The following is a 71273-nucleotide window of genomic DNA, read 5'->3' on the forward strand; positions in this document are numbered from 1 at the left end:
TTATTTTATTTTTAATTTCAGGGGAATAATATTAATTTTTTTTAGGTATGTCATTCAAAAAAGAAAAAAATCATTAATATAAGTACTTTAAAAAAATTTCTACGGGAAAATTTAACATGTTAGTGTCTAGTGTCTAATCATAATTTTTACTTTAATTTCATATGAATGAGTTCTCATTTCAAAAATTACTTTTAATAACATTGGTAGCGTCAGTCTCACTACATGAAGGAGGTGCTCTTAGTGTGACAAAGTGTAGTGAAAAACAATAAAGTGTTTGGAAATGGGTAAATCTGTGCAATGTGATTCCGAGTAGTTGGTTTGGATGGATATGTGCAGGAGGGCATATTAATCCGGCGGTGACATTCGGGATGCTCCTGGCTCGGAAGGTGTCAGTGGTCCGGGCAGTGATGTACATGGTGGCTCAGTGTTTGGGGGCCATATGTGGTTGTGCGTTGGTGAGGGCATTTCATGAGGCTAACTACGTCCGGTATGGTGGTGGAGCCAACGAAATGAGTTATGGTTACACCACAGGCACTGGTTTGGCAGCTGAGATCGTAGGCACATTCATCCTAGTTTACACAGTCTTCTCTGCCACTGACCCTAAGAGGAGTGCACGAGATTCCCATGTTCCTGTAAGTATCATTAACGATACAACATTTATAAATTAAAATATTTTATTTTATGCAACTCAACAACACACAACGTTGAGATGATGAGAGTAAATTTTAAATATGTATACTAGGTTCTGGCACCACTTCCAATTGGATTTGCTGTGTTCATGGTTCATTTGGCCACAATACCGATCACCGGCACAGGTATCAACCCAGCTCGAAGCTTCGGAGCTACTGTGATGGATGGCACCGAAAAAGCCTGGCATGATCAAGTATTATATTTATATATACCTCCCTTGTGCTGTAACAAAGTACTTTGACCTTGACATTTACTATATTTTTAGTTATAGTAATTAATTAAGGCCAACAGAGTTCATGTTTTTTTTGTTGTTGTTGTTGTTCAGTGGATTTTCTGGGTTGGACCATTTAAGGGCGCGGCCATCGCGGCATTCTATCACGAGTACGTTTTGAGAGCAGCAGCACTTAAAGCTATGAGATCCTTTCGGAGCAGTGGGAGGACTACAAATTAATGTGTATGAAGGAGGGGTTTCACCATTGTGGGTTTTGGCACTTGTTTTTGTTTCACTATATTTTGTTTTATTTATTTATAATTTACTCGCTAATTTGTTGTCCCTCTTGGATTTTTAAGTATTAATATACTGTATCAATCCTCTAGCTGAGATGTTTCATTGTCATGGTTTTGTTTAGAAGACACTGGACTAAATTTCTTTCAAAGGGCCAGGAGTCCACATCTTAGTTGACAACTGGGCTTTGAAAGTGGGCTTTTATCTAATCTGTGGAAGATGATCCTTTATTGGACAATTGGCAGGTCCCCATATGTAGTGGGGGCAAAAATCCCCAACCCGGTGGGCAACCGCTCCGCCCCCGCCCCTGTCCCGTTTAAAACGGGTTTGGAGAACTGTTTACTTAAATGGGGTGGGGATGGGGGTTTAAAAAAAAACCCCGGCCGGTTTCGGGGTGGGGGCGGGGTACTCAGGTCCCGCCCCGAATATGCCCCAAAACCGGCCCCAATTAATAAATGACAATATTTTATTATAATTTTATAAACACTATACTGCTTTCACTTTCAGACTTTCTATATTCCTAAAGATTTCTTTCAGACTTTCTATATTTTTAATATTTTTTTAAGACTTTCTATATTCCAAAGATTTCTTTCAGACTTTCTATATTCCTAATGATTTCAGATTCAGGATGTTTAGGCTTAGATTATGGCTACTGTTTTGCATAATTTTATTCCTCTTAATTAAGGCTATTGTTGGAAACTGTTATGGTTGTTTTTTGGCTATTTTTTTGGAATTTCTTTTTTCTTAGAAGAATGTTATTTTTGGTTGATTAATGATGATGTTGGATGATGTTACTTAAAATATCAAATTTATGTAGATCTGTTAGAGATTTTAAGATTTATGTAGTTTTGTTATAGAACTTCTGTAGAATAAAAAATTTGGAATTTTTAAAATTAATCAGTTATGGGGCGGGGGTGGGGCACGTGGGGATGGGGTGGGGACGATTATGGGGATTAGGGGTAAAAAAATAATCGGTTATGGAGCGGTTTTGAAGGTGCCAAATTTAAACGGGAATGGGGATGGAGAATGATAAACCCGTCCTAACCCGCCCCATTGCCATCCCTATCCATATGGGTATTTGGATTGCAGAACAATAACTGAATAATAACACACTGTTCAATTCAAACCAACTTCAATAAGGAAATTAATAAATAAATAAATAATATGAGTATTCTCATCAGTAATATAAATGGATAATATTGATTGTGTGACAAGACCAACTCAAATAATCATGCAAACTTATGCGAGTATGACTCAACTCGACACTGAAGACAATTGCTAATTGTAGTCACTTCCATGAAAATTACTATTAAAGAAAGAAATCCCTGCTACAGTATTTTCTTAAGAAAAAAAACAAAAACACTTTTCTTCTCGGGCATTGGAGAGAGAGTTTTGAGTGGATTTTTTTTTTTTTTTTTATGGCAATAAATACAAATATCACTCACCCATTCATTTTGAGATATAAAAAAAAAATATAATATAAAGGAAGTCTTTTTTTCACATCTAATTTGAATGATAAGTGAATGGGTATATATGAATTAGGTGTTGGTTTCACTTAATAACTTAATTATTTTTATCTAATTACAAAACACCTAATTCGTTATAGTTGGTATTAAAATTAGACAAGCAACGAGGCACTGATTAAGTATTTGTGCGGCTTGGGACTTGTTTTTGTTTCAATATGTTGTCTATGCTCTGCTTTTCTTTTCTTTTCTTTTCTTTTCTTTCCTTTCAATTCACTCTTCCACTGTTTATGGTGGCTATGGTGCTTTAAGCATGAATACAGTGCATCAGCTTTTTTTGTTAGTATGTCTCAATCAACTCCATTAGATCTAATTTGTAGTCAGATGGACTATGCCCTTTTCTATTTAGTAGACTATGAATGTGTTCTTGTCTTTCTTTTCCCTCTATGCATCAAAAGCTATCTTTCTTTTCGTATATTCCTATTTATAGTAGCTTTACTATTCCTATTTGGAAATTATATTGTTACATGAACTTCTTGAATCTTAATCCACCATCCACTTTACAGTTCACGAATCTCACCATTTCAATCTCATCTTGACTGATGTGTAAAGCCCGCAATTGAATGTGATAGTCCGACCAGTGCATAGTTGGGGTAATTGCCTCCCCTAGATATATATGTGTGTGTGTGTGTGATATATATATATATATATGTACATATATATATTACTATTAGTGATTTTTTCATTTTTGAATTATATACTTATAAAATTTTCACACACTCCTCTGTGAAAAAAAAAAAAAATTTACTAATGCTCCTAACAAAAAATCTTGAGTCGTGTTGGTATAATATAATATTAAAAAGGTCAATATTTGACACAATGTTTTGTTAGTTTTCTATCTACAAAATAAATTATGCCTAGCCTATACTATCCTCTAAGATATGCCAGATTATATGACTTGAAAAGTTGGATTATTTGACTTTATTTATTTAATTATTTTAGGGGGAGGTGGGCAAGTAATTATTTGATGTTTCCTAGTTATCTAATTTTGTCGTGGATTGATGTTCAATCAATCAATAAATCTGTGTCCCAAATTGTCCCCCACTAAAAATCACTAGGCCCATTCATTCATAAGCAGTTGGATCAAATGCTAAGCTCAAAATCATTTGGCGTGTAGTCTACGTGATACATGACTCTTAAGAGAATAATTTTGAATCAAAACACTATATAAACCTAGCACACACTCAATTTGGGTCTATATAAAGTTAGCTTGTAGGAGATAAAATATATTAATCAATTCACTAAGACGACTTTCAAAGTGATGTGAAAGTTTTGGTACACAGCACCTCTATCCTCTAAACGTTTGACCGCCCCCACATTTCATACTTTTTTATTGGATCCAAATTTAAATAAAGTTATTACATATACCATGAACTTTTTGAAGTATTATTTACTGAATTGAAATCGTGATCTTTTTAATTAAATGAATTTGATCAAAAGGTCGATGGGCATGAAAAAAACTATTCTTTGGTCTAAAATATTTTTATTATTTATAAGTATCACTCTTGCATATGGAAGTATTATTATTATGTATAAAATGTATCACTTTTTGTACACATAAATATCTTTTTTTTTTGCAGATCGTTTTGTTGACTTGGTCAGCACAACAAATGGTACCTACATACATAAGAGTGGTGCTTCTGTGCACATTAAATAGTACTTATATGTACAAAAAGTGATACCTAAAAGACATTAAGACTTTGACTCCATGAAATAATAAATAACACTCCAAAAGTCCATGTATATGTAATTATTCCTCAAATAAATTCAAGACAAATTTAAGTCCAAAAATAAATAAATAATAAACGATTATATACCAGAGTTTACTAACTTTAAATTAGAATAAAAATAGATATTAAAAAGAGAGAAATATAAGAATAACAAATTATTGAAATATATGTGAGCAATCGATAGCGATGAGTATGGGGCATGGGAGTTTTTAAGTTTATCTAAGTCACATATAGTAAGAGCGGAAGCGAAGACGAATTTGAAAGCGAGAGCGTGAGAACGACAGAATTAAGTTATAAACAGGGAGAATTTGAGCGAGAACTTGTGCGGAGCGTGAGAGTGACACCTATTGACAAGAATTATGTGACTTAGAAATTTATTATCAAATTATCACATTTAATCTTATTAAAATGTCCTTGATATTTTCTTTATCAATGAATGTAATCTAGTACCATTTTTTCTATCTTTCAAAATAAATTAAGAATGTTTAAGTCATTGTAAAAATAAATGAGTGCACGAGTTTATTACTATTTTTTGTGCACACAAGTACATCTTTTTGTGCATATTATTTTGATGACTTAAACTAGATAACAAATGGTACCTGTATGCATAAGAGTGGTGTTTTTCTGTGCACACGAATAGTACTTATATGTACAAAAGTAATTCTTAAAAATAGTATGGATAGTTTGATCAAATGAATAGTTTTTGTACGTCCACTTTGGCATTTTTGATCAAATTTATTTTTGGGTAAAAAAAAAAAAAAAAAAAAATCCTGAATTATGAGCCTTTTACAAATAACCCCTTGCAGTACAAAAAAATATCTCTTGAAATGTCAATTTGTAGTGATTAAGGACAACAGTGTCTTCTCCATACAACTACCCTCACCGACTTTGTTAAAAGTCATTTATATCATTAAATAAAAGTACTTCGTTTCATTGTTTTTTTTTTTTTGAAAAAACAAACTCATTCACATGAAATATTGTACTATGAAGAGGCCTATAAAAAATCAACACCTTATCAATCATCCTTATCAACAATCCAGGTACAATGGGATCGACAGAGATAGCCAAAGGACAATGATAGTTAAGACTTTGGCTCCATAAAATAGTAAATAACACTTCAAAAATTCATGTATATGTAATTATTCTTCAAATAAATTCAGCACAAATTATTAGAAAAAGTCTAAAAATAAATAAATAATAAAAAATTATATGGAACAATTTACTTACTTTTAAATTAGAATAAAAAAATATTAAAAAAGAGAGTTGTCAAAATATATGTATATTTTTTTAAGTTTACTATCAAATTATTACATTTAATCATATTAAAATGTCCTTGATATTTCTTTTATCAATGAATTAATCTAATACTATTTTCTCTATCTTTCAAAATAAATTGTGAGGATTTTTAAATCATTATAAAAATAAATGAGTGTATCCAAACTCATTTGCTCCTGCTATTATCTTCAAAGAAAGTGACTCAGCAGTCACCGCCAATCTTTAGCTGCTACATGTGAACTCTGTGTGTGTGTGTGTTTGTGTGTGTGTGTGTCTCTCTGTCTGGGTGTGTCTGTGTCTGTGCCTGTCTCTGTCTGTGAGAGTCCTTCTCCAATAGTGAAGGACCATGATTCAGCAGTGGCGTACCAATATATGGTCAGATGCTATATGTGTGGGAGAGAGACTCAAATTAAAGTAGGGCGCGAACATTTATTTGTAGCCATATGACATGATATGATTTGAATCCTGGCTTCTGACAAAAGAAAAAAGATTCTTGCACTTGGTTTGGGGTCCTCCCAAATCCAATCCTACTTTGTGAAGTGATAAGCTCAAACTCACTCAAAACTCTCTACACTTTCTATATACTATTCTTTTTCAATCCAATTATTGACAAACACCTAACTACTCCTCTTACCAATTTGATGTTGGACCATCCACAAATTTGATTCACAAATTTTTTTATTTTATTTTGTTATATTATTATTATTTTTTTGTGGGCTTCAAGTTTCATGTCATTTATGTCATAAATACTTGAAAAACAACACTAATAATATAATTGGAATACTTTTTAGACACGTGTTAAAGTGATTTGTTCTGTAATTTCGTGTAATCAATAATTTGTTGTTTATAAAATAGGAGTCCGTACGGTCTGATTTGATTAATTTCAGAGGGTAAATAAAACTAAAACGATTTTAACAGCAAATCAAATTAAGTATTCAAATTATTCATTTGGGCAGAAGAATTGCTGAAAATTATTCATTTTTTTTGGTCTCCTCAAAGTTTTAATTATTGTTAGGGTTGAGAGCCTATGTCAGCTGTTCACAAAAGGGTTAATGATTCATGTTCCCGCGGATTTAGCTACAGAAGAAAAGAAAAAAAAAAAAAAAGGTTTAATTATTGTTTTCAACAGCTAACTTTTGACTAGCACATGGACATTTGTTTTTAAGGTTTTTGTATTGAAAGATACACATACAATCCCACAAACACAAGGGTCCTGCAAGGACCTAACATGATGACATGCCACAAACATATGCAATGATTAAAATGAAAATGAAAGTTCAAACAATTAAAGCATAAAGACCAACTTAACATGGATTAAAGTTGCATTTTCCTATTTACAAAAGCTCAAATGTCACTGCCCATGTGGTCTAATGTTATATACCCCAATGAGACCATCATGATCAATTATTGCAAATCACAGTAAAGGAATATAATTATTAAATTTGCAAATACTTGTAAATGAAATAAAGTGATAAATATAAACCACACAATAGTGTTTTATTAATAAATTTCGGAAGAATTGATTTATCAATCAACGTCCCAAAAATCAGGATTACAATAGAGAAATAAACACGCACCACATAATGAATACTTTAATTCTAGACTGGATCTAAGGAGAGGAAGAAAAGAAGAAGAATCATCCAAGCCATGTTTGTGATTCTGAAAAGTGATTGCTTTAAGATGTAAAGTGGCATAGACTAATATTAACTAGGGCTTCAAATTAAGCAGAGTAATATTAAGAAAGAATTGAAAGCAGAAAGAAAAACACAAGGGATGAGGAAAGGAAAGGAAAGGAAAGGAAGAGAGTAGTTTTTTTTTTTGGAAGAAAAGAAAAAGAAGTATTTGCATCATCAAAGCACTTCCAAACAAATCAGTTTCATAAAAAAACAGTGAACTTTGCATTGAATCACCTTTTTCTTTTGATCCATAGAAAGAAAAGCTGAAGATAGTAGGACCCTGAAACCACAATAGGATGCTTCAAAACGTTGCCCTTCTTTTACTCTCCTAAAACCCTACCAAAACCCTTTGTCGCTTTACTAATTTTAGACACCAAAAAATATTGAAAAAAGTAAGTGGCAGTTCAGGAGAAGTGGGTCTCAGCAGTTTTAGCTTTATGCCTAATTGACAACTCAAAAGGGTACTTGTTTGGTTTCCGAGTAAAAGGTGGAGAAAAAAAAAAGTGGAATGGGGGCCTTTGAGAATTATTTGATTGTGACTAGTTTCAGCTACAACCACTCTCTCTCTATCTCTCTCTCTCTCTATATATAAACACACACAGACCACACACAGCTTCATAGTTCATTTGGGCTTATTATTGATATCTTTGATTTACCAGGCTATGGTGTTTCCTAAATGCAGGCCATGCCCAATACATGATGCTTTCTGGTGATCCATTTCAGCATGGGAGGTTTTTCCACTTTTATGATATATATTTCATGACATTTTTTAGATGCATATATGCATGCATGTCATACATAATTGTATGCCTGGCTCCCTGCATGCCATTTGTAAAGTCCATCCAACAACTGATGGTCTTTCTGGATGGCATGTGAGGAGCCAAGCATGGCATGCTTTTGATCATGTACACATGCAACTAGTAGGATACTATGAATTCAATTTCCATTGTCCCTTTTCCTGTATATATGCTCAATATATATATATATATATATATATATATATATATAACTCAAAATTTCTTTCAGTGCTGTGACTATGATGCATAAAAAATATACCTCCAATTCTCATTCTTTTCTCTTCAGTCTTGGTCGATGGATATAATTCAATATGTTGCATGGAAAATTGAAATTCTTAGGGCTTCGGCTTCGCTATATGCATATATAGCTTTTCCCTCCTAATTTCCTTCAGGGCTTTCGGTATATGACACACTTTCAGTTAAACAAGTTATATTTGCATTTAGCTTATTAACATCTCCAGTGTTCGATAGAGTAACTCATAATCTCATCTTAATAGTAATCTATTTTATTCTGGCAATTATATCAGTATATTTTTATTCTAAGATCATTAATTGGCATTCATAAAATTAGAACCCCCTATCTAATAATCACTACTACTTTATAAAATTGCTTGTTTAGATGATTTTTTATCATGAATTTTGCTAAAGCTTTGGACTAAATTTCCTCCGATTTTAATTTCACGGCATTGATTTGGTGATACCAAACCCCCCTAACATTACTAAATTTCATATTCAAAGATGCTCCATAAGTCATATAAGGTTGTGTCATGTATAAACTGTGACTATATAACATTCTTATTTCAGTGTATTGATCCTGTGTGTGCTTGTGTTAACTGTAATTGTACTGTGAAGATCAAATGTTGTGAACTTGTGAAGCTCCTCAGATCAGACTGATTTTTGACATGACTCAGGCAACAAATGCAAGGACCAATTTGACCCCTCAAAACAGATCACAGGTATATATCATATATGCATCTAGTATCGGACTATATAGTCTATATGCCTAATTTTGTTGCTTGCTTGCTTGGTAATTGAAGACTAATGGTGTGGCCTGTTATAGTTTAGCCAAAATAAAGTTGTGGTTTGAGCCCACAGCACAATACAGAGTTGTTTTTCTTCATATTTAGCAATAATTGATCTATTGAATTGAATGTTTATTTGATCAAATATACAGAACTCTTCACACAACCTATCAAAAAATTATGAATTTTTACGATGGAGCTGGTTTTTTCCAGACCATGACACTCATTTCCAAGACTGCACTGTTGTAAATTTGGCATGAATGGATGTTCTTTGGACCACTGATCCTGGCTACTCGAAAAGGGGCTGTACATGGGCACTTCTTCAACCACTACTGGTGGAAGCCTTGGAGAAAAGGTTTGAAGAGTGCTTCTGGCCAATTTTGACATCCATGAGATCAGCTACAAGTCCGGGGTGTGATACCTTAACAGCTTCGATATTGATCTCGTTAGTCAACATCTTGACGGCTTCAGACATCTTGGGCCGGAGACTGGTGGTTTCTTGCACGCAGAGCAGGCCGACCTTCAAGAATCGGAAAGCTTCTTCCTTGACATAATCTCTGTTTAGTACTGGATCCACTAGCTGCAATAGGATGTCAGCATTGTACATTTCCCATGCCTGCACGCGCAAATGTGCACAAGGGTCTCATTTTTACCATATGAAGCTAAACTTGCTACATTATGATTGATCCGAAAATCACAATTTTACAACCATATAACATACACACTCACATGCACTTTTTCTACATACTTATGCTAAAACAAACAGATTAGTGCATTAAGTTGAACGGTTAAGAAAGGTAATGCATATTGGACTTGTGTTGATGGGGTGAGACAGGATAAACAATTGTAAGCTACTACAACTATAATGTCCAAAGGTACATCTATCTAATAGGCTATATACAGTAATTTTTTATGAACCAAACACATCCCATCTGGGCTTTTTATGCTCAACCTTCATAATTTGGTTCTCTGCAAGAATGAATAGTATAGCTATGCTAGATTGAGTAATTGGTCAAATTTTTGTTACCTTATCGACGAGGTACTGCTCTCCACTTTCCAAATTGAAGTCCACAACTGGCCTGCCGCTGACAATTTCCAGTAGCAGAACTCCAAAGCTGTAAACATCCGATTTCCTTGACAAATGTCCAGTAATGGCGTATTCTGGAGAAAGATAGCCTCTTAGGCATTGGTGATTGCAAGAAACCCCATTAGCAAAAGCACACAAAAAACAATGAACCCAATGCAGATTTAGTGCAAGAACCAGGAATTAATTCAACTTACAATGTCCCGGCCACACGAGTACTAATGTGAGAAGCATTATCCCTAAATAGCTTCGCCAGACCAAAATCCGAAACTTTTGGTATAAAATTCTGATCAAGGAGTATATTGGTGGCTTTAATGTCCCGATGCACGATATGGGGATCGACCTCTTCGTGTAGATAGGCAATGCCACGAGCAACCCCTAATGAAATATCCCTCCTAAGTGTCCAAGTAAATTTAATCCTGTTCTTCTCTGCACCTATAATCAGCATTCAGCAATCGTAATAAAACATTGAAATTTTAAGCAAACACAAAATGGGAAGCTATTAGAATCAAAATTAGTACCAAGAAAGGCGTGGGCGAGACTATTGTTTTCCATGTAATCATAGACCAAAAATCTGTTAGCTCCATCAATACAACATCCTTGGAGGGTAACAAGATTTTCGTGTTTGACATTGGACAGTGCAGCTATTTCAGATATAAATTCCCTCTCACCTCTCATTGATTCAAGTTCAACTGACAGTACCTTTACAGCCACAACTCTGCCATCTTTAAGCCTACCCTTTATAGTCCAACCAAAAACCATAGTACAACAAAATTAATAATCATAGTATTATTACATTTGCCAAAATACACACACACAAAACACACACACATATGTGTGTGTATGCATATAAAGATGATCATTACCGTGTAGACAACACCAAATCCTCCCTCTCCAATTTTGTTTGATTCGCGAAAACTATGAGTGGCAACTCTCAATTCATTGTAAGTGAAGACACGGAAATTCTGGTCATCTGGTTCAAAAATTCAATAAAAACATTATGACATACCTAGAGAATAGATTCATTTATACGAAGATTATGAAGAGAGGTCAAGAGCAATGAAAAGGAAGCAAAAAAAAAAAAAAAAAAAGGTTAGAACTCACCTTGGCCACTTGTATTGACAACCATGACATCTGTTGAAGAAGAGAAACAATTTAAGCAAGGAAAAGAGAACTTCATATTGTGAACTGTAATTAGTTCTATCTGATTGCCTGAAATTTTGGATTTGACATCTGAATTCCCATGGTTGACGGGTATGTGTATCAGAGATGCAGAATTAGAACATTAGAGAGCCAACAAGAAGAAGAAGAATTAAAGAAAATGTAACAGGAGAGACTAAATACCCAATAATGCCCATGGTATTGACTTTCGACAGACTTTGCTGAATTAGGTATTCAAGAGGACTGTGGTGAGATGTATCTCATTATAGTTGTCATGAGCTCTCTTTAAAATTCACACATTTTTACCCAAACAAAAAAAAGAAGAAAGAAAAAAACAATGGATCATCTCATTGCTTGTATTAATATAGTCTTGTTATAAAAAAAAATCAATATCAAAATACCTTAGAAATAAAATTGAACGAATTAATCAAAGAGAAAGTATCAATTTAGTAAATGATAATAATAATAAGAACACAAAGTTTGACTAAAACCTGCAAAGTTTTACATTAAGTTTTCTGTCAAGGCATAATTAGGATAAAAAAAACAAAGAATTAATTAGTGTTGTAATAAGATTTACCACAACATACATTTTTTTTTTTTCCTGGTCTTTTGTTTGTCTAATTAAGGACATGGTAGGCTTGTTAAATCAAATTGTCGGAGAAGTATACATAATATTTCTATTCAATGTACAATCATATTTTTTCATGAAAATTTCCTGTTTCTCGTATAACCCGGCACAAGCTTGTATGTAATTCAGTACATACAGTGAGAGTAATTATCTGCACTGACTTTTTATTTAATTTTATTTAGTATTAAACCCTTGTAATTTTTTATTTATTTTTTTAATTATATATCTATCAAATTGATTATTCTTTCCATTAAAATTCTTTAAAAAAAAAAAAAAAAAAACCCACTAATTTTAAAATTAATAAATATTGCAAAGAGATAAAATTTTGACCTAATGGAGACATTCAACGTGAGAAGTTTCTAGAGGGTGAAATAGTCCAATTCAAAGTTGTTTATTTCTGAGCAAGGACCAAACGCCACGTGCTATTTATATATATATATATATATATACACACATCTATGTGGTGTATTTTTGTGTACCCTTTTGTTTTTCTTCATTACATGCCTAATTGGTTGCTTCCTCTGCAGTCCCAAGAAGCTGCATGGAGGCTTAGGAGGCCAAGAAGAAAGGCCCAAACTAGTCTGAACCAATCATAAAATAGATTATAAATTTGAACGAGTCAAACTTGCAATTAAAATACAAAAATGGCCATTCTGAAGCTTGCCACGTCAGAATAAAATGGGACAATTCTGTCATTTAAATTGTAATCTCCCTTTTGTTTCACATTTCAATTTAATGAGTCAAAAAAGCATATTGATTCATCGTTTGGCCAATTCATCATCTAATACCAATAATGAAAAGGAAGTCGTACCCAAAGGGTCTAAACCGAGTCTAAGCCCTTTGACTTTGATGGTCACATTCGCAGAGGGTTAATGGGTTTGGTATTCTATAATTGCAACATTAAAGTTTCGGTCCAACTCGTTTTAAGTGAGAAGGAATCTTGATTTATTTTTTATTTAAAATAAAATAAAAATAATGAAAATTTTCTAAACCTGTCAACACGGTAGGCAAGTTCATACATATACTTTGTGATCGATTGTAATTATAACAAGATTCTAAGTAATATGTGAACAGCAAATGAATAATCAAAATATTTAATTTGGACATTAGATGTTATTATTTAGTGTAATGATAGTATACATAATTTGATAGTAATTTTATATTTGAAGTGTCTTTGACTCTTTCATGGTAATGGATAATTTTTTAAATGCATTAAAATCTGCATCTGTATCTTCCTATTTTATGATCATGGCTCATCTTCAATTCTTCATCATTTACCTGTCTTTTATCTTCTTCTTTTGTTAAAAAAAAATAAAAATACTTTATAACCACATTTGAATTTTGAGAATCAAAAATAAAAAAATAATAAAATAAAATAAAATCTTTTAAAATTATTATTACTATTATTTTTGAGAATCATACACACGTTTAGGTGATATTGTAATCCACACATAGAATTGAGTGGGACAATTGCTCCCACTTAACTTTTAATTTATTCTATTTTTATATCTATATTATTTACCAAATTATATATAAGTTTCATTCTCAATTCTCATGACACACAATAAGTTCATACCCTCTATTTGTCTGTCGAATTTCTATATTACTGTGTCAAATTCTCTTCAAAATAAAAGCACGAGGGCATTATAAAAATATATACATTTTTTAGCAAAATATCGACTCTAAAGCCAATTACAAGGATACTATAATCCCCTTTTAGGCAATATTATTTTTTCTGCAAAATAAGATTTTAAATTTTCTGTAAAATAATTTACAATCAACGGTTTAGGCACATAAAAATGAGAGGGAATAAATATCTTTATGAAATTAACCCTGATATAAATTATATGTATAAGATTTGGTTGGGCTAGGTTTTTAATACCTTATTCCAGCCCAATCCAGACTAACGTGAGGTTCAAACTTTTCATCTTAAAATCCAACCTAATCAGCAAAACTAGTTTTCTTGCTAAACTGGGGGAAAAAAAATCCAAACTTTTATTAGTAGTTAAATTAGAAAAATAAATAAAATTTTATCATGGAGTTGAAATATTCGACCATTTTTTTTTTTGTTTTAAAAAAGTTCAGATTTGGAATTTATAAAAAATATATAAATAAACTTTTAATGTACTATTTTTATTAGTTTGTTAAAATTTCTTGTTAAAAAAAATGGAAAATGATAAGAGAATGAACCAAACAACAGAATAAAAGGTCGAACTTAACATGGCTCAGCCCCATCAGATTATTTTTTAAAAACATAACTCCTACCTCTTCCCTTCTCTCTCCTCTCTTCCTCTAATTCTCGATTTTTCTTTTGTATTCAATTTTATCTTTGATTTTGGTTTTGTCTCTCTTTTTGATTTCGCAAAATTGAAGACAAAATAAAAATAAAAAAAAAATTATTCATGTTTTGCAAATACAGAAGCACAAAACCAAAACAGAACAAAAAAGTAAAAGAAAAAGAAAATAAAGCTTTCTCTCCTTCAGATTTTATATCATACAAATTAAACAGAAACTTTGAGAAGATTCATGTTTCTCTTTTCTAGATTGTTTGTTTTTTTTTTTTTTTTTTTTTTTTTTTTTTTGTAAGAGATTAATGTGTTTTGTAATGGCAAATCTTGTATGGATATTTACTTACCCAAAAAAAAAAATCTTCTGCATATTTTTTATCTGGGATTGAAAAGATTTATTTTTGGAAGATTTATAAATAGAGAAAAGTAGTGATCTTGAAAAAGGAGCGAGGATAAATAATTTTGGATTTTGTCTCTAGAATACTTTGAATATATGTATATCAAGAGAAGGGATGTATAAGAAGAATTGGTGAAGAACCAGACAGACACAGAGAGGAGGAGAGAGAAACGAAGAGGAAGAGAGAGAAAAAGGAAAAATTGGGAAAGAAAAATATAGAAAATTTTAAATTTGGAATTTTCGAAATTGATTGAAAAATGTTGGGTTAAAAAAAAATTTGTCTCGAGTATGGAAATATTAAGTGTCAGGTTACAATCATTTCGAGTGCAATCAATTCCTCAGGAGCTACTACTGCGGATATAATCTAAATTTTACTTGATTTGTATGGAGAAGGCACTTTACATGAATTTCATAAATTAGTCGGGACGAAGTTACAAACACCTTAACTATCGGATAAAAAATAAATAATACAAAAAAAAAAAAAAAAATCATGAAGCCTTGTCACTAACCATTTTACCCAACTTTGCATCATAACTAGTGGAAAATTAGAGTTATCTAGAAAATGAGAAGTCCAAATCAATCTTTTTCTTTTATTTCATAGATAGCTAGTGGGACTGGACCTTGGGGTTGGGGTCCTTTTCAATATGGAATAATATGAAGTAACAGTTGATCAAAATAGCAATATATATCTCAATCCAAAAACTCTTTCCTTTTTCAATTTGAAGAAGTCTGAGGTTAATTTTCTTATATAACTTATATATATAACTTTATATATATATATATATATGTCAAACTCATACGGCTCTTTTGGATTCACAAATTTCTAAACTTGTTCTAATATAAAGCTTGAAAGAAAATTGTGAACCTCAAACAAACATCCCTTTGTGGAAGTGCTTAAATTGATACTAACGAGACAATAGTGTTGGTTAAATCATTGTGGGTGGTCCAAAGTTTTAACGCCTGAATTATATATATTCTTTGGGGCTTGTTTGGCTGTCTCTCTTTTTTTTTTTTTTTTTGGGTAATTATACACACATGCCTCCGTCAATGTTCGAACCTCTAACCTCCTTAGAAAGTAAAAGTCTGGTACTGCTAGGTAACTGTCCTATTCGTGTTTGGCTGTCTCTTGTAAAGCTTCCGTTTTGTTTTTTTTTTTTTTTTTTTACAAGACAAGAAGGTAAAAGTTAAATTAGTAGATGTAAAGAGTCGAAACTTGACACTCTAAAATTTATCAAAAATGCTAAACCACTAAACTTTTGAGACATCTACTGCTCCTGTAAAGCTGAATGCTTCAATAATGATTTTCTTATATGAAATATGAATGTTTGCATCATCTACAATAGGAAATTGCAGCAATTGGTGGTGGGGTCAGTCCAAAACAGTTTTGGTGAGAATAAAAAAGATATACAAATAGTAAGCCAATTTATAAGACCTTCTTACCTTTGACATTGTTGCAATTTTTTTTGTAAACTTAATGATTTCTATCTTGAGTAAATTATAATACTCCGTATAAACATCTAACCAAACAAAACATGAGCAACCACCCTTGGTTCTCAACTAATTTATGTATTGAAACCCTACCATTTACAAGTCAACTTTCATAACCTTTAATGATTATTATGAATTCAATTGGATGTCTTTATCAAACGTAACGCTGGGGCATAGGAACTCAGTTCTAGTACATGGTTACAGAGTGGTGGGGCATATTAATATTTCATTGATATCAGACCAACATTAGTTCAAATGTACAGTTGTACGTGGTTGGTTCCCCACTATTATTTTATTTTTATTTTTTTCCCGCAAATACTCACGCACACATTCTCATAAATGTCACAATGTCATTGAACACGAATTCTCGTGTTTCGATTAGGAAAAGAGATTATAACAACAGGTTAGTCTAGTGTTCTTGAACATTTTTATGATTCTATGTTTAATAGCATCGAATTGACTTCATAAATTTAGAATTAAAAGAAATTTAATTCAAAATTTAATTTCAATTTGGTGTTTTCAAATCCAACGTGAATGATTTTATAAGATTTTGTATTATAATTAAATGGTACCTCAACGGAGTTCATCAAATATAATGATCATCTTGTTTTAGTAAAAAGGAAAGAAGAATATTTTACAAACATTTTTTACATTTCTGGTCCCCTTGTGAGCAAACATGAAGCACTCAGAGCATATTGGGTAAGCCCGCTAAAATAACTTCCACCATAATCAAAACAAAAGCAAATTTAATACCAAGTTTTCTAAGCTCCAACTTCCACCATAACCAAAACAAAAGCAAATTTAATACTAAATTTACATCCCAAATTAGGATTGTAAGAAATGGGTAATTGGATAAGTCGCTAAAATAACTTATTAATATATATATATATATATATATATATATATATGTGTGTGTGTGTGTGTGTGTATTAAATATAGTTATATGCGGGGCAGGCCCCCTAGGATATGTATATTGAACCTTTACCCGCCCCGTGACTCTTGACGGGTACAAAATTTGTATTCATGTCCGCCCCAACGGTATAAAAAGTGTTCCCATATCCGTTATTAATGGGGCGGGACGGGGTAGGGCTTTAGCGGGACAGTAAAAATTGACATCCGTATTCGAATCGTATTAGCGTGTCATATCAAATATTGCCACCCTTAAAATTGATCCATTTATTCGCATTCTTGGATGTCTCAATGAGAAGGACTTTTACCACAAAATTACTTTGAAAATAAAAAGGAGACAAATGAATTTTGTGTAAGAATTTACTTTATTAAATAAGTACTGATCTTTGTACAGTAGATAAAGTAAAAAAAATAAAGGTTGAAATTATATTATCCATTAAATAAGTGGAACCAAAGAAAACTCATAGATAGAGTAACAGAGATGAAGAGTAATAAATGTATTTGAGAGGGGGTGATAAATGTATTTGAGTGCATCCAATCAACATTTTAAATTTGGATTTTAATTTTAAATTCAAGTTGCTAATTAATACTAATTTACAAACAATTATTTTAGGATTTGGGACTCATAATATTATAATATATACATACACGGGTAAGAATGAAGTAAAAGATAAGAGATATAAAGTAATGAAGATGGCATTAGGAAGGTTGGATGTGATTTAACTTCCATTATTTTTGTCCTAATCATCATCCATCCATCAGCTTCTTATCTGGGCTGCTGTTGTCGCCGCATAATTATTACTAATTAATTACTATTTCCCCCCCAAATTATGTGAAAATGACAAGCAAACTCATAGTCAAAACTCATTGAGAGCTCAATCCCTCACAAAATGATTGAGCCTGTGAACTCAGGCCTTTAATCACATTATGTCTCAATCAGTGAAGGTTTCAATTCATTTTAATGTCCAAATAATTTTGAAATATGGTTTTAAGGTTTATGTTTTGGGCCTATGGCAGGGCACATGATGTTATTTACCACTCACCACCTTATTGAGTACTAAAACTTTAAGTGAGGGACCCGCAAGCTACAAAATATAATGCTTGGTAGCCTCGTGAATGGAGCTACTATATATATATATATATATATATATATATATATTTGTTTATTTCAAACACAAGTGTCCAATAGGCAAAAACAATCCTTAATTAATGATGGATAAAAATAAATTGTTATTTGATAAAATTAAAAATATTAAAAACTTAGGGCTTGTTTGATATCACTATTTAGCACATGAAAAGAACATGGTAAAGCAAAATTTTAAAATTAACGTAATTGATAACATTTAAGTTACACTTAAAATAAACATATCAAAATTTTATAACCTTGCTAATGGTAAGTAATTTTAGGTTTTAGATATTTTGTTAATAACAATGTTACCCTCAAACATTATATTTTTAGGTTCTCTATAACTTGTTTCTACTCTTGAAATTAAACGTATTAATACTACTCTTGAAATTAAACGTATTGATAAACTTTCTACTCCCCCTTTGCATTTTTATTCCCTTTCACTTAATTTTTACTTTTATTTTACTCAAATTTCTCAAATAATATAAATATAAATAATATTCAACAATATATATATATATATACATACTGCATGGTTCACTTAAATTATAATTAACAATCATGCAATAAAACCCTCACACCATTGTTATGATGCAAATCTACTACATAAATAAATATTGAATGATTTGTGCTTGAATTCTAATCTCCTTTTCATAAATATTTTATTTTCATAAGTTATTCATTTTATATGTTGATTTTGAATTTTTTATGATAAGTTTTGACATTAATATCCATTGTTAAATTGATATATATTTTTTGGTGAAGTTCATTATTTTATTTATATGTCTATGTTTTAATATAGTATCTTTTATAATAATATTATGTGTAGAAAATATTCAAGGCAAAAATGTAATATATACAACATTCATATTTCTACTTTTGCATTTAACAAACAATATTCAACGATTAAAATTAATATAATATCAAACAAGTTTATATATTAATATATTCAGTACTTAAAATTTCAGAACTTGAAATTTTTAGTGCTTAATTTTCAGTTTTATCAAACATCACATTAGTTTTAAATGCTGCAGTTTTTAAGGGGCAATTGAAATATAAATATTTTTTTGATTTTTTTTTTTTTTGAATTTTCAGTATTCAATATTTAGTGATACGTGATGTTTCACTTAAAATTTTATCCTATTTTAAACTATTGTTACCGTTTTTAGTGATATTTAAATTATTTTATCAATTTAACTTAATTGGTTAAGCGCTGCCCAGAGGCATAGCGACGTTGATAGAGATTCGACAGATAAGTCTTTGAGGTCTCGTTTTCAAATCACACTCATAACTTAAATAGTGTTTGTTATAGGATTGATACACATACTTTTTTTAAAAAAATATAATTAAATAAACGCTGGATTGAGTAATACTATTTTAAAATGTTCAAATCAACCAACCATGGACACTTAGGTTAGTACTGATATGAAATCGAAACTATGATATATATATAAGTAATTATTTTTATTGCTGAGTAGGTAGCCCTGACTAATCAATGGCGCATGTGACTTGTCAAATTCATAATGGAACACATATTGGGTTTGTGTCCAATTTGTTCCTCTTGGTATCCTCTCAATAAGAATTATATTTACTAATAATGGTCACTTATTGTTGGGGCTGAAATTCGGAGAAGATCGATGAACCTTGACGGTATCGGTGTGGTGTCTGTCAAGAGCTCCCCGACAATCAAATTAGTCACGAAGGTCTAAAAAGAAGATAGGGATTAATAATAGTTTTTACGTCTTTTTAATGGTTATTGGAATCAAAATCGTTCCGCCGATGTCGATGATTGATCTTATCTTCCGTTTGTGCGAAATCATAAGAGATTTATTATCAAATTTGTGGGGAATATGATTTAATCCTTTTGACCTCCTCCAATTATAGTAGGATTATTCTTACCTGTTGAATCAGGTCAGATTTGATTTCATTATCAAGATAATAAAATCTAATCAATTTTATCGAGTGCAGGTATGTTTATATTTTTCCTAACCACTTATTAACTAGTGAATTGTGTATGGAGCTTGATTATTAGATATATCTGCGTTCACGAACGTAACAAACCAAATTCTATTTTCATGTCTTTTTTAATTTTATTTTGTAGACTTTCTTGTCATGTTAGTTGGGGGACAAAGTAATCTCGGAAAAGCAATATTTACCATTAACATAACGGCTAGCAGCCTAGCACAAGATGTGCTCAAAAATATAGTTAAAAATAATATTTGATTATTTTTTATTACATGTTCCGTATACATTTTGTGAGCTAAAAAGGAAATTTGTAACTACAATTCCATTAAGTTTCTTTTAATTTATATAAAGAAAATATTTATACCTTCAATAGTGAAATTTACAACATCCTTACTATTAATGTAAACAAATAATAATGAACATGTCATCTTTAATTATCAAATCAAAGAGAGTGGAGTATATACTCAATTACCAAATTAGATGTGATTTGATTACCATCTATGATTTGGTAATTAAAATAGCATGTATTCATTTATTATTGGTCCACACCAAGGGTCACTATATTGTAGATCTTCACTAGTGAGGACTTAATTATTGTCTTTTATATAAACTCAGTACGCTTATTAGTAGATATATATATATATTTTTTCTTTTTCTTTTTCTTTTTTTTTTAAAAAAAGAAAAAAGAGAGGTTTGAGTATTTAAAACTTGTTAGGGACAATATTGTAAAATTAATAACTGTTTGTTTGAACTTTGGAAAAGCATATATATATATATATATTTATTATTTAATCAAACCACAAAATATTTTATTGATCAAACACTTTATATAATTAAGGACGAAGTGCCAAAAAAAAAAACCCACCCCAATTATTACCCATTTGCAAGAAATTCCCTTTAAATGTTTTTGACAAGAAACTCCCTCAACTATGAGGAGGGGGTGATTTAACTTACCTCCGTTTAATAATCTTGTGAGACAATTTTTTCTGACCAAATAATCCTTACATCTGGGTAAGTAGCTTCGGTTAGGTCTTTACGCGTGAAAAAAAAAAAAAAAAACAAAAAAAACAAAAACAAAAACCTTCTCCCTCACTTTCTAAGAAGTGTGTAAGAAAAGAGAGATATATCAAAAAAAAAAAAATACACATAGAGGTAGCTCCAAAAATCAACCAAATGGAGTGCAATTCAATGACCTAGCTTAAAACACAATATATCACCTTAGAGAGAGAGAGAGCTTTGGACTCTTTTGTGTGCGTGACGCGTGTGTGTTCGCCGGAGTTGCAAGCAGCATATTGGAGATTACTGTGTGTTCGCCAGAGTTGCATTCACACCCTGGAGCTCACTGTCAGTTCGGTTGCTATCGAGGTAGGTTGCCGTTGCACGGAGCTCGCCGTTGAAGCTGGGTCGATGTAGAATGAAAAAATCAAGTTTTTGATTCAGGTTAAATGAAAATACCAGAAAGCAATAAATTTAATTTTTTCATTATTTATGAAGAAGATTTATGAAATTGAAACTTAATTTCATCCCTCTTTACCGATAATTGCACACTCACTCTATAGATAAACAGTACATTGGGAGTAACTATTATAACATAGAGATGACTCACCTTCGTCACAATATATTCCTCAATTTCCCCAATTTTGCTCATGTAATCCTTCAAGCCATCTGTATCCACGTCCTAAGGGATGCCCAAAACCTACAAAATATACAAATATGCCACAAATATATATATGTGTTTGTGTGTGAAATTTATATGGCAACGAACATATACATAGAAAGTTGTACCAAGGATGAAAGTAAGAACAAGACTTGAGCAACTCCATCAGTGCTCTTTTTGGCGAAACTGGGCCAATTTTTGAAGATTGGATGCTCCAATGGACCATGAGAAAAGTAGCCCCAAAGAATGACTCTTGATGGAGGTAGTTAGAAAGCAAGGGTGGGTTGGCATTTGGCCTCACTTTTTGTGGGCCTATTTTTGTTTTCTTTTATTTTTTAAATTCAGGTCAGAACACTATTTCTAAACCTAGAACATTATTTGAACATATTTGGCTAAAATAAAAGCTAAAATTCAGATTTTTTCCTTACTTTGGTTTCTCTTTGTTTTTTTTTTCCCTTAAAATAATTGAATCAAAGAGTCGTTAAGGCACTATTTGGCTGACACAAACAGTGTCTTAAAGGCTTTTTTAGGCAAAAAAAAATTGTTTTAAAAAATTGGAAAAAGTGATTTTTTTTCCTTTTTAAATTTTTTAATGTTCCTATTGATATAGCCGTTAGAAAAAAGTTAAAAAATAAATTTTAAAAATATTTTTGGAGAGCAAAAGTGTACCATTGGAGTACACGCGATACTAAAATTTAAAGACTCTACAATGCTGACGTGGCTATGGGAAATACTTATATGACTAATGAAAATACTGATGTGGTAAATTCGGAAAGCCTAATTTTAGAGAGTCTATTGGAGATGCTCTTACCACAAGCTTTCTCTCCGACATACTAGACAAGGGTTAAATTACCAATTCGCAAATTGGATCTTTGCACAAGACACTCAATTTCTCTCCCTTCGTTATTGTTTGCACAATTCCCTCTCAGTGTATTTTATTTTTATATATTACTCTCTTTTTTCAGTTCTTAGAATGTGAGGGAGAGAACTCAATTTTTTTTTTTCACTTGGTGAAAATCCAACTGAAGCTACTAACTAGATGTAAGGATAATTTGGTAAAAAAAATTATCTCACAAGATTATTAAACGAAAATAAGTTAAATCTTCCCCTCATTATAGTTTAGGGGAATTTTTTGACAAAAATATTTACAATGGAGTTTCTTACAAATGTATAATAGTAAAAAAAAAAAAAAAAAATTTGCAGTTCGCCCTAGAATTAATCTTATAAAAATTGATGAAATCCTAAATTCCTAGTTTAGTAAACCTCCTTTTTCATTCACATCACATGGCCTACCCATTAAGTCACTCACTTTCATATTGTATCATTTCCCTCATAAGAAACCAAATAGAGTCCATTTGTTTACAATAAGTTTTATTTTTATTTTTTTTCAATTTACTTCTAAAAAATAATTTCAACTATGAATTACATAAAAAGTCAAAACAATTGCAATTATAATACTCATGTTGGATAGAACTTGGTATTAGTATAATCTGACCAGCTTAACTTGCACGAAAATAGTTTATGGGAAAAAATTAAAAATGTAAATTCCAACAGACCCTAACGATTGCGTTGTCAATATATGCTCTATTTTTCCGTTTCTCGTGAGAAAAATATTTTTCCCGATATATCCCGAAACTCTGTAGTCTGTACCCGCCGTAGTACACTAGTACCAGTTGGCTGCGCTTCCTGTCAAAAACCACCTCTCTCTCTCTCTCTCTCTCTCTCTCTCTCTCTCTCCACACGCACACAGTATAATTTCAATTTTTCTTAGCTCTACCTCTCTCTCTCTCTCTCTCTCTCTCTGGAGGCACTTGTTATAAATCTTTATCTTCTTCTCTGTTTGTTAAATTTCAGAGGTTTTTGAAGGGTTTTCTTTTCATCTGAGATTATTGAAATTGATTGATTGATTTCACAAATATAGTTGTAACAATTGAAACGTAATATATATCTATACATATGGGAGCTTCTAGCAACAACCCAATTGATGAGGATGCTTCCAACAACCACCCAATTGATCCCCCTCCTCCTATTCAAAAGGTATTTTTTTGTTTCCCTTTCTGCTTTCTTTCTCTCTCACTCTATACATGTATTGTGTTTTTGTGTGTGTATATACGTGTCTGTATTAGTTCTCATTTTTATTATTTTTCTTTTTACATTTTTACTCAATAGATTCTGTCATCATTTTTGTTATTGGGCGCTGATTTTTGTTCTGATTTCTTATTTGGATGCCTTCCATTTTTCTCAAGAATTTCATTTACGGTCTCTGTGTGCTCTTTTTTTCCCCTTTCTTTCATTGATTTTATGCTTTGATCCTATTTTTTTATCGCTAAAATTAATTTTTGGCCTACCCTCCGAAAAATTGTACTTCCATAATATAAAATTTATTGGGTTCTTATATAGTCAGTATTCTATATAGGTTTAAATTCTATACCTGAACTTTGTGAATGCTTGATGTTTGTGTTTACGTGGCTGTGCATATTTATATTATATGGTGCAAATTCAATCCAACAGAATCATAGAGCATTTTGCAACAAAGCTAAAAGCCCTTTTAAAGAAATATGTAGCTTTAAGGCCATCCACCAATGCTATACCTTTGACTTCAATTAGTTCCAATTGTTCCAGGAATTTCTTGCTCCCATTGGACCATTATATATATATATGCATTAGGATCCCAATTCATGGATCTCTCGTATTGTATGAATCAATTTTTTGAAACCAGGTTTGCAGTAATTGTTGATGCGATATTAGACATGATCAACTTGTGTGACATTGTTGTATTATATTCACCAACCACTTTGACAGGGGTATTGGATTCATTGCCATTTCTTAACGAGACAAGTGATTTTTTTTTTCCTGATTCATGGCATATATTGTAGGCTGGAGAATCAAGTGAAATAATCGAAGAAAATGCAACAAGTCAACACCAAAGGCCACCCCTTTTTTTAGAGATACCTCCTAGAACATTTGATGGCTCCACAGAGGATTTTGTGAGGATAAACATGCCCGCATCACCATGTCCAACTCCGAAAAGAGTGAATTTTTCTCCAATACCCAGCCCTAGTTATGCCAAATTCAATGGGTCTCCAGGTTCATCTAGAGGTAAATCATCCATGAAAAGCCTACTTCCTAAACTAAGCTTCAAATTCCGGAATTCCACTGCAGATATTGAAAAGGCTGCTATCCTAGCTCTGGGAGGTTCACATTCAGGGACACGAGAGAAGCCCTTGATTCCAAGGACATTTTCTCTTACAAAGCTTTTCAATCCCAAAACTGAAAAAACATCATCTTTACCTGTTACTCCAATTGCACACTCGAATCCAGAGTCTACACATGGAGGGAACAGAGTCGATGCTCTAAATTCTTCTGTAAGTGTTAGCTTGACAACAATCATAGTATGAATTTAGCTTTATTATGAGTTTAATAATTCCTCGTTGCTGTTGTGCACCATTTAACAGCTCCCCTGACTAGTCAATTGATTCCAAGCATTTCTACCAGAGTTCTTTACCATCTGTATAACTACATAAGAAAGAATGTTGACATTAAAATTAGATTTGGTCCGGAAATTAGAGTCAATTCCCTCTAGTCTGCTTGTGCACATCTGCATTTTCTACATTGTTGAAGTGATGGATACCTAGAGGCTCTTTTTTTTTTTGGGTCAACTTGAGTGTAGTCATACTCCATCTGGTTTATTTAATATATGTGCTTTATAAGGTGCACCTTGTAAATCCTTCAAAAGTCAGTCTCTTAGTTCCCGTCAAAATCTAGAAGTGGTAGTTCAATCTGTACTTCTTTGACATCCTAATATTGTTCCTGTCAGTACTGTAGTCTCACTTGTTTCTTTCATTTATTTTTCAATAATTGATATTTCCACTTTATCTCGCACCATAACTTTATATACTTCTGTATTTGATTCTTTAGAATTCCTACTTGACAGAAAGATGAGACGTATCTTCCTATTCATCGTTCACATTCAGTTCCTGTGTTAGATAAATATGAAAGCATGAAGCAGATGGATGCCTCAAGTGGTGTATTTCGTGTAATTCCCACTACTCCACGGGTGGCAGAGGGAATTGCTGTGACATCAAACACAACTCCAAGTGATGCTGGTAATTTTTGTTACCGAAAATGTTATTGTTGTTGACATAGTTTAATAGGGCTGTGTGTCGATTAGCTTGAAATTCTCTCTTTCAAAGTCACAAAAGGGCCTTTTTCTGGCTTGACTTGGCCATCTACCAAGGAGAGTGGTGTCAAATGAACTTGGCTCCATGATTTCATCACAAGGAGCTTTGCCGCCTGATCTAGTTCATAGTGGCTAATGACAACCAAATCTACGATTAGGAATCCTACTAGAACCATATAATTGTGCTAGAGCTTAAACTTTGGTACTTTATTTGAAGAAATCACTCTGTAATGGTTAAAGATGTTATCTCAGTGCAAGTTGTTTTTGACATTTATATTATCTGGACAAATCGTCTATCAATTTATAAATAAGTCTTTGTTGTAGTATAATACTTGGATTTTAACTATACTTCACATTTTATTTTTCTGCTGTAACTTTTAAACCTGTATGCAAATTGCGATAACCAACCTATGCCTTAAAGGTCTTCTGGTTCAGATGCAAATGATGAACATGGTGAAAACATTCCTGAAGAAGAAGCTGTTTGTAGAATCTGCTTGGTCGAACTGGGGGAGGGTGCTGACACCCTCAAGATGGAATGTAGCTGCAGAGGTGAGCTTGCATTGGCTCATCAAGAATGCGCTATAAAATGGTTTAGCATCAAAGGTAACAAGACATGTGATGTATGCAAGCAAGAGGTTAAGAACCTTCCTGTCACTCTTCTACGTATTCAAAATGTTCAGTCCCATAACATGCGAGGAATTGGAGCTGGGCAAGTTGAAGTTACTCAATACAGGTAAGTAAATGATATTATCATGTTGCAATGTTTGGTAAAAAGGCACTGATGCCCATTCTTTTATTTTCATTTTACATTTTCTCCAATATTTATTGTTTCTTTGATTATTTGTGTATTTCATGATTTGAAGAGAGAAGAAAATTAGTTTGAAAGTGTGGCAAAACCCTTTAGTACCATGCCATCTGAAAATTTCTAATTACTCATTGGAGATTATCCATTTCCTGTCGCCAACATCAATTTTGTCTTATTTTATTACAATTTAAGAATAAGAATAAATTTATTATATTTTAACCGGGGACAATTTGCCTGAAAATTGTGCAACTTTTATCAGGGTTTGGCAGGATGTTCCCGTTCTTGTCATTGTCAGCATGCTCGCTTACTTTTGTTTTCTAGAGCAGCTTTTGGTAAGATTAGCACCTTCTAGATACAGGTCTTTCAAGCCTACCAATGTTCCTGATATCAGTCTCTGTTGGCAGGTTACAAAGATGGGCTCTGGTGCAATTGCCATATCTTTGCCTTTTTCCTGTATATTGGGTCTGCTTGCATCTATGACATCAACAACTATGGGTAAGCTAAAATTTATATTTATGTAGTCAGAAATTGTTTTGGGAGCATGAATTTAATCATCTTTGGTGTACTACTAATCTCTCTGCAATTTGTGTTTAGTAAGGAGAAGATATGCCTGGTTGTATGCAACTATTCAGTTTGCATTGGTTGTTCTCTTTGCGCATGTTTTCTACACGCTGGTAAAAGATGCTCTGCTCCAAATCATTATTTTTTATCTTTCCGAGGTTCCTTCTGATGCCAAATGTTTCCTTATATTTTGCATTGGAGCTGCAGCTTAAAGTGCAGGCCGTTCTATCAGTTCTCCTTGCCACTCTGGCTGGGTTTGGAGGTGCAATGACTGGGACCTCTGTTATTCTCGAGTTTTTAAAATGGAGGAGGAGGTGGGATGCGCGGCCAAATCAGCGACAGGGTTCTCAGGATCTGACATCGCCTGAAACTTCACTTACACCTCAAACAGAAGCCAACCCCCATGAAGCTGAAATTGGGAACTCGGGAATTGAGCGCGGAAGTTGATTTGTGCATTCATGCCATTAGCAGTAGCAGAACAAGAAAATGATCCAGCTTGTATATAAAACAAATTGTATGTAGATCTCAGACAACATTTTATTTTTTGATTCCTCTCTAAACAGTACAGTATCTTCAGGATCCTATTGTGTTAACCCAGTTTTGGAGAGGAGGTTTTACAGTCCCAATTCGTATATTTGGTCTAATATTTGACTTTATAGGTTAATATTTCTGCAGAAGATGGGGATAAATCATTTTGTTTCTTCTCCGGTTCATAGATTTCTAAATTGTTAAGAGAGCACTATAACCATAAGCATTTTGTTCTTGTTTCCTCAAGAATCAGATTACAACAATTATTTTACACATACAATTATTTTTTAGCATTTTGTTTAATAAAAGATCTATCATATTTTACTTTATGTTCCAATATCTCAGCTACTGTTGTCTGTCTCAAAACACTCTATATTTTGGTTCTTCCAATTTTCCAAGTATTTTTTTTCAGGTTGATCAAGGAAATGAATTTATAATTCAGCTTGCATATAATAAAATTAAAAAAGGTCTTCCAAGCAAAGCCAATTACGTATGGGGCTGCGTTCACAAACAAGAGCAGCCTCTTGATTTCAAGAGTGACTCGTCTGTATACATCCATCATACTTGTGAATTGTTGTATAATAATTTTTTTGTCTGATTAATCTCTAGCTTACTAGTATTTAATGATTTATGGGCGAAATTTAAAACCATGACGAAGATTTTAGACAGATTATGACAATAAATATGCAATTGAATATACATTCAATGCACTCCAATTATGAAACTCATCTCTAGCAGAAAAAAGAAACGATCACAGAAGAACTCTGTAAATTACAAATTTCAATGAAACAACTTCCATTATTCTCATCAGTCATACAATCTCTCCTACGGACAGCCTTTCGTACTTAAAAGGTGGTGACACTATCTTCTCATGCTAACAATGGCATTTTTGTCCCTGAAATAATGATACTCTCTCTTGGTTAATCTCCCAGCATAATAATCATGTCGACGAAGCGTCCCTCCTGAGTAAAACCAACAGAAATGAAACTCCACAAAAAAAACTTTGGCTTTGCCTCTTCCTCAAATCTAATAACTATTTGGTCTAACTTCTTAGTTCTAACTAGAACTGCCAACTTTTCCAGACAACAAAGGTTTCTCCTTCAAACTGGTACTCAACAGAGTTTCAGAGTTGCCTGATTGGTTTTCGGCAAAGCCAGGTCTCATCCAGATTTTTATGTGCCCCTCTCGGCAGACAGTAAGGACAGATTCTCGAGTAAATTTCAAACCAGAGAGGGGTTCAGTGTGAACGCGGTGTGCAGCCAACGGGGAAAGCTTGGGAACGTCTCGCATGCTCGGAGCGGGTTGTAGAGTACCCACAGGGCAAGCATTATCCCAGTGGGATGACTGACTTCCGGTGCTGAAAGTGGGGGAGCCTCCAGAAGGGCGGCGAAGTGGCACTACTATCTCGTCTGTTTCTAGGTCCCACAAAAGCAATTGTGTGTCCTTCATAACATTAAGTTGTGAGAAGGTAAAACATATAGACATCAAATTATGCAATTTATATGGAAGAAGAAGAAGCAGCCGGTCAAATTAAAAAATGTGAATATGAAACTAAACAGAAAATTGTCTAATGACCATATGTAATTTGAAACTGCAATAGAGATGTCACAAATAAAATATAAGGTGAGACCTCCATGCAGGATGTACGTCACACTGTCAAAGTAGGGCTGGTACACGACCCCAAATTTATTTAAGCGTACACACAACACAAGTTTGCCTAGTTTTGCCAATCTCCTCGCCTAATATAACTTTGCCTAGTTTGCCCAATCCTGGTACCTATATAAGTTTTCCTGCTTTTACCAATCACGGCACCATGTTTAACCAGATCCTATCGTGGCTAAACTCAAAAGGACACAATCTTGATCACCAAATATGGCCCACAAACTGAGTGGTCTGCACTCACAATCCAGAATTAGGTTGCCCATTGATCCTGACTGAGCCATGCTATCATCTCCAACTAGACCAGAAAGATGAGCCGAATACCAGGGTCAATGAAAATGAGAGAGTGGTTTTCGTTTCTTTATTTTGTTCTACCTTTTCAGAAGATTTTTCTATAAATAATAATCATACTCTCTAACCAAAAAAAATTATCATATTGCTCAAGAACACCAAACAGGAGAAATAGCTCAACAACAAGCTTTAAGCCACATTTCTCCTCAATGCCTAAAAGCACATGCCTACGGATATATAATAAAAAAATTTAATTCTTCAAGTTATCCTAAAAGTTGAGAACCATATAGTAAGTTAAAACAACAGACGGAATATTGAACTCAACACCACACTAGAATAATTTGTAATCTCTAACTGCAATGTACACTTTTGAAAAAATCACTTGTTGATCTTCAATAATCCCCCTTTCTACATAGTACTACACAAACTTAGCATTCTTCAAAATCTTCATCTTGCTAACCTACGTCATGCTCAGTGCCCGAAGAGTGGTCTGAAAGTATTCCAATTACTCGTACTATACTACTCACAGTCTCCATGCCCAATCAGTTGTCATAGTTTGGCACCAACAATCATACTCAGACACAACTAGATGTATAGTAGACACATACCACTGGCACCTATACAGGAGATAAAACTACCACTAAGCATTATCACATTAATAAGTGAAGTTCTAGGTGTCACTTGCTCCAACTAGCCAGACCGAAGGAAGTAAAACATTTATGCCACATTTGCACAATAAATGACAAGGGCCAATCAAGAATAGTAAACATCTGGAAGAAAAAAGTTCATGAAAATGCATCAATAGAAAATGAAATTTACCATAAACCATATTCGACAATAATTTATGACTTAAATAATATACCTGACCAACAGAACCGAACCGGTACATGACATTTTCCCCTACGCCATCTGAATTTGGAGATGACCAATATGAATCAAAAGCCACTCCACTGACCTGCGACACTCCAGTAAAAATATGTGTAAGAAGTCCATGATTCTTGAACAATAAACTACGAAACATCATTTAACAGTTGAGACATACCCACGAGTTGTGTCCCTCCCCCCATGCTACAACCCTCCGGTCTTCCATACTCCAAACTTGAACTAGATCATCTTCACCTCCAGTCAAAATGTATTTTCCATCCATGCTGTTGAGTTGCATTTTTCATCAATTATATTATTCTCTTGTAATAAGGTTTAATATTTATCTTTCAAAAATACACATTGAAGAGAGTATTTTTCTCTAAAAAGAAAGAACATACTAAGAACAGAAAAATATTGAATAAAACAATAATCTCTTGTGAACTGAAAACCAATAAAGTTTCTCACCTCCAAGCGCAACATAATAAAGCACCATAATAGCTTTTGCCTCCGCATATAAGTTGTTCATTTTTGTAGTCAAATACCCGTAGATAACCTAAATTCGTTAATTAATCTCGGATATGTATGTCACTTACAAATATGAACAAAACAAGAAGACAAACAGCTGTAAGATACAAAAGAGTCAGATTGAGGCAATACCATCCCTTCCAACAGTTGCAATATGAACCCCATCTGTTGAGAAAGCAATGCTATTAATTGAACCTTGGCAAATATGCCATCTTGCAATGGGGTTCTGCATAAAACAACAGGAACTGTCAGGAAGTTAACTTACAGATGGTATTACCGTCTTCATGTATCATCATTTGCTTCTTCCTTTTTTCCAAAGTGAATGAGTAAACCACATGAATTCCATTTTTCCAGATTTGTTCTATTACACATCTCCTCTAATACTATTTTTTGAAGTCAGTTTTAACTGCTTCATTCCATGTTAGTTTTGGTCGGTCTCGCTATCTCTTACCTTCTATGCAGACTAATCTCAACAACCTATGTTTTATGTATCCATAGCACCTAAGTCTATTTTCTCTTATTTTGTCCCTAATAAGCATTATTCCTAACATTTTGATTAGTAAATCTCTCCTTTTTAGTCACTCCTATCATCCACCTCAACATACTCATTTCAATTACATGAATGCATTGTTCTTGTTTCTTTTTCAACACCAAACACTCTGCACTTATAGATAGTTGGCCTAATGACAATCCTATAAAAATTTCCCTTTAATTTGTTTGGCATTTTCTATCACGTAGGATACTACTAGCTTGTCTCCATTTGGTCTATCCTACTCCAATCCGACTTTCTAAGCATCAAAAATAATGATGTTGAAAAACCCCATGGTCTTAGATTGCTATTGTTATATCATTACTTTACAAATATTTATTAAATTTATATTCCATATATATTATTTTAGTCTCACTAATTTTTAACCTTCTGTTTCTAATGCATTTCTCAAAGTTTCTAATTTTTGTTCCCAACCCTTCTTTAGAAGTGTCCAACACCACTATGTCATCGGCAAACAACATGCACCATGATAACATTAAAGATTCAAATCCTCCCATCTTTATAGTTATTACATGACTAACACTCAAACCATTTCAACCCAATAAATACAAAGAATAGAATTCAGTGAAGTTGTCAAAGATTTCCATGCACATTCACCTTCCGAAACTAAGAAACACACAATAACGGAATATAAAATTATTTAAGAAGATTTAATTATGGAACATACTTTAAACTCCATGATCTAATGGGAAGCATACCCACAATAACAACACAAAAAGCCTTTTTCCCACAATTCTCAAAATTAGTATTCATTGAATTCTAGGTTTATGTTTAACTTCTTGTTGCTAGCTTCACAGAAACACAAGCACATGGCCATCCAAGGATATCATCAGCCTAGTCAAATGGCAGTTGCAAAAAACAGAACTCGGCTATGTCAGTGCAGGGAGGTCACAATGTCCCAATACAATAACCCAGCAAAAAAAATAGAAGCGCATAAACTCAATAGAACTGTAACAAACCAGTTCACCTTTAAACCATATGTAGAGTATCATAATCTCACAATAATCGTTTTTGTATCAATCCAAAGCCCAAAAAAGGTTTTATAAGATTAATCTAATGTCAACTCAACTTCCAAAGAAGTCAGAATAGGCTCAACCATATCATAAATATTGCTGGTGCCAAGGACAAGTTATGCAACCGTAAACACTAATATCAAGCATTTTTTTTTTTCCTGGGTAAATACTAATATCAAGCATTGCCAAAATACTTTCAGACATCTCAATGAATCATCGGAGAGCCTCGATACTGCATAACAAGATTTCATGTTGCAATTTGTAAGTGTCTGTACATCTGGAGATTTTCTCTAAACAACCTTGATTTAAATAATATTCCAATCAGCATGATGCAATGGGAGCCATATCCCCACATTTCTTAATTATAATCATTGTTAAAGGGTAAATTCCATTTTGACCCATAAACTTTGGGTTGCATTTGAGTTCTACCTTAAATACATATGAGGCTGATGCAGAAAATCATATGTGGGTCATTCTAACTGATGAAGATGATATTGACATCAATTTCAAAAATTAGTTCACTTTGTAACAAATTTTCAACACACTCAACTCAATTAAACTCACCAAACACTTAACTGCAACTACTTCTGTCAGCAACATCAATCCTTTCTTCAAACTACTCTATGTATAGTCGATAGCCTCTCTACATCAATCCTTTCTTCAAACTACTCTATGTAGAATCAATTGACTTGAATAAGACTGAGGCAACCGTTTCATTTGTCATGACCTCAAATTTTATTTTTGGCCTTCCTCTAGTCAAAGGCACGCCGTTTCCTTTGTCACAACTTCAAAACATTATTTTTCACCTTCTGCCAATCCTTTTGTGGCCTTCAAATTTGATAATGTACTCATTCATATTGGTGCATTAATTGGTCTAGATTGCAAATGGACGAGTCATCTTAAGGCAACTTCCTTCATCCCACCTTCGATCCTTCTTCATTTTGCAACATTCTACTCCACTTTTAAAACTTCAACAAGAGCATCTATGTACTACTTTAGCACCAAAATATGTATCAGACCCACAACTAATTAATTCCACTGAGTAGATTGTGTATCAAAAGTTATTCATATTAAATTTTACCTTTTGCCATTTTGATGGAGTTCCGTGATAGAAAAGATTTGTCGAACAAGAAAATTACAACTTAGATAAATAAATTGAGCCGATAAATTTAAGTTACGCAATCTAAATTTAAAAATGAAAAAAGTGAAAGCAATATCTCATCATGTCACTGCCAAAAATTTAAAAATAATAATTACAAGTATCAGGAGTTCACTAGATGCCCACAACAACAAAAAGAGGCACAGGAAATGGATTAGTTGTTTGGTTGTTCTAAAAATTCAGGTGTAGCATGATTGGTCCAACAATTTAATCACGTTGTGATGAAAGGTAAAAGAATGTTCTACAAAGTAACAAATTATGGTTAATTAATCTTTTAAATATTGAATAATCAAATCAAACTAATAGTTCTATGGTGCATTACCCAGGACTACCTAAATAGGGAGTATATACTATCGTTCTTATATTTTTTTACCAGCTAATGTGGGTGACATTACAATGAGTACATTGACCAAAAGTACTGGCATCTTTATCATATGGATAAATCAGCAGCAATTTAAGTATTATGACATATTGTCTAATGAGTCCCCATTAGTGGATTAGTCTATTGAATCATCCAAATTCACGAATTTAGCCTATCAATGTATAGTATGAGATTTTAATGGAGTTAACAATCAGTTGACTCACCAAATTGCAGTCCAAATCTTTTCTGAAAGCTGATATTGAGGGCACAAACTAATTAATTGAGAAAATATTGGAGTTTAAATTTAAAAGAAAAAAAAATTGGGGACAATTATTATATACGACTCCAGGAGTAGTTTAGGTATGCCAAAAATTACCCAAGTTCGAAGATTTTAATTTCACCCAAAAATATTCAATAGATTAAAAGAATGTTTTCAAAGAAATATAAAATATAATGATTGATCCTGCTGTACGAAATCAGAAAATTCAAGAAAAAAGATTCAGATATGAACCTATTAATTGTGAAAATTGCCAAAATAGTCAATTTAAAATATCAAAAAGCCATATGAATATAATATGCAGAATTCTGATTATGTTTACTGATGGCACACTAAAGAAAGAGATACTACTATAACGCATATCAAAGCCTCAATGTTTAGTTAAATGTTTTAAAATTTTAGGGTTGCAAGAAGAGCTAGATGCTAAGTTGAGGAAAACAAAGTGTAACTGAGTTGAAGTTAACCCATTTCTGCATAAAATATAGGCACATGCATAAGTATGCAACACACAAAGGGGGCAGTGACCATATGCACAACTCAGCAGGGATTTAATAGCATCAGTAAAAATATCATTCTTGTTTACAAAATTTTCTTGACAGAATTTCTAATTACCAGACGAAAAATAAAGAAAAGTTTCAGGAAGCATTTATCCATAAAAGAGAAACATATCCAAAACAGTTTCAGAACCATATATGCATTAATCAGTACCTTACTGTATCGTGCGTGTGCAACGGAAAACTGAGCCTGGTCCTTTATAACTGGGAATGAAGGATCACCAGAACCATCTTTGCTCTGGAATTTGAAGTTATATATACAACAGGTAAGTCAGTTCACATAGCTTTATATATAGAAGAAGGAAGAGAGTAAAAAGTGTTAAAATAATATCTAAAGCTTGCCTTTTCATACACGTACAAGTTTCCATCTGCATGGGCAATAACAAAAGCGCCATCACCATTAGGCACCCATGCAATACTAGTACAACGGCTGTTAAAAAGCAAACAGTTTATTGAATCAGGCAAGTAACCAGAAATACAGTTCTACATAGATCTCAATGTATGCCATATTGAATAAGGGTTGTCATTTACAGAAGCTTACATATGTCAGGATATCTCATATGAACTTATCGTGCACAATTCTCAGAGTTCCCATAAAGAATAATCACTACTAATAAAAAATATACAGGGTATAAGTTTAAAAAAAAAAAAAAAAAAAAAAAAAAAAAGAAAAGAAAAGAATTCCTTTTTTTGGATACTAAACTAGAATAAAGAGTTGAGATTTTTGACAATGCCAAGAAGATTTTAAGAAGGCCTGCAAAATTTGAGAATAAACTTTCAGGTGCATATGAATTTTGTTTGTACCGTATAATGCAGATCTAATGCAGATTTAATAGATCCAGAATGCAATAAAATAGATGATGGTAGAATTATATGATCCATATGTGGTAGGTATAGTCTATAGTCAATTTTTATCCATCTTCCAACAACCAGAAGTGATTCTTGTAATAGGAGAAAACTTTTCCTTGTCTAATATTTTAACACTCCATTCTCAACAACCTGTTGTTGTCTATTTTAAAACTACACGTACCATAACTTTGAAACAGTGTTGCATCAACGTTAGAGACAAAAGTTCCCCAAGTTGTTGTCTATTTTAAAACTACAAGTACCATATTTGCTCCATAGGGGTCTTCTATAAGCCTTCCAATGTCAGCTTACATAACTGTCTCCGTAAAAGAGTATAGACAACAATCGTGACATGGACACCAATTATTGATGGGATTATAGTAGGTAAGCAGTTTTGTCTTATGATCAAAAATGTTTACCTAGAACTAAGTTAATATTTATATCTAATATTTGCTCATAAAGAATAACCAAATGATGATTTTTTGCTAAACATACTCTGCTATATGACGATTCATCAACAATTGCCATTCTTTCTCATGTCTAAACTCAACCTGGACGGAGATGGCAAGGTAATGTTCAAACACTTTTAATATTCGCAAGTAAATAACATGGATGAAACCAAGTTCTGATTTTTCAAGAAAGAGACAACTGCAAGGACTACTAGAATCATAGTAAAAAGTTGCTGTTACTTCAAACAATATAGACACCAAAAATGAGGTATTATCAGCAAACTTCATTTAACTCTAGAATCTTGGTGCTAAATGCATTTTGAAGAAAGTACTGAAATAAATTTGGGAAAGAGTCTTGAGATAAGAAACACACAGCCAGTTGATCTAATGATCAGATCTATTGCAAGAATATGATCCGAATTAATCCTGAGCAAGCACCACATAATCATCAAACTTTGGTCACTAGGTACAACATCGATCACCCATGAAGTTTAAACCAGTTCATAGAAATTGAAAATTTTGATCTCTGCATAATAAACTTCTGATTATTAATAATCAATTCTAGGTTTTCTCTCAAATTATGACCTCGGTGAATTCTTGAAACACAGCAAAGTAACAGTATTGCAACGAGACCTTATATCAGGACCAACATCATGCTCCTTAGAGGCTCAACCAGAGAAAGATTTAAATTATTTAGAAATGATTATATAAGTAGTAAGCACTGATAAAAATGTTACATTCACTGTAAGGGTAAACATAATTAAGTTAAGAACTTGCCTATTATTAACACAACCATCTTTGTTGTAATGCTGAGCGCCAACAAGCTTCTTTCCGACATCGTGTAATTGATGTCTTAGTGAGGCTGAATAGACTACAAAACAAACCGAACTATAATTCAGGAAATTTAAAAATTCCTTGTTGGAATTCCAATTTGAATACAATAAAAGAAAAATTACCATCTCCAGAATTCAACCCAATAACCAAATCGTGCCCATCCTTAGCTTCAGGATCAAATGCATGGCAAACAGGATTGGAATTACTAAAATGTATAGATTTTACAGGATCCTACATTAAAATAAACCTCTCAAAATCTGATACAACAGAATACACCCATAATTCAGAAAAAACTTTGCACATGAACACCAAACTACCTTATCTTGAGAATTCAAATCACTAATGAAAATTGTGTCACCAACATTGAATATCAAGTAAGTCCCTTTGCTATCAAAATTTGAAGTGCCCATCAAATTATTCGAACTTGAAGCCCCCAAGGATCCAACTCTACTAGCCCCAGTTACAGACCTACTGCCAACATTCCCTCCTACAAAACTAATTGCCCGACTACCATTCCCACCACCTAAGAACCTTGCCGCTGCTGATCTCACACCACTGCTTACACCAATGCTCGACGATGATGTTGGCAGCGGTGCCATTGCAGGCTTATCCTTGAGACAAGCTATGGTTACCTGACAATCAGAATTAACCAAAAAGAAATTTATATTTGATTTTTATAGTTCATTTTGCAAAATGGGTATTGACAAAAGAAAAAAGAAAGAAAGAAAGAAAAACCTACAAATTAACAACCTGATACCAAAAGAACCAATAATAGTGAATGATACCCCAAAAATTGAAACGTGCTACCGAAAGGGTCAGAGTTCAAAAATGCTTAAAATGTGCTGCAACAACTGACTTTGAAGGATACGTTAATATCAATAATTTCTTTTTGGCAAATGGGAACTAGAAAAACCCAAGACTAGCCCAAGAAAAGTGCAATATAAAGATGGCAAAATTGAGGGCAAAACTTGAGTTTAAAGATGGTTAGACTTCCAATATTGATTCCAGAAAAGTGCTTACCGAAGAATAACCCAAAATAATAATTAGCAGAGACTATGAAATTAACTTGGAAAAAATGATTTTGAAAAGTGAACCTCGATGCCCAACAAATTACCTGAGACGAAAACAATCAAGATTAATAAAAAATATCTCAACCCAATTCAAATTATGGACTTTAATTAGAAGGGTTGATTTCAATAATGGGTTTTGTTCAAGAATTATATTAGAAAAGATTGATTGAGTACCTGAGTGACGGTCTTTCCATGGGCATAATGGAGGAGTCCTGCAGGGTGAGTCTTTTCGTAATGGAGCTTGTAACGGCCTTCTGCAGTTTTGAAATAAGTTTTGAGACCAGGCGATTGTGCGTTGTTGGCCGCCGATGACGACGAAGACATCACGGTGTTGGTAGTATTGATCATGATTGCGAAATTATTTTAATTTATATGTGTGTGTGTGTATATATATATATATAAATGCTTCAGAGAGTCATGTGAATACGTACATAATTAGGGTTTTTCAGAGAATTCTTGAAACGAGGGTCTTATAGTCTGTAAATTAAGGTCTGTTTGTGTCTCCGTCTCTTTCACTCTTCTTTTCTCTTCTTTTTCTTTCTCTCTGTGTTGTTTCTACGAATGGCTACTTTAGTTATGGATCAAGGGTTTGGACTATGGATCAAGTTGTTTTGTGGGCTTATCAGACCGTTGTTGAATACTCAATTCAACTACTGATGATTGACTTTCCAATGCTTAGTAGACATCGTGGTCGAATGGGGACAACTCTCTCTCTATTGCGGCGTTGAGATCCATTCAAACTTTAATAAGAGGCTTGTTTTATACATATGAACAACTATTGTATATTTTTGGTGAAAGCTATGTTCACTCATTTGTTTCTAATCAAATTCAATAAAAAAGTGATCGGATATAAATGAGTAATTTTATAATATTATTTAACAATTTAAGTTTTTGGGTAAACGAATAAGCATTCACCTGTTACAATTGATATCAGAGTCAGATCCAATTCTTGATCCAGTGTCACGTCAACTACCCAACCCGAAAGGCGTCCGAGTACCCCAACCTGGGCAAGGGCGGAGCTAAGGGTGGCCCAATAGTGGCCATGCCCTCAAACTAACTTAATTTTTTTTTTATTTATATCCTTAAATGTTAATTTATTTGTAGATTTTGTCTTAAAATTCATTAAAAATTTCAATTGGCCCCCCATTTTTTTCCAAAACACAGAGAATTTGAAAATAAATTTAGTTGGTGTCTCTTTGCAATTTAGTTATTTTTCAACTTTGACTCTTTTAAATATATTTTAACAATCTCAAATTTAAGAATATTTATAATTAATGTATAAATTTTTTTAACTTTAATTACATAGTACAAACTCAGCCCCCAACCTCAAATTTTTTGCTCCGCCCTTGATCCCAGGTATGCAGGGTGACCCGAGTTGCAACGGGAACATTGCAAGTTTGGGTAGGGAAGAATGTAATAAGGTTCATTTATTCTATATCAGATCTGGATAGAAATACTTATGTTGTTATTGGAACAATCTACTCACCCTCATTAAATTACCTTTTATAAAATAAAATAAAAAACACTATTTAAAAAGGAAATCATTCCTTACCAAAAATTTCGCACCTATAGATGAAGGGGTGTTTCACTTTTAATTGACTTCCATATTTAAAGGTTTTATCAATAATCTCGGCATGTAAAAAAAATAAAAAAGAAGAAATTAGGCTTTTCCAACTTCTTAAAAATTTCTCTCCGTTTATTTTATTTTTTATATTTTAAAAATAGAAAAATAGGAAGGCGGTCTACCTCAGTACTCTGTATAAGAAGGCGGTTCCCCTCAGTAATCTATATAAGAAGGCCGTGTCTTCACTCTCACTTCAAAACCCTACCCCTCCTAAATTTTCCTCCCAATTCTCATCATCTCCATCAAGCTTGTGTGTGATGGAGAAGCAGCCGAAGAAGAAAGGTATGGGACGCCGTAAGATCGAAATCCGGAAAATAGAAAAGAAAAGTCGTTTAATGACTTCCTTCTCCAAGCGCAGGGGCGGCCTGTTCAAAAAAGCGGCTGAATTGAGCACCTTGTGCGGTGCCAATGTTGCCGTGATCGTCAAGTGCCCTGCCGCAGAGAAGATTCATGCCTTTGGAACCCCGTCCGTCGATGCCGTCCTCAACCGCTTCCTCTCCCAAAATCCTCCTGAAGAAAAAGTGTTGGAAGAGTGTGAAAGGAATTGGTGGGACGTGGAGATTGATGAACTAGGGTTGAATGAGCTTGAGGACTACAAGACTGCATTGGAAGTGCTGAGGAACAACGTGGTGGCTCGAGCCGACGAGATGGCCATGGCGAGTGCGAGTGCGAGTGCGAGTGCGAGTGCGAGTGCGAGTGCTTGTTCGTCTAATTTGATGGAGTCCGATCTTTTTGAAGATATTCCAGAATTAGACTTCACCGACTTCGACTTTGATTTTGATTTTGATTTTACTAGTGAGTTTATTAATGAACATCAAAATTAAACTAGGGTTTTTTGTTCAATAATTACAGTATTAAGGTTTGTGTATAGAGTACAGTATGTGATTGATTTTGATGTATTAATTGATCGATTTGTATAAAATGCTATAATCAAGGGAGTTTAGTCTTCTGTTTAATCCCCTTTTTTGACTGTGTTCTCAGTTCCATGTTGTTTTTTATCCCAATGCTTGTGGATTGCGTGGAGGCACATGTGTTTTATATTAAGTGTCTATGAATATAGTTTGATCACATATAATTAGATTAGGTAGGGTAAGGGTAAGCTTTTTTGAGTTGAGATTAAGGAACAGCCACCTGATCTCAGAATTTTGAAGGGATTTCACTAACAATGTGAACCATGGCAAGTGAGTGTGGCACAATATCCATATCTTATGTCTTTCTGATTACTGAGGGAGTTCATTGCTAGCACCAGTCCTAGTCCTTGTGTTTACACTTTACAAAAATAGTGGCTTTCAGGTTTAGAATTTAGTTAGTCCTGGGCAGAAACATATATAATTTTCTGTCTACTTTTTATAGTTTCTTATATCTCATTGATTTAAACTGCAACTTTTTCCTGTCACATAATTTTTCATAGGCTGGAATTCTTAATTCTGTTGTTTATACACCTCTGTCTGGTTGGGTTGAGAATAGATAGCTTACATCCATCTCATTATTCGGAACACCAACATTTGTGTCATTTGCATCAGAATGTGAACTTTAGGGAGAATGGCTGACCACCTCTCTAAGCAACATCCTTTGGTGGCTGAAACAATGTCAGAGAAGCATTAGGATGCATAATACCATTCCATCTTATATAGTATATACAGTACTAATGTTTCATTACTTTGTCATATTTGTTTTAAATTAATAAATATTATTTTATACTTCACATGACTATGAAAAAAAGTTCACACTTATTTTTTTTTTCAAGATTAGAATATTGGAAAGTGTCAGTCAAAAGTTTTAGAAAGTGTAGGTCCAAGAATTTCTTCTCACCTCACTCAATAGAATACAATGGAAACTCTTTCCCGGTGAAAAAATACAGACTCCAATACTTTGTTCGTGCTTCTTTACAGTGTTCGTGCTTTTTTACAATCTTCAATAGAAGAGATTAGGGAAGCGAAATGGAATAATATGGAAGTTTTAAATTAAATATTATTTTAAATTATAAAAAATTTAAATTACTGTATTATCCTTTATAAATTATAGTATTGTAGATATTATTGGATATAATGGTAAACATAATTTAAAACTTTATATTTCATTCTCTCCTAACAAGCATAATAAATTATAAGCTTATTCGATCATTCCATTCTCTTCCATTTAAGAGAACAAAAAAAAATACATAATTTCTTCCCTAAAAATATTTCATCCATCTTTTCTTCTCTCCCTTCTATTCAGATTTTTTCTTTCCTACAGAACAAAGAACAAAGGAACCTTCCTCTCACTTTTTTCTATCCCTTCTATTCAGATTTTTTCTTTCCTACAGAACAAAGAACAAAGGAACCTTCCTCTCCCTTTTTTCTATATATATTTTCTTGGGGGTGCAAGTAGGTATTTTTTGGGTTGCTGGTTCAATTGGGCCGCTTGTCTCATGTGGCGCTCAACCCATTCATCTAGTAGGAATCTGTGTTTGATCTGAGCCCATGACTCTGGCACGTGTCGCTTCATAATTTAAGATACTAACTGTACAAGTGTCGTGCTCTTATTGGCAGGAAAACTTGTCCCTCCACAGGAAGTGCAGAGAAGTTTCTTAAATTGTGTGCCCAAAAGTAGTAAAATTTATTTTTTTATTTATTTTAAATTATGAACACATAAATGAAGTATTGGACAAATGTTGGAGGAGTATACACCTTCGTGAAATGTCCGTGCTTTCAAAACACTTCCCTCATGCACACATCTGTGTTCCAACAGAGTTGGGCCTTTCAGAATCAAGAGAGTGAATCTATATGTACATATTTTTTTGGTCTCCAACCTTGAGGAGATGGACTTGGGAACTAAGAGCAGCTCCATTAGTGCAGCCTTTGCGAATGGCTCACTTTTTGTGTGCCTATTTTTTTTTTTTTTTTTAGGTCCAGAACACTGCTTCTAAAGGCATGTTTGGCTGAAATAAAAGCTAAAATTGAAATTTTTGGCTTATTTTAATCTCTCTTTTTTAAAAAAAAATAATTGAACTAAAGTTAAGGCACTGTTTGGCTGACACAAACAGTGCCTTAAAGGCTTTTTTGGGTAAAAAAAGAAGTTTAAATTTTTTTTTTTTAAAAAAAGTGATTTTTTTCCCTTTTCAAAATTTTCAATGTTCCTATTGACATTATAACTGTTTTATGTACTGTTTGACTAATCCAAACAGTGTCTTAACGGCTATATTGGCTAACCAAACAAATTTTTTTTTTTTTTTATTTGTTTTCCCTAACAAATTGAAATTTATTTTAAAATACGATTTTTTTATTAAAAAAAATTGTGTCTTTGTTTTCACTATAAATTAATAAATCAAATGATATTAGATATTGTATTGTTTACAAAATTTCATACATATTGGCTAAATAATTTAATCAACAAACAACCAACAGGCTGTGACCTAGCGGTACTAGACTCCTACGTCCCAAAGGGAGGTCAAGAGTTTGAACTTCAGTGGAGGCAGTGTGTGTGAGTCCCAACTAGGAAAAAAAAAAAACAAAACAAAACAAAACAAAACAAAACAAAACAAACAAACAAACAATTTAATTATTTATTTCAAAATAAATCATTACACAATAAATATTTCATTACATAAACTTCATAACAATTTAAAAATAAAATAATGCAACATAAATTAAATACGTTCTTCACAAAAGCGGTTCCACAAAAAATAATTTTTATTTTAAATATTAAAATATTAATATTTTTGGATAGCGAAGATGCATCATTGGAATACATGCGATAGCTAAAATTTGAAAATTCTAAAACGCTGACGTGGGCATGGAAAATGGTGACGTGACTATTGAAAAATGCTGATGTGGCAAATTCGGAGAGCCTAAATCCGAAGAGCCCATTGAAAATGCTCTGAGGAGATCCAAATATACTCTTTTGATATTTTATTGGGCCCAACCCAATTCCCATTGTGTGGATTGTCTACCAAGAAACGCATGGGAGAAGGCCAATTCATATGCTTTCTAATCTTTGGAGTGTTTTACTTAAAAATAAGGGAAATACTTTTTCATGCCTTAATATTAGAAAGGATTTTCTTAAGGTATCATTGAAGTATTTTCTTAAAATTTCGGAAATATCAATTAGATCACGCTTTGGAAAACGGGGCATGACAATTTATTAAAATGCATTTCATGGTGTGTTGCTAGAGTTTTGACTCGAAACTGTTATACTGAAAATTTTATATTATAATTGGATTTTGATTAATTGCGCATCAACAAAGTTATATGAAGTTGAAATTGAGAGTTGGAGTCACTTCGGTGAAAAGGTTAGTCGATGGTTTGACCACCATTTGATCGGAGAGGGTTGGGGTCACGGTGGCCACTCTAGGAGCGGATGCACTGCAAAATCCTTGACCTGCAAATATTGAATCCGCCAAGATTGCGGGTGAGTTTCCCTCAAAAAAACGGCCATTTGCTTGGTAAAAACACCCAAAACCACATTGTATACCCCTTGTGGGCGTATTTGAGAGTTGGGGCCACTGGTGCGAAAGATTGGATAAAAGACTGGAATTTCTATTGAAAATGAGATATGAAAATTATGGACGGTTGTTGAATTATTTTAACAGGAATTACGGTTACTTCTCCCACAAATGTTAGCATTAATAATGACGTAAAGGGGTGCATATTTTTGTAAATAATGTGCAACTAGATTTTTCAACTACTACCGTTAAGACGTATGCAAATTTCAGAATAGTTTTCATTTGGGCATGAACATCCAGATTGACAGATTTTGGGGGCTGTGAATTGATTAAAATAGAATAAACCCATCTTTTTTGAAAGGAACACAAGTGAATCACAAGTTTCATATGTGATGTGAGGTAGGATGAGAATATATAAATTATGATGGACATTATGAAAATTTCAGTCTTGCTAAGTGGTTAGTTATAAAATCGTGGCCGAATTTTCTTTTAGCATAGATAGGGTTTTTTTTTTAAGAATTTCTTTTTCTAATGCATGTTCAAATAGATGTCTTCTTCGGTTTAGTCTTGATCTTCTATAAATCTTTTTCTTAACTTGTATCAATGAAATATGCCGGTTTAATATATATAAAAATCAAATACCTAATGGTGTTGGATGTTGTCTGTTAATCTTTCGGGGTATGCCCAGGGGCACTTGCCCCTGGCCCGCTCATTGTACATATAATATTTTTTTATATATGTTATATATATATATATATATATATATATATATATATATAGAATTTTTTATATAATGTCTTCCTAAATTATTAGTTTTAAAAATTTTCTTTTATTTTTTCCTAATTTACTCTTCAAATTCCTTAAAAAAAAAAAAAAAAAACTGTTAAAATTTTCTTATTAAATTAAATTTTAATTTTTTCCTTTTTAAGTTGTTATTTTTCTTTTTTCTTTTTTCTTATTTTTTTTCCCTTCTACTCTATACTAAAATCCTTGCTCCACCAGTCCACCCAGCTGCCAATTGTTTTGATAGAATGCCTCTGCATGAATATACTCATTTAGGTCATTTAGGTCTCTATGAAAAGGGCATAAACTGAGTTTAATGAGGGATATTGACAAACTTAAAACTTGATGAATTCAAGTATATGATGAGATCAAACTGGGTATTTAGAATTAGGAAAGATGATTGGCAATTTATTCAATGTTTTTCTAATTTCAGAGGCTTGTCCAAACATAAAGGCCAACATCATATGCTAAACATGATTTGAGATTATAAAAGCATGGATTTGAGATCAAAATTTATTGCATTAGCACCTGACAAACATGAATAAGTAAAAGAGTAATGTCCAATTTTCTTAGTTTAGAAAACAATTTTTAATTACTATAAAGCAAACTATTTTGTAGTTTTCCCAGCAAAGTAGATTTTTAAACTGAGAAAAGTTTTAAAATATTTTGTTATCATTCTCTCTTTTTCGAGAGTTACAAAAGAAAGGTTTCTGCACAAGTTAGACTATCTACATTTTTCAACTATAAAAATTAATAATTTCCATACATCCAGACAATGTGCGCCATTTTTTTTTTTGGTAATAGTGAGAGTGATCCCACCTCTCCATAATACAATTTTCAATGATCATGCCCCACAACCTCAATAGAAAATAAATTTAATTCATGTAACAACACTTTCTAATTTCATACGCATCTAGTTAGACCGATCAAAGCACTTTAATTAATGTTGCTTGGGGGCAAATGAGCTTCTTCTACTCGATTTATAGGTAAAAGGGACTTACAATAAATAACTGTGATTGCACTAGTGTCATCAATTTAACAGTTAAAAAAATTTAGAATTAAATTCTAAAATACTCCAAAGAGAATATTTATATCATGCTAGACAAATCTAAAGAGTTATATATAAGTATATACAACTCTACATAACTCTAAACAAGTGTAGAGAGTTGTAAAATATCCGTACTATGCAAACTATCCATATCATTGTCTGTAATGACATTAGGGATCTTGGTCTTGTTTTCTTCTTTCTTGTATAGAGCATTGTCAGACCTTGCTATAACCCTAGTTGTACAGAGAAGGTTATTTATGCTGTAATGGCCATTTAGCTGCGAATTAGAACTTTCAACACACCATAGAAGCAGTCAAATAATTAAGTTTAGCAATAACAATTAAGATATGCACCATGTATTTCTTAACAATATAGGTATGTCCAAAAACAAAACACAGAAAAAGTGACAGCTTATCACAACAACAATTACCATTAAAGGTGACCATGTTTTACATGAACACCATGGAGATGTTGTGTACTAAATGGTCATCTCACATGAAGTCCAAAAACCTTCTTGTTTCCAATCACAAGCATACTTAATTCAACATGTTATTGTAGATTATGTTGATTACAAAGGGACCCATGAGAAGAGGAAACTATTATAATTACCTGAACATCATCATTAAAGTGATCTTGCCCTTGTTTCAAGCACTTGAAGATGAAGCTTTCTTCATAAGGCTATTCCAAGCAACAATAGAAGGAAAAAAAAAAGAAGAAGACATGTGAATCATAACCACAAGACCACAATTGCCTACACTCAAATACCCAGCTGTGTTTTTCTTCCCTTGCTTAACAAAGCAGTATGAACTTTTAACATTATAAAATACTCTCTACCTTATGAAGAAAGATCTGTAGTACCTTAAAATGCACCTTTTACCTAACTGTCACAATCATTTCCCATTTCAATTCCCTCAATAAAAAGCCCATAATCCATCCTAACAGCTTCAGAAAACACACTAGTTGTTTCAAACACACTCCATACTGAAAAACATAGTCCAAGCAAAATGTTGAAGCCTCTTCTCTCACCACTCTCTCTTCTGGTGCTGTTCTTCTTCCTCCATTGCACCACGACTTTCGCTCAATCCCCTGCACAATCTCCGGCACCATCAGCTCCAACCAACATCACTTCAATCTTTGAGAAGGCCGGCCAATTTACTACTCTGATTCGGCTACTAAAAAGCACCCAGGTGGGTGATCAACTCAACACACAGCTGAAAAACTCGAACCAAGGCCTAACTATATTTGCACCAACTGATAATGCCTTTGCTAACCTAAAATCAGGCACTCTCAACTCACTCAGTGATCAGCAAAAAGTCCAGCTAATACAATTTCATATCCTCCCTTCTTTCCTCTCCATGTCTCAGTTCCAAACTGTTAGCAACCCAGTGCGTACACAGGCCGGTGATAGTCAGTCCCCACTAAATGTCACCACGTCAGGGAATCAAGTGAACATAACAACTGGGGTTGTCAATGCAGCAGTGGCCAACACAATATATACAGATACCAAGCTAGCTGTGTATCAGGTGGATCAGGTACTCCTTCCATTGGATCTTTTCGGGACTCCAGCACCGGCTCCATCAAAGCCCAGAAAGAAAGCTTCTGATGCTTCTTCAAGTTCTGATGATGGTGATAATTCTGCTGATTCTTCTCCTGCTATCTGTCTGAATCATGGCGGGCTAAATGTCATATTCTTTACAGTTTCAGTTACTGCAGCACTTCTTTTATGCTTATGAGTTTGAGAGTAACTGATGGTGATTGGATTTTTGTACTAATGCTGCTATGATCTTCATTAAATTAAATCATTTCCTTCAAATATAAACCTCTCTCTCTCTCTCTCTCTCTCTCTCTCTCTATATATATATATATATACATATCAAAAACAAAAACTTAGCCATCATCCACATAAGATTCTATTATTAACTAGTAATTTGAAGTAAAAGTTTTGCAAAGTGCAGAAATTCAAAGAGACCCCTGCACTGCAACATTTTTGAATTGAAACAGCTGGTGCTCAAAAGACAATTTGCAAAAATCCAGTTCCATATGATTGTTTTTAGTTGGCTATCATGAAAAGTTGAAACATATCATCTTCATCCTCTAATCCAAACTTCAATCACCAATTCCACAAAATAAAGGGGTAAGAAACAAATAATCACGTAATAGAACATGTTTGCTGACTGCATGTATCTGTTCAACAATAGAAGTTTTAAAGATAGGTTGGACTTGAACAGAAAATGCAATTCTTTAAAAAGTACAATCAAGATGAGAAAAAGTTTCATGTCAGCGCAATCAGCTACCCGAAAGTGACCCATTTGGTTTCTGATTCTGTCAAACAATTCATTAATATAAAACATTACCTACCCATACACTTGTTAATGGTTAAATGCCAGAGAATCTTTCCTTCATATGCTACCTTGTAGTAAACATAATACCACATAAAGTTCCAACTACTGGGCTAAGTTTACTTGCTTTCTCATTTGAAAATAAAATGAATTCAATTATCTAAACCAGATTGAATACATGGTCTGCTGGAGTACAGAATGCATCATAGAAAATTATATGAAACTGTAGATATAATCAAACGAGGGCTCATCTATCTCAGTCATTTCACCGTAAACAGCAAAACTTTCCCCCAAGGGAAGTACAATTTTGTTCTTAAAAACATCTTAAAAATGGCCAACCACCGCATACCCATTAGCAGTTAGTCACATAGGAGTTGGGCTACTCGAGGAAACAGCAGCACTTCATAACTTCTTTTGTAAAATAATCCCAAAGTACACGCATGTCAAAAATGGAATCCGCCGCCGCCGCCGCCGCCAGGAAACCCTCCGTCGAAGTGAAATGTGAACTGCTGTCCCCCTCCACCAAATGGATTAAATCCACCACCACCCATCCCCATACCCTCTTCAAGGTCTTCACCTCTGTCAAATCTGGTACGTTTTTCTTCATCCCCAAGAACCTGTAAATCACACGTGTGAGACTTGAAAATTACATGTCCTTGGGCAAATTTCCAAACAGAAGCAAAATGGTTCTAAGTGCAAAAAGTAAAGGACCAACAAAGTATATATCATGAATACGAAGTCACTTGTCAATATATGCTACTAGGTCCAAGAAATTATAAACATAAGCAAGAAATATGAACACCGGAGAAAAACAAAACACAATAGGATTTTAATCATACTGTATGTTGAGTTATTTGTAGGAAATTATTTTTGCGAGGTTTTAGTAGTTTAGTTGTTGGAATTGGTTTTGATTGAAGAAAGAGAGAAAAGAACAAAAATAAAATAAAATAAAGGTCCCAATGTCAGAAATGTAGGGAAAAGAAGAAACAAATGACCTCCAAAGCCATACTTATTTATCCAAATCTATAAAGATGATTGTAAAAGCAAATTTTGGTTTGCTGTTTGGTGGAAGAAAGCGCACTGTCAAAGGGTTTTAAATTTTGAACTTCCGCAGGAAATATTGGTTTGATGTGTGATGTTTTCATTAAAGTAAATCACAGGAACAATTAGAGAATAGAGAATGGTAAAAATGTTAATAAATATTTGCAGAAGAGATGAAAGCGACATATAGATACCTCAGATTTCATAATAGTACAAGAAGATAAATTATGATGAACAATGAATTAAAGACAAAAATTATGGCCCTCAAATAGCAAAACAGCCAATCAAAATTTGGAGCAGCCAAACTCAAAACACTAGTAAAGCTTTAGCTGAGTTGAGCTAAATTCAAAATAAGATGGATTTGTAGGGCACTTTTTTTTTTTTTTCACCGATTAGCATTATGATTCCACCAGAAGCCAAAATCACACTAGTATCATAGTATGGTCTCAAGATCATCCAATAATCAAAGAAGCTTTTGTCAACAGAAAGCAGAAAAACACATTTGCAGATTGAGAACCAAACACAGGAAGACAGTAATAAACAATAAATAAATAAAGACTGATTTTACTTAATCAACCTCATATGCAGCAGCAATTTCTCGGAATTTGGCCTCTGCTTCTTCTCTGTTGTCAACGTTCTTGTCTGGGTGCCACTGCAAAGCAAGCTTCTTGTAAGCCCGCTTAATCTCCGATATAGATGCAGTCTTTGAAACTCCCAAAATTTTGTACCAGTCCTTCCTTTTGCTCAACTTCAAAGATTTCTCAGCCCTCATCAATGCTTCACGAATATTCATATCCTGTTGTATAGGCATGTACAATTATTCGAACTTCACAAGTCTTGATACACAACAACTGAAACTTCAAAAGATAAAGCACTAAAATTGAAATCTAAATCATGTTATATGAGACTCACTTAAATACATGAATATAAGTTTTTCCACTAAATGCCACATATCATCTACTTGAGGTTTAATTGGCTGGTGATACTACGCCAGAAAAAAACATGGAATCGCCGCGGTACTAAAGACTTTCTTGAACAATATTTACAGGTGGAAATTAAATCGAAACCATATCAGGCTCACAAGTTAGTCTATCTTACAATTAAAAAAATACTAAAAGTTAAATGATTACCCAATCATGGGCATCTAAGTTGTTGCTGAAGCTCCAGTGAGCTGAGCCAAACCAAGTATGATGTGTTTGGCTCAGCTTGATATAATTTTTCCTTTGTTCAAGCACTGCTCAAGCTTGTTTTAACAAATCTACATCGGAGTTGGCATGAGAAATATAAAACCAGCTCAACATCAACTCAGGTCAGCTAGTCAAGACCATCACTAGTGCAGATTTCTCACTTTACCAAGCTTAACAAAAGAAACAGCTCCCTCCATGTTTTATAGTATGTTTAGTATCTTATCCGCAAGAATAGAAAGAGAATAAGAAGCCTGATAAGAGCCAAGTACATGCTTTATGCCATGCTTGGAGAAATTAAGTCTAGGCTTGCTTAACAAAAAAGTTTCAGACAGAGACTTGGACTTGCTCTTTTACAATTCAAACAAGCTGGAGTTGAGCTACGAGCTTTTTAATAATCCAATCTTGTGCAGATCATGAGTGACTCTACTCATATACAGCATGGTGATTATCAACCAGAAAGATAAGAGTCAAACATCCAGCCCATAAAATACCATCAATCAACATCCAAAAGTAATTTAATACTAACGATTTTAGAAAATACTGAATCATAAGGTTTATCAACTCCACACAGGGTCAAGGCAAGCCGTTCTTTTAGAATATAATTAATCAAAAAACAAAAGGTTACTAAAACCCCAATGCACAAGGGTAAGAAAGCACCATCGTAGTACAACAGATAGAAAAGGCAAAAGATAGATCAAAGATGCTCCTCAAAAAGAATGAGAACATTAAAAATCAGGTAAATCTCAATGCCATCAACCATATTTCTTCTGATAGAATTTATTTAACAGTGGAGTTCCAAACCAAAAACTTGTGTTGAGAGCTCATCATTCAAACCTGTAATTTTTATTCCATTGCCAACAATAACAGAAAGGAAAAAAACATCTATCAGAAAAGCTAATTCATATATACTTTTAGTATATGATAATCTCAACCTTCTGGATTCAAAGAGAAACACCAGTAAATTAAAATGTCAAACCCGTTAATCAAATTTATTAAACTTTCTATAGAATGATGATATAGTCCAGAGAAACATCAACTTTTTCCTACATATATTCATTCTATTTATATGTGGGAGAACAACCACTTAAAAATTTTTGAAACGTTTTATGCAACAAATTGTTGATTAAGCACAATTATAACAGCCTGCAAAAACCAATGCCATGAAAACTCACAATTAATTTTATTTTTATAAAACTTTTTTCTTTTTCAAAAAATCAAATTTAGGACAAACCTGAGGTGATTTTTCAGCTGCGGATTTTAGATCACCCACAGCTCCCTCCCATTCCTCGGTCAGAAGTTTGGCTTCCCCCCTCTGTAAGACATAGTCTCCAGTTAAAGAAGGTATATGCAATCAAATAAAGCTTTAAGCACTTTAGTCTCATCTTGTTACAAAATACAGTTATCAAATATAATCATGAACAGACAATTCTATGAACATTCATAATGTTTTTGGAGAAATATTAGGAAAAAAAGAAACAAAAGAAAACCTGAACCAAAGCTTCAACAAGCTCCCCATCAATGTTAAGTGCTTCAGTGCAACTATTTACAGCATCCTTTCCCCTGCCAAGCTTCACCAATACCTTACACAAACCAAGATAAAGGTGGACATTGTGTGCAACGTGGTTAGGATCCAATGCAATGGCTCCTCTGTAGTCCTCCACTGCCAGACGGAGCTTACCCTTATTTTCATTATCTTCTGCCTGCATAAAAGCTTCCAGTATTAAATACACAATCAAGATGGACCAAATTATATGGTAACATGGGATAGCATCGTTATGCTCCAAAAAAAGCTTCACGAGATTTTACACTTTTAGTCTTCTTGAGTAAATTCTTCAATCCAAAATATGCTTTCTTCAATTCACTATGCTCTGGATCCAGGCGGAGACCTTTTTGGAAATGCCTGAGAACAATATTGAAAACGTTACACGTTTATGATATCTTGCAAGGTATTTAGAAGATGTGTTGTTGGGTTGATTTATTTGCTTCTTTGCTCTTTAATTGACAAAGCATGTTATTGTTGAACAAACCTTAAAGCAACATCATGATCAGCTAAATAATAGTAAGCACGACCGCGTAGAAGCAACGCCTCTAAATTATTCTCGTCTTCTTTGAGCATAAAACCTGTCTCAGAGATAACAGCTGAATAATCTTTAGCAGCTAACAATAACTTGAACTTGAGGAGTTTGGCCTGCAACAAAGAAACAAACAATGCATCGAGCGAGTTCAACTTATTGAAGCCAGAGTCTAATAAATAACTTTAAAATAAAAACGAAATAAATGGATAACAGTATTCAAATAAATGATGATGATCATTATGATATAATGAATACCTTTGAACATGCAGGAGAAAAAACAAGCACAACTTTATCAATATAATCCAACGATTTTGTAAAGTCGCCTGAATCAAAGAGATTAGCAGCTGTATCCAGAGCACTCTGAGCCTGAAACAATTGAGAAAGCTCCTTCTTTGCAGCTGAATTTTTAGGTTTCATCTCCAGAAACTTTTTGTAGTTTTTCTCTGAATCCTCATATCTACAATAGCCAAAAATCACCTGAATCATATAATATTCCAATCAGATATAAATGAAATGGAGTGGAGTTCAACACAAATAACATTCCACAAGCACGCAATAGAGATTGCTGTACTATAGAGTGGAAGGAAATGCCAAAATCAACCACAAAAGCAAAAATTAGAGGAGAAGATATATAACAGAGCTATGAGTGGGAGAAAGGACCACAACAAATAGCGTAGTACATCCATTGGCCATGGTTAAGTAGAAAAAAACAACTCGAAAATCAGTACCACAAAACACATGGCTAGTAAAATTGTCCAATCAATTTTGCAATGATATAATAAATACTGAAAGTGCAACCAAAAGATGAAACGCACACTTCCATATAAGCTTACTTTGGGAGCATTGAGGAAGTGTACTTCAAACATGCAATCTGGGTTCCTTATTAATAAATTAATAATGTTTGTCATAGGGGGAGAACAAACATAAAGTCCACCAAGTTTGACAATTTAAATGGCTTTCAGTTGCTAAGGTTAGAAGGACAAGCAGGTGGCTTTTAAACTAAAACAATTATGCCCTTTCCTTCTGATTTAGAAACAGAATCATCAACAACATCTTCATGCACGGTGTATACGATATTTGAATATTTCTAGTCTTGATACATCTAAAATAACAACTCTCAATATCAAATGACTAAAGAATCATAGAACTTAAAAAGAAAAATTAATAAATAAACAATATATATATATATATATATATATATATATATGAACTTCAAGTTTTTGTGAAAAGCAAAATATTTCTCCTTGATTTTCAGGGACTTGAAAGAACCTGCACAACTGACGGAGAATAGATGCTCGATGCCAATATGCTTCTGAAAGTGCTGGATCTGCCTCTATAGCAGCATTAAGATCATCAAGTGCCTCACTATAACGTTTCACCTTTATACTTTGTGAAACTCTCTCAAACAATTCAGCGGTATCACCAGGTTTTCCATCTGTACATGCAAAATATAAAAAAGCTCATCAAGTTCCAACGAAACTAAATAAAGACAAAAGTCCATAAACTCGTTGACATGCTAACAAAAATTCAGTGGTGCCACTTTAATCCCATAGATAACACAACCCATATAAGTTGCAACAGAATCCACCAAAAAGACAAAAGAGAAATGAGTAATAAAATTTTAATAATATCAATTAATAACCTGCCCAAGTAAAGGCATAAGAGATTTCTAGTCCCCCATAAGGGGCAATTGTGGGTGTATGTCTTACACTAAAAAAAAAAAAAAAAGAACCATAAAAGATTTACGAAAGAATAATTAGGGATGGCAATTGTGCCCAACTCAGCAGGTTTCCAGTTTCCACCCACCCCTAATGGGACGGGGATGGGATGCTATAAAACAGGGTAGAGGCAGGTTTGCGTATTTAAAGTAAAACCCGAACCGGATTAAGGTGAGGTCAGGACTCCAGAATAGGCTCTTCTCTAGTGACGCCATAGTCAGCATCTGGTCAAGGCGACATCCGGTCATGAGCTCAAATCTCTAACTCCAAAAGTATCATTGTTATCAAAAGTCTCTCCCAAGAAGATGCCAGCAATTTGGTACTAGGAAGCAAATCTCACTCTCTCTATATCTATATATACACATCTCTTTGGTTTTCAACTTTAGGACAAACAACCAAGATTTGTTTGATTTTTGTGTTAACTACTGTAGAGAAACAGTACAATATGGGGTGGGAATGGGGTTATTGCCGCAATTGATAAACAGGGATGGGAAGACGAGTTGAAACCTGTCCCCAATTCAGGACGGGGTATTAGCAAACGGGATAGAGCCCCATTGCCATCCCTAAGCATGATAGTTGACATCTATGAGATGAATATATGTCTTCCACAACAAATTCCCAATTTCCTGTCCCATTAATATAAATCTCATTTAGGAAAATAATAATAATATCAATCCCGTTTTGTATATAAAGTGAGTTCTTTTATGTAGAAAAAAGAGACCATAGGTGTTGGCATCGGCAACATAAGAATTTTATACTGCCAAGACTAAAGCACTGTTTCTTCTTTTTCTTTTCCTTTACCCTCTTCATTTTCTTTTTACCATTTACACTTGGACCCAGAAACTACTCAAGCATACAACAATGCCCTACATAAAGCACTAAAAAATGCTATCAATTTTCTTCAGGCGCTTATCTTTATGTAATTGCAGTACACAAATCGCAGTTATATAATAGCCACACTCACATTGGGCACTTCAATGAACATCCTAAAGTCAAAAAAAAAAAAAAGAAGAACAAATCTCAGGAATGCACTAACAAAAACTGGTTTTATATCTTTTCAAAATGTTCCAAATTAGATTGGCTGAAGTTGACCTTCTCAATAGCTCATATACATCCACATAAAAGATATTACAAGAATATAATTAGGCAAAAGAAAAAGAACAAAATTGCATCAGAGATTGTCTCTCTTTTTCAAGAATCGGGAAAGAATTACGAGAAAACATAATCAGACATGAAACTATGCAAGAGTAAAAAAGAAAATATTCATCAGTTATGGACTTCCGAAGTTTTCTACAGGCTCTATGCTTCAAGAATCAATAACCATAAAATTTGACAAGAAGAAAACATCAGAGTCCACACCCAGATCGAAAGATATAAATTTCATTTAAATACATACATTTAAGCACATATATGATGCATATATAAACCAAGAATTATGAGTGAAAACAATACGAAGAGTAAGAGCAATAGAAAACAACAGATCGAAGTACGCATTATTACCTAGGGCAGAGACGAGTGGTTGGAGGAGAAGGAATTGGCAGGCGAAGACGAAATGGAGAATGAATACGGTGAAAACGAGTCCCCTCCAAGCTACCAAATCCATGGCCGGCGCAAAACCTAGAAGATTCACCATTTGTCTCTTCGTCGATTATATATACGTTTGTGCACAGAACAGGTTTTATAGATGACTAAAATGGGGAAGAAATTAAAGGGCCAAAAGCATAGCAGAGAGTTTGAAGAAGACGATGATGTGTGTGACGAGTTTGTTCCGAGTTTTAACCCAACACGGTTCTCTACTCTTTCCGTTCAAGGAAGAGGGTATAAGGATGCACATGTCATTCCACGTTACAAAAACCTATCATTGTGCTACACGTGTTGATATGACTCTAGGTTTCCCGCAGCAAATCCTATGGAGCATTGCCACGTGGAAACTGAATTTCTTTTCATTGTTTTCGCTCATTCCTTGCATTGCCACGTGGAAATAAATTATTAGAGGGTGATGTGATTCAAAAGTTCAATTAAAATTCTCCAATTGAAAAATTAAATTTATAAGAGTTTTAATAGAGGATACTTCAAAGAAATGTAAATATAAAATTTAATAAATATCCTCAGAATCCTCTAATAATTTTTCAAGAAAATAATTATTTTTATTTTGTCTAGTAAACGAATCAGCACGCCCGGACTTGTACCACTGTTTGTATAATTTTAATTAATGGTCTAGTGATTACATGAAATTAAATAAAATAAACTATAATGACAATTTAGTAAACAACATAGTAAATAAACACTGAAAAAATTAATATTTTGATTTTATTAAGAAGTTAAGAGTAATGTCAATCGGCAAATGAATATTACTAAAGAATGTAGCTTGGGTGAGTAGAAAATAACATATTTGTAAGATGTCAAAATTCAAAAATGTGGGATGGATAAGAAGCAAGTGTGACAAAATGCAAAATAATAAAATTCAAAAATACACATATTTATTGAACAATATTGAAAATAAGTTTGAAAATATTAGGTTAATTTAATGATCTTAATGCTCCGTTTGATGGAAGGGAAAAAATTGGATGGAAGAAAAGACGGAAAGGATGAGATATAGGTAATAGATTTTGTCCGATTGGATGAAAGAAAAAAGAAGAAGATGACAACCTATTTTATTCGTTACGAGAGGAGAGAAGACATAACTTCAAATTATTTTTATCATTATACCAATCCCTATTTTTACTTCTCATTTAACCATTTATTATGTTATAAGTACGATTAATTTGCTCTAATTTGTTGTTAGAAACATATTTCATCATAAATATATATATATAGGCCACTTGCGTTGAAAAAAAAAAAAAAAAGAACAGTATTCGTTAATGAATACAAATCATAGAATGTCAATTACAAATTATTAAGAAAAAGATAAATTGAAATGATTATTGTAAGTTTTAATAATTCTATGCTCTATTAAAACGATTCTTGTAAATTAAGAAGGGGGGAAGGAATCCAGAGCAAAGGATAAGGTTAAGATGATTCTATACTATATTTGTCTTCAAAGGATAAGGTTAAGATGATTCTATACTATATTTGTCTTCAAGTGTAGGAGAAATAGCTTGTGTAAAAGCTACAATTGTTTGGGAACGTCCTTATAAATTACTCCCTCCGCCTCATAATAATTGTTCATCTTTCTTTTTGGAGTGTTTCAAAATATTTGTTCATTTACCAAATTTAAACAACATATTTCATATCTTTCCATAAAATACTCTTAAAATTTTAAAAAATTTCAAACTTGATTATATATATATATTTAAATTTGAAAGGATAACTTTGTAATTTTCAAAGGTGACAATGCAATAATTACATATCCTCTTAAAAAGTTCTACTTCCCAAAAGAGACATCTATTATGAAAGAGAGGGAGTAGGTTTTTGATTCATTCCTTGACAGCCACTTTAAAAAGAGAAGAATTGAATCAAAAATGTAATGCTCCAATTGAAACGTCCTTACCGAAATACGTTGGCAACTACTTTGATTCATTCCTTGGAAACGTTCTTACCGGTCCAATTGAAGTAATTGATCCAATCCTCTCCGACTCATATATATATATATATATATATATATATATATATATATATATATATATATATAGCTCACGTGAATCAAATCAGTTTATAAATACTGTCATTTATAAATTGATCATATTTATATGTGGATCTATGTATATGCATAGAGTGATAGCAAGTGAGAGTTTGTTACATGCGTGAGAGAGAGAGATAAGTTGACAGAGCCGGAGTTCTTATTGATAGGGTTTGCGATTGTATAGTTTATTAATATTTGTGAAGCATAATTTTGTAATTTAACTTTTTTATAATAGCTTCACTTGTTTTCTCTCATATCTTCCGCCCAAATTTTGACAGATGAATATGGAGGAGGAATATTTTCCTTTCCCTATGTGTCTCTTCCATACCGAACAAAGGAACTTTGTTTCTTCTCTCTTATTTTCCTTCCACCCTCCTTCTTTCCTGCCCAACATTGCATAAAACTAATGTTATCTCTAATGATATAACCTCTTTTATTTCGGAAGGAAAGTGAGAGTTTTGATATGTCTTGAGAGCGGACTAGTGGGCCATAATATTAGTGTAGCCCAAACAGAAAATAAGGTGGATAGACCCAAACTTTCAAAGCCATACCGTTATCTTAGGCTCTTAGCCCATTGAGAGTTCAAGATTTAAGTCATATCTGAGAGGAGTAAAAGATGTTTTCGATTCATTTTCCAAGGTTCTGAGCAAAATTAGCTCAAATTTGAACAGTCAAAAGCAGTGCATCACAAATTAATTCAAATTCAAGAAAAAGAAAATAAATATAAAAATAACGCCTTGGCCCAACAATCTGTCGCACTTGAAAACAATTTTAGGGCCGTCCGAAATCTGCAACTATGCATTTATTTGTGAAATCATATATAAAAATATTACCATATTGTAATTGAAAAATTATTTCAATTAGATAAACTAAACACTTATACTTTATAATTTGTAAAATTCATTATTATTATTATTATTATTATATAGGTCCTCAAAATTTGAGATTATTTTATTAGAATGAAAAAGCAACTTGAAAATATATAGATAATCTTGCCTATTCTTAAGGTTGGGAATTCTAGTTTAACGTGGACTTGAGGTTATTTATTTTATGCGAAAGTTTTTTTTAGTATTCCAATTTTTTAATAAAAAGATCACTTAATGTGTGAATTAATTGCTCTATTTTAGTAAAAAGGTCAAGTAAAAAGTAGTTTTTATTAATATTTTAATCAGGATATTTCCAATCTTGCAGCCAAAAGTATAAGTCAAATCCTGATCTCTGAGTGGAGTATGAAGAATCTGATGAAGTCAAAAAGAAGATTATAGAAAATGGAAAGGGCTGGGCACATCATCTCAAAACATTGAAAGCTAAAAGCAAGCCCACTTTTATTAGTATATATGGAAATTAAAAATTAGTCTAAAAATTATCAACTTTGAAACCAGACTATCCAGAAAATGATCAGAAAAACCCAAGTTAATGATAATTTATTAAAATGCAATGTTTTTTTAATTTACTCAAACGCGATCAGGACTCTGATTCCTTATCACCATCATAATTCTTACTTTTATCCCATACATACAAATGAAACGGTCCCTTTTTTTTGCTTAAAAAAAAAAGAAAAGAAAAAACAAGACCAAGCAATATTCTAAAGTCCTTGGTGCAACTAATTAGCATTGAAAACCCGAAGTCAAGGAATGGTAATCAAAGCTAAAATCATTAAACTAGGTTTGGTTGGAATTAAATTATTAATAATAATAATTATTATGATATATTATTGTAGGGTAGTGGGCCTGTCTGATATCTAGACTCTGATCCAAGTCTCAAAAAGCTTGGTGGTCGTACCAAGTACCCAAAAAAAGATGCCTCTCTCATCAAAAAGCCTTTTAAGCGCTGTGTTATTGGTGGTATCTCTATGTTTGTGCATTTTAGGACTACTCCTTGAATCCTATTACAACACTATTTGAACCATTTTAGGTTTCACTTTCGGAGAATTCCATTCCATTTAATCTTCCCTAAAGATAGGGCACCCAAGTCCTATAAAGTTAAACCTGTCTGGTACACTGTGCCCTACAAGTAGAGGGTTCTTATATATATATATATATATATATATATATATATAAATTATATATATGTTTCTTATAAGGATTTACTATGATCGATGTGGAAAAGTAGTAATTAGAAACACATTCCATACAGTTTCCGAACATCTTTATTGAAACATAAAAAAAATTAATAATAATAATCCCCTCAATTCCAAGACAGTGGTTCATCCTCTTTTATCTGAAAAAGGTGAAGTAACTTCGAAATTAAAAGTCAATGGCTAAATTTACGGGAAAAAAAGGTCAATGACTAGTTAACAAATTCACGGCGAAACTTAGAATTGGATTAAATGATATTTAATATTTTTGTTCATTGAAACCCACATAGAATTATGTTGAGAATGAACTTAAGTAGAAAATTGGTAATTTTAAATTTTTTTGTTTAATTTGTACTATTAATCTACTATTTTTTATGTTACCTAAAATTTAAAAATAATGAGAATTGTATACCAATAAAGATGAGATGATTATGAGGCAAACCCAACCCAGTACACCATGTACTTCATTACATTCCTTGCGCATGGATTCTTGTTCTTTTTTGGATTGAATTGCGGGATACTCAATTTTTTATAGATCGTATCAGAACAGATTCAATCTTTAATAAGTATGTCAATGGGACTGATTTTGTAACGGTATATCCTCTCTTGTCCCCGTAATCATTTTAAACCACATAAACAGGGAACATTTCCATTCCATCCCGCGGGACAAATTGCAATCCCTAATCCTTACATTATTAGGATGGATGGGACGAGGAGGCAGGTCGACCAACCGTGCAAGTTTGGGTGGAAGAGAATTTCATGAATTTTTTTATCGAATTGCGAAGAACAGAACCTGTAAAAATATGTTCAAATTTGAAAAAAATTTATTTTTTGGGAAGGAAGATTAAATTTCTAGATTGTGTATAAAAAAAGTCTTTGTTTAGTTCAACAATAAAAATTAATAATTGATGATATAAAATAAATAAATAAAAAAATGTATTTTCTCCGTCCCATACTAACTCTTTATTTTTCAACCTTGTTCCTTAATTTGACCTCTTTTCTTATCATTTTCTTCCTTTATTAAGAAAAAATACATGATTATAACACATATGTCATAAACAGTGTGCAACAGTGCTACCTAGATTCTTGCTAGTATAATAGTATCAAACACTTTATAGACCTAATCAACGGCCTACAACGACTAAGCAGTAACTAGTAATCAAATTATAAATAAAGTAACCCACCAACGTTGACAAGATCGCCGGATTATTTTGACGGACGGTCAACGGATCGATCTCGTAGTTTTCTGTGCTTTGGTTAAAAAGAAAAATACTAGACTTATTACCTACGTACGTACACTCACTGTAAAGATAAGAAAGAGTGAGAGAGACCAAGCACAGAGCAGAGACACAAATATAAACAAACAAACAACAACATGCACGATTCCCAGTCACTTCTTGTTCAGTCCACCTCCAACATCCACTGGACCCCACACACTCTTTCTCTCTCTCTCCAACCCTCATTATCAACCTCTCCCATTTACCATTTTACCCCTAATTTCATCACACAAAACAGTGATCACCGCATGAGAGTAAACAGTGGCCTATAATGTACTCCTTGCTGCACTGGACTGAATCATCACAACATTGACAATGAGTGTATGTCACACTTCGTACAAGTAAAATTCCACCTCTCGAACCCTATTCAAAGGTTTGAAGTACAGATAAACTTCAAATCCGAACACATTTGTATATTGGTGTTCACAAAGGAGTCTGGTTGCTGGTGAAATGGCTCAAACCCATGGCCGAATTCATTGAAGCAAACTTTGCTAGCTCTTCACCTCCCATGCCCAAGAAGTCCCTAGTTAGACCATGTTTGGCCCCAATATTCGAACCACCTGGATGCAACTTTCCTGGGACTACGGATTCGGTTTGTGTTAAACTAGTTTGCATCATAATTTGATGATGATGATGATCAAGATTGCTTGATGTAGTGCTTGTTAATGAGCTCAAATTTGAACTACCCATTATTGAGTCGCTGAAAGGTACAAGTCCTCCCGCCCTTGTTGTTGGGACGTTCTCCGGCTGTCTATGAAAAATGTGGTTCAATTCACTTCTGTTCCGAGCATTGAAACTTGATGCATTGGAGGAAGAAGAAGAGTTCATCACTTCATGTAGAGTACTCATGTTGCCCAAAAATGGTGATGGGCTGCTTCGAGTTGAACCAATCTGAGCTGCCTTCTGCAAGAGTGCTGTGGCCGACATGGATGATGTTGAATCGGATTGATGGTTGTGAATGTTTTGATTGCCAGAGTACAAAGGAGATAGGGTTTCTACCATATTTCCTTTGTTGAGCAATCCAGCTTCATCTTTTCGTGCTTGAAGCAATGGAGATAAGGAGAGATTTGGAGATGTTGTTGATAGAGGGAAATTCTTGTTGAACAACTGATTAGAAATGTTGGCAAAATTGGCCATTGAGGATGAGCCAAACACATTGCTGGATTCCATTTGCACCATATGATCAGGAAAACCGGTTGAGGTAGAGCCCGACGACACGTAGGGATTCGAATTAGGTGCCATTTCAATGGGGTTAAGCTGAGAATTTGATTGATTAAGCCACAATGATAATATGGGCTTCTGTTGCTCACCACTTAGAGTGTTCCCACAAGCCATAACTCCGAAATCGGGTCGAAAATTTGTGCCAAATTGGGAAATTCCAGAATGGCAAGTTAATCCATGTGACAAATCAGATTGAGGGTTTATCATAGTCTCATTCATAACATCATTCTTGAAGTTCAAATTGGTTGCTGCTACTGAACTAAATCTAGCACTCTCTTCAGCTAAGGCATCACAGAAAGCTCTGTGGGTAATAAAACTATCCTTTCTGTACAAATTAATAAAACCCCACTTCAGAATTACACCAATATATATAGATATATACCTATATAGGAGCAATTATTACCTATTCATTTGCATGCATTAATTACTCAAATTAACCAAAGGAAAAAAAAAAAAAAAAAAACCATGAAAGCTTAATTCTACGTGAGCATTTATAAGAACATAAATTCCTATATAGCAGAATTAAATGATACCTGGAAAATAGAGTGCCACAGTCACATTTGTACTCTCTAGTCCCACAAGTCTTGGAATGAGCTTTCCAGTCAGATTGAACTGCGTATTTCTTGGAGCACTTCTCACACTTCCACTTCTTCTCGCCATGCTTTCTGCTAAAATGCTTCTTGATTCCGGTGAGGTCACCGAGAGCCCGAGAAGGGTCGTGGTGAACGCACGTCTTCTCCGGGCATATGTACACCTTCTTCTTCACCTCCTTGTTAGTCCTTTGCTTCAGCTTCCACGGAAGGTTGTGACCTCGTCTGTGAAGCTGCAAGTTCTGGTCTCTTTGGAATCCTTTGTTGCAGATTTCACAGATAAATCGGTTCGTCGCCATTAGAGTTTTCGGTGACAGAGCAATCACCTCTGCATCTGGATCTGTTACACCATATAACAAAAATAAATAAATGAATTAAATTCAAAATAATTAAGGAACTATATATATGTGTGTGTGCGTGTGTGTACATAAACATATATATATATATATATATATATAGATAGATACATATTTATAGCTATGGAGTTGGAAGATAAATTAAAGATTTCTTGCCTGGTGTTCCTGGCTGGTTTCTCTTCTTTTTGAGAGCTGAATTTGTGGTGGGTTTAGGGTTAGGGTTTGGAGGATCAGGTTCATGATGAGGAAAGCCTTTGATGGAAGATGGAATTGAAAACATGTCACCAGACATCATTTGCCTATGATCAAATCAGAAAGTACTTGGTTGTAGATGAAGATTTTACTTAGAAAACAACAGTATAGTACAAAGAAGAGGAAAAGAAGCGAGAGAGTTCTCCGAACACAAACAGAAAAATCTTGGTATTATTCAGATCTCAAGCATGGGATTATGCCAAAAGGAACAAGAAAACCCCAAACATATTTGAAACATAAATCCCGGAAAAACAAAAGAATAGTCTTAAGATTCGGACTCTTCTTACAGAGATCTGGTTTAGCTTGTTTGGTTTCAAAGGAAAACACCAAAAACCATGAAAACTAAAGAGAATATTTCATCTCTTTTTCTAACCACTCTCTCTCACTCACTCTCTCTCTCTTACAAGTTTACTCTTCCACGTCCGTCCACTCTCCTTTATCCTCACCCTTATTTTCAAAGTCGGTCAGCCATAGATTTAGCTGGGCCACCCCCTCTCTAAAACTCTCTCCCTCTCTCTAAAACTCTCTCTCTCTCTCTCTCTCTAAAACTGTGCAGAATTGTACTATGCATTGGCAGTATGCTGCTTGTAACCAGAATGTGTAGAGTTGTGTGTCATGTGTAGTTTTCGAGCTCAAACTTCTATCAAGGCCAAGGATAATTAAAAACAAATGAATTGCCAAAGAAAAATACTATATTATATACGGAGTATACAGCTTAACTTTTAACCAAATATATATATATATATATACGTGTTAAAATATATATATATATATATATATATATATATATATATTATATTTGTGTGTGTGTGAGAGAGAGAGAGATACACTCAATACTATCATGCATGAGATTTATGCTCAGAAAATGTTTCACTGTTCAAATGAAAACGATATAAAAAAATAAAAAAAAATCTATTATGTATGTTTACCCTTTTATCTAACTACATTAATCCTATAAATGGAAGGAGTAGTCCTAAATTAATTAAGATTTTCCGGGCTACATTTATTTTCTATTGGTGGAGCACAACATTGTCAGTACTTGGAGCAAATCATCCATCAATTTCTCCAAATATTGAGGTCTTTTCGTCATTGAATTTCAATTTTCATACTTACCAAGAAAAAAATAAATAAATTTTCATTGTTTATCATGAAATATTTTTAATATTAGATGGTATCAATTTTTTTTTTTTTTTTTTTTTTTTTTTTTTTTATATACGTTGCACTTATTATTATTCAATTTTGAAATTTTAGGTAAGAAATTGACAAGTGAATTAAGTGTCATACTGTGTTGTATGAGTTTCAAATCGTACATGTGAAAATTGTGTACCATTAGATGCAAAAAGCACGTCAATTGAATTAAAATTTTCATGAATAATGTGGTCCACTTGCAAGTTGCAACTAATCTAACAATATAGCATACAGGTGCTTAAAAATATTCGGTCTAATTTATCCAAGTATAAACGAACCTTAATTTCTTTGTAATTATATACTTCAATAAAAAAAATTATTGATTCTTTTAGGATATAATATATATTGTAGTAATATATATAGTTAAAAAAAGAAGTATCCTACTAGAAAGTGTATAGGACGTAAAAAGGTAAATGATGGAAGTGCTAGAGACTACTGACTTTGTGATGAGGGGTTATTGAAACTAAAAAGGCCCAAAAAAGTTACTTACCTTTATTGACCTTCATCAGGTATTAAATGATTACAACATACATTACTGTAAAATCAAATAAAAATAAATTTGGACCCAATTTTAGCATGCAGAGGAGGGCAGTGGCTAGCAGGAGGCCATGGGAAGAGAGAGAGAGAGAGAGAGAGAACTTTTTCCGATGAGCTACTAGTACTTGTTTATACAAACTCCGTCCGTGATACTCACCTGTCTCACGCTTGTGGGACCCGCTCATTTGGACTGTCATTCTGCACCATCCCAAAAAGTATGTGTGTGCATGTGGCTCTGCTCTCGTATATACTTTTTCTCTATTCTCCTGAACTTGACAATGATTTTATATATTCATATACACAAATATGTTCATGACATATATAGATCAATCAGTGTTTGATGTAATGCTTCATTGAGTAAGGGCAAGCGACATAGATTTTGATATAAATTTTAATTTTAATTTTTTATTTTATGTTGTTTTTTCATCATACACACTACCGCAATAACATTCTTCTCATATATTGATATAATTTATGATATGCGAATTTACAGCATGTATATATATATAAACAGGCTCCTTTCATTTATTATCTCAAATATCATTGAATAATGAATCTCATAATAAAATTAGTAAGGGACTGTTTGATAAACGTTTTGTTTTTGTTTTTTTTTTTAACCTGAAATAAATTAAGTGTTTTGTTGTATGGTGTTTTGAATATATAGTAATTGAAAGCGTATTTGGTAACGTGTATTTGTTACAAAAAAAATTTGGTAGTAAAAAAATAAAAACATGTTTAGTAAAGAAATGTTGCTAAGTAAAGAAATTAATATAATAACTAGTTTAAAAAGGTCATATAATAGTTTTTCATTTTTTTGTTACTGTTCATTGCTACAATTCTATTTTTATAATGCGAAAATACGTAAAAACATTAAATTGGTGTTTCAATTTTTAGCTATTATTTAGAAAAACATTTCGACGCGGTATAAAACATAACATTTTTTTATCACACACTTTTTTTTTTACTATTCACAAAAGCAAAAACACCAAAACCAAAGTGAAACTTGTTTTGTAGATTATATGACTAGTACTGCTTTTTGTACTCATTACAAAAATCTATCATGTTTCAATTTTAAGTGATCAGAGAGGATAAAGAAAATCCTTTTATAACTTTATGCATGAAAACATTCTAGATTTAATTACTGTATTATGCAACCCATTTAATCTTAATTTAATAAATTAATACAAACATTAATTTGCTGACATTAAATTTAGTAGTAATTAGGTTTTTCTAATTAAGATGGGAACAAATATATATAGTGAAGATGTATTTGAGTTTGGTTTAATTTTAGATTTGCGCTTTTGGTTTCAAACATAATCCGTATAATTTCATGCTAAAATTAGTTGGAACTTGGAATGTCTGTGTTGGATGTTATCATGTGACATCAAACTTTCACAGTTAATTATGACAAAAAGAGTCACACACACACACATAGAGTAAAGAACCCCATTTTGAAATTCTTAATTTTTAGGAGTATCAATGCAGAGAGGTAAGGTTTAATTTATTCCCTAAATTTATTCCAAAACATACACTGAACCAACTTGAAAAATAAAATCAAGATACTGCTAGTCTATTATCGCCACGTGAGTCCCTAATTCTTGAAATAAAAAAAGCGTTCCTCTATATATATATATATATATGTAAGTGGTTGATCAATTAAATACTTCATATACCATGTGCCTGTCAAATATTATAATCTCTCACTTTAAGCTTGTACATTTTTGTTTGTTAGGACTTTAAGCATGTACTTTGTGATTCATAAATTGTTAAAATACCATATGTTATATAACATATATTATAAGCAGGTCATTTCTGATATATTTTCTTGCAGGTCATTTCTGATATATTTTCTTGCTGATACTGTGATGATGGTCGGTTATGAAAGCTACTCTCAAGCTAACACTCTCGATATTCAAATAATAAATGGAATGCATTATTGTTGTGAAATGACCAAAGTAACTACGTGTGTTTGAAATTCATTAATTGTTCTATAAGTAAATATAGTCGTGATCAAAACCCTTTTCATGATTTACCTTACCAATATCCATGGTAGAATAATCTACTTCATTCATTTTAAATTCCAAACCCTCCCCATTCATCTATTAAAAATTTAACCAATACACAGAGAGTTATGTGGAGTCAATATTGGACCTGAACTGAATCTGTGCCTGTGGCTTGATATGTCAATCATAACTTGATATGAAAATAAATATGTCAACTTTATTTGAATTTTTAATTACTTAATTGATAAATATCATGTAATCTTAAATCATATAATAATTTTTGCGTGCGTGTGAAGGGTACGTCTTAATCTGAGCTGACTTTGGTGGTCCTACTCCTTACTCCTACCTCTCATGGCCTCATATAATTTTAAGCAATAAAATAAGAACAATTATATGTACACAAAAAAGAATATATACAGAATTCAACTGCTTTTGGCTCCATGCCCTCGGATCTTCCTACCAAATGACCTATTCTTTTTTGCCTCCCATACCCCACTATTCTGTTTCCTAAGCAGTGCTCTTCTATATATATATATATATATATATATATATATATATATGTATGTATGTATGTATGTATATGTATATGTATATGTATCAATTAAAACCCTAACATCAAGGGAAGAAGGGGGAATAGGGAATAGAATGAGTTTTATTGTGTCCGACCACATAGGACATCACTTGCACCCATCCGTTTGCATGGATTCTCCCATCTCTTCCCAATGCACGTAAATACCCATACCTTTCTTTATTACTATCTTTGTGCCCTATATATATATAACTCACAAGCTAGATTAGTTTATAAGATTAAAGAAAAAACTCCATAAAACGCGTTATAGTGTTACATTTTCAAGGTACCTATCCATCAATATATATATAGTATTAGTACCCTATAAATTATTAAAAACAAATGAAGTAGCCGTGGATGATGGTGCCCATTCTTTAACATGTGATGAAGAATCAAATTCCATGTATCAATACGAGTAGCAGCATACTAGCATTTGATTGATCAAGCCATACAAGCCTTTGAGACCGTGGTCCAAAATTTGGGGGTATAAATTTGATTAATTGGTCAATTATATATATATATACATATATAGACACACACAAAACATTCGCGGAGTTCATGAAGGCTTTGATTTTATTAGATTAGATTTACAATTGATATAGATAAGAAGAGCACAAGTTGGAGGCTTGAAACAATTCCAATATTTGGGACTGTCACCACATGGGCCTGTCTCTGTGAGATGGTATCCAATGTTACTCTATGCCACGAGAATCAGAGGGAGATATTTTGGTTTAGTCCATTTTGAAAACCCTACACAACACGTTTAAGTTGCCCCTTTCACCATCACACACATTACACACACATATATGTGGCTGTGTTTATTTTTATTTATGCTAAGCGATATTTGCACCTCACAATTGTACTCCATTCTTAAAGAATATGACACTTCTATCTCTAATTTTATAAATAAATAATTATATTTTTTCAAATACCACAATTGTCCTTTTGATCAGTTATAGAAATATATTTTTCTCTTACACTTTATTCTCAATTTAACGTTTTGAGTCATTTACAGCATCTCGCAATTAAATCTTTATTTTGTATTTATTATTTGTTTTCTTCCATTTAGGATTTAATATTGATCTTTGTATGAGACAATGAAATATTAGCACAGAAAGCATGTAAAAACTATCAAAACTCCATGTGCCATTCAACACTATCATGCTAATGGTGATGGTAACTTCTTCTTTTATTTTTCTTTTTGTATTGTGTGTTTTGAGTTTAATTTCAATTTTTTTAAGAATTAATTTGGAATGTATTTAAATCTTGAATTTTTTCTTGTTGATGAAAAAAGCTATTGTGTGTTTTGGGTTTACTTTCAATTTTTTTAAGAATTAATTTGGAATGTATTTAAATCTTGAATTTTTTCTTGTTGATGAAAAAAGCCCCAACTGTTTTGACAATAAAATTTTCAAAATAGGGATTTTATGAAAAAAGAAAAAGAAAAATAGAGAGAGATGAGTATTATGTCAAAACCTATATTCATAGAATTCGCCTTCCAAATATCTTCTCCATTTTTTTTTCCTTGGGGTATAATTTTAATTATTTTTAAATTAACAATATAAAATATTAATTGAAGACAACAGAAAAAGAAGAAAAAAAAAAATCATTCATTGCAAAAGAGTTCTTGAAGAAAAGTATTTTATAGAAAGAAGAATTTTCAGTAAAAATGATAATAGAGGAATAAGTTATATAAAAAGAAAAAATGACTGCCTCAGAGTTAATGATATGTTCTTGATAATAGAGGAATAACTTATAATAGAGGACAATACTTGCCTCGTATTATTAAGTCTGGGGCAGTCATTTTGTTTAACATATTATTGGTGAGTATGTTTATTCTACTGACCGATTATGTATTTCAACATATCAATTTTAATGAAGAAATAAAAAAAGTAATTGAAAAAAGAGTATAAACTTGGATCGACCCGTTTCAATTGAGTAACTGACAACTTGTACTCAAACCATTTTTTTTTTTCCTCTCTTTCATCCATCCCAGTTTCTCCATTGTTCTTTTTCTCACATGTCATCATCAATCAATATGCCTGTTATTGTTAATTCTCTTCCTATTGCATCTTCAATGGGTTTGTAGATGTACCTCGATTGGATTATATAATTTATGTTATTTATAACATCTAATGTGATATATACAATATTTTTTCCTAGTAAATAAACAAATCAATCAGCTTTTTTATTTTTTATTTTTTTTCAGAACTTAATCAACCAGAATTTTTTTACTAACACGGTCATAGCAGAAACTTGAAAAGCTGTGCTTGTTTTTCCACCAACAAAGCTATTATATCAATTGCATTTTTTATCTCTAAGCATACATATTCAACGGCAGATAGCCTATATACAAACAATTCGTACTAGAAAGCATATATGATCATAATAATAGTGATCAAATAAGTTAAGAAGTTCAACTTTAGGAAGTAAAGAAGCTGGAAAAGTAACCCCACAGCCCACCCTTGCCTATTGAGTGATATGAAGCTCAAGAGATTTTGCAAAAGTGCTCGCTTATTAATTGACGATGTTTCACGAAAGACGAGAAAAAGAATAATAGTGGAGCGAGGACGGTGTGAATTTGGGAAGGCGGTGAAAGAGAAAAAAAAAATACATAGGGTTAGAACTACTCAATTGAAGTGGGTCAATCAGGCTTTATTTTCTTTTTTTATTACATTTTTTTTTTTTTTGTCATTAAAACTGATGTGTCCACTTATTACTAAAACACATAATTAGTCAATAGAATAAACCTACTTACCAGTGAGCAGACAAATATTGTCCTTGCAAAAAACCCTCTTTATAAATATTTTTGGCCAAAAAAATCTCTAAAGGGGTGTTTTTAACCGATATCCGTTTAAATGACCGTCTAAAATATTTTTTCGGACCAAATTACCGCT

At 33.0% G+C, this 71273-nt stretch overlaps 8 protein-coding genes and 1 long non-coding RNA gene across 12 annotated transcripts in view; 4 read left to right on the top strand and 5 right to left on the bottom strand.

The window, feature by feature from the left end:
- The window catches only part of LOC132293422 (aquaporin PIP2-3-like), a 1624-nt gene extending 417 nt beyond the window's left edge, over positions 1-1207 (top strand). The window contains exons 2-4 of the mRNA XM_059790902.1: positions 337-632; positions 743-883; positions 1016-1207. Coding sequence (XP_059646885.1) covers positions 337-632; positions 743-883; positions 1016-1141 — 563 coding nt within the window. The 3' untranslated portion in view covers positions 1142-1207. The remainder of the gene's footprint in view (positions 1-336; positions 633-742; positions 884-1015) is intronic.
- Positions 1208-9318: 8111 nt separating this feature from the next.
- LOC132293423 (putative serine/threonine-protein kinase) lies at positions 9319-11781 on the bottom strand. 2 transcript variants are annotated; one of them, XM_059790904.1, is made up of 6 exons: positions 11407-11781; positions 11169-11275; positions 10824-11040; positions 10500-10731; positions 10246-10396; positions 9319-9834 (listed from the first exon to the last, which is right to left on the bottom strand). In XM_059790904.1, the coding sequence occupies exons 1-6, from the start codon at positions 11480-11482 to the stop codon at positions 9541-9543; spliced, it is 1077 nt and encodes a 358-aa protein (XP_059646887.1). In that variant the 5' UTR covers positions 11483-11781; the 3' UTR covers positions 9319-9540. The 2 variants fall into 2 exon arrangements, with proteins under 2 accessions (XP_059646887.1, XP_059646886.1); XM_059790903.1 differs by having other exon boundaries at positions 10500-10737; positions 11407-11776.
- A 9307-nt stretch (positions 11782-21088) lies between these two features.
- Positions 21089-22397, bottom strand: LOC132285235 (uncharacterized). The gene is made up of 3 exons (XR_009472479.1): positions 22050-22397; positions 21871-21960; positions 21089-21663 (listed from the first exon to the last, which is right to left on the bottom strand). It is a non-coding gene; the product is annotated as an uncharacterized LOC132285235 (long non-coding RNA).
- Positions 22398-23541: 1144 nt separating this feature from the next.
- Positions 23542-28178, top strand: LOC132293424 (uncharacterized). The gene is made up of 8 exons (XM_059790905.1): positions 23542-23958; positions 24798-25286; positions 25856-26027; positions 26537-26834; positions 27166-27238; positions 27311-27401; positions 27501-27580; positions 27675-28178. The coding sequence occupies exons 1-8, from the start codon at positions 23878-23880 to the stop codon at positions 27912-27914; spliced, it is 1524 nt and encodes a 507-aa protein (XP_059646888.1). The 5' UTR covers positions 23542-23877; the 3' UTR covers positions 27915-28178.
- A 549-nt stretch (positions 28179-28727) lies between these two features.
- LOC132293425 (uncharacterized) lies at positions 28728-39161 on the bottom strand. 3 transcript variants are annotated; one of them, XM_059790907.1, is made up of 12 exons: positions 38879-39160; positions 38622-38701; positions 37695-38009; positions 37500-37608; positions 37321-37414; positions 35591-35678; positions 35403-35486; positions 31467-31560; positions 31275-31362; positions 30988-31093; positions 30808-30900; positions 28728-29438 (listed from the first exon to the last, which is right to left on the bottom strand). In XM_059790907.1, exons 3-12 carry the CDS (start codon positions 37974-37976, stop codon positions 29052-29054), a joined length of 1425 nt encoding a protein of 474 aa, XP_059646890.1. In that variant the 5' UTR covers positions 37977-38009; positions 38622-38701; positions 38879-39160; the 3' UTR covers positions 28728-29051. The 3 variants fall into 3 exon arrangements, with proteins under 3 accessions (XP_059646890.1, XP_059646889.1, XP_059646892.1); XM_059790906.1 differs by having other exon boundaries at positions 38622-39161; XM_059790909.1 differs by lacking the exons at positions 38622-38701; positions 38879-39160 and adding an exon at positions 38398-38466.
- A 1075-nt stretch (positions 39162-40236) lies between these two features.
- On the top strand, positions 40237-41027 carry LOC132285243 (agamous-like MADS-box protein AGL62). Its single transcript, XM_059787415.1, has one exon. It carries the CDS (start codon positions 40329-40331, stop codon positions 40893-40895), a length of 567 nt encoding a protein of 188 aa, XP_059643398.1. The 5' UTR covers positions 40237-40328; the 3' UTR covers positions 40896-41027.
- A 6181-nt stretch (positions 41028-47208) lies between these two features.
- Positions 47209-48144, top strand: LOC132293426 (fasciclin-like arabinogalactan protein 11). Its single transcript, XM_059790910.1, has one exon. The coding sequence runs from the start codon at positions 47330-47332 to the stop codon at positions 48056-48058; it is 729 nt and encodes a 242-aa protein (XP_059646893.1). The 5' UTR covers positions 47209-47329; the 3' UTR covers positions 48059-48144.
- Positions 48145-48791: 647 nt separating this feature from the next.
- LOC132293427 (dnaJ protein P58IPK homolog) lies at positions 48792-56484 on the bottom strand. The gene is made up of 9 exons (XM_059790911.1): positions 56186-56484; positions 54237-54402; positions 53223-53424; positions 52920-53080; positions 52699-52792; positions 52380-52592; positions 52124-52204; positions 50283-50501; positions 48792-49281 (listed from the first exon to the last, which is right to left on the bottom strand). The coding sequence occupies exons 1-9, from the start codon at positions 56316-56318 to the stop codon at positions 49108-49110; spliced, it is 1443 nt and encodes a 480-aa protein (XP_059646894.1). The 5' UTR covers positions 56319-56484; the 3' UTR covers positions 48792-49107.
- Positions 56485-61526: 5042 nt separating this feature from the next.
- Positions 61527-64516, bottom strand: LOC132293428 (zinc finger protein BALDIBIS). Its single transcript, XM_059790912.1, has 3 exons — positions 63985-64516; positions 63416-63812; positions 61527-63207 (listed from the first exon to the last, which is right to left on the bottom strand). Exons 1-3 carry the CDS (start codon positions 64121-64123, stop codon positions 62085-62087), a joined length of 1659 nt encoding a protein of 552 aa, XP_059646895.1. The 5' UTR covers positions 64124-64516; the 3' UTR covers positions 61527-62084.
- Positions 64517-71273: the final 6757 nt, after the last annotated feature.

The sequence above is a fragment of the Cornus florida genome, unplaced genomic scaffold, assembly GCF_030987335.1.
Source record: "Cornus florida cultivar Cherokee Brave unplaced genomic scaffold, ASM3098733v1 CherokeeBrave_3.0.0_Hap2_Chr02, whole genome shotgun sequence".
NCBI lineage: Eukaryota > Viridiplantae > Streptophyta > Magnoliopsida > Cornales > Cornaceae > Cornus > Cornus florida.

Bases quoted from the DNA above. Each gene is read 5' to 3' on its own strand.
- LOC132293423 (XM_059790903.1), bottom strand. From the start codon at position 11,482: ATGAAGTTCTCTTTTCCTTGCTTAAATTGTTTCTCTTCTTCAACAGAT. The intron at 11,276-11,406 runs GTGAGTTCTAAC...TTTTTGAACCAG, and splicing joins TGTCAATACAAGTGGCCAAG to ATGACCAGAATTTCCGTGTC. The intron at 11,041-11,168 runs GTAATGATCATC...TGGACTATAAAG, and splicing joins GATTTGGTGTTGTCTACACG to GGTAGGCTTAAAGATGGCAG.
- LOC132293424 (XM_059790905.1), top strand. From the start codon at position 23,878: ATGGGAGCTTCTAGCAACAACCCAATTGATGAGGATGCTTCCAACAAC. The intron at 26,028-26,536 runs GTAATTTTTGTT...CTTCTGGTTCAG, and splicing joins CACAACTCCAAGTGATGCTG to ATGCAAATGATGAACATGGT. The intron at 27,581-27,674 runs GTAAAAGATGCT...TTGGAGCTGCAG, and splicing joins CGCATGTTTTCTACACGCTG to CTTAAAGTGCAGGCCGTTCT.
- LOC132293425 (XM_059790906.1), bottom strand. From the start codon at position 38,795: ATGATCAATACTACCAACACCGTGATGTCTTCGTCGTCATCGGCGGCC. The intron at 37,609-37,694 runs GTAGTTTGGTGT...ATTTTAATGTAG, and splicing joins ATTTGAATTCTCAAGATAAG to GATCCTGTAAAATCTATACA. The intron at 37,415-37,499 runs GTAATTTTTCTT...TTTGTTTTGTAG, and splicing joins TGGGTTGAATTCTGGAGATG to TCTATTCAGCCTCACTAAGA.
- LOC132285243 (XM_059787415.1), top strand. From the start codon at position 40,329: ATGGAGAAGCAGCCGAAGAAGAAAGGTATGGGACGCCGTAAGATCGAA.
- LOC132293426 (XM_059790910.1), top strand. From the start codon at position 47,330: ATGTTGAAGCCTCTTCTCTCACCACTCTCTCTTCTGGTGCTGTTCTTC.
- LOC132293427 (XM_059790911.1), bottom strand. From the start codon at position 56,318: ATGGTGAATCTTCTAGGTTTTGCGCCGGCCATGGATTTGGTAGCTTGG. The intron at 50,502-52,123 runs GTTTGTCCTAAA...CCTATACAACAG, and splicing joins CAGCTGAAAAATCACCTCAG to GATATGAATATTCGTGAAGC. The intron at 49,282-50,282 runs GTTGATTAAGTA...TGTGATTTACAG, and splicing joins AAATTGCTGCTGCATATGAG to GTTCTTGGGGATGAAGAAAA.
- LOC132293428 (XM_059790912.1), bottom strand. From the start codon at position 64,123: ATGATGTCTGGTGACATGTTTTCAATTCCATCTTCCATCAAAGGCTTT. The intron at 63,813-63,984 runs GCAAGAAATCTT...ATGGTGTAACAG, and splicing joins AAACCAGCCAGGAACACCAG to ATCCAGATGCAGAGGTGATT. The intron at 63,208-63,415 runs GTATCATTTAAT...TAATTTGTACAG, and splicing joins TGTGGCACTCTATTTTCCAG to AAAGGATAGTTTTATTACCC.